General features: G+C 36.5%; 2 protein-coding genes across 3 annotated transcripts; one reads left to right on the top strand and one right to left on the bottom strand.

Moving 5' to 3' along the window:
• Window positions 1-316: 316 nt before the first annotated feature.
• On the top strand, window positions 317-30213 carry LOC134657460 (uncharacterized). The gene is made up of 32 exons (XM_063513025.1): window positions 317-393; window positions 716-1775; window positions 3514-3754; window positions 5530-5647; window positions 5733-5987; window positions 7137-7720; window positions 7818-7972; window positions 8054-8239; window positions 10053-10176; window positions 10338-10491; window positions 10571-10794; window positions 11276-11483; window positions 12089-12285; window positions 12544-12708; window positions 12978-13184; window positions 13486-13690; window positions 13905-14094; window positions 14417-14594; window positions 15062-15283; window positions 15498-15665; window positions 15915-16013; window positions 16641-16712; window positions 20087-20190; window positions 20298-20347; window positions 20621-20819; window positions 21120-21335; window positions 28160-28301; window positions 28390-28534; window positions 28889-29067; window positions 29283-29504; window positions 29827-29910; window positions 29986-30213. The coding sequence occupies exons 1-32, from the start codon at window positions 381-383 to the stop codon at window positions 30145-30147; spliced, it is 6528 nt and encodes a 2175-aa protein (XP_063369095.1). The 5' UTR covers window positions 317-380; the 3' UTR covers window positions 30148-30213.
• Window positions 30214-30351: 138 nt separating this feature from the next.
• LOC134657444 (uncharacterized) lies at window positions 30352-37454 on the bottom strand. 2 transcript variants are annotated; one of them, XM_063513012.1, is made up of 5 exons: window positions 37313-37454; window positions 36650-36948; window positions 35340-35504; window positions 33948-34087; window positions 30352-30697 (listed from the first exon to the last, which is right to left on the bottom strand). In XM_063513012.1, exons 1-5 carry the CDS (start codon window positions 37410-37412, stop codon window positions 30472-30474), a joined length of 930 nt encoding a protein of 309 aa, XP_063369082.1. In that variant the 5' UTR covers window positions 37413-37454; the 3' UTR covers window positions 30352-30471. The 2 variants fall into 2 exon arrangements, with proteins under 2 accessions (XP_063369082.1, XP_063369074.1); XM_063513004.1 differs by having other exon boundaries at window positions 30359-30703.
• Between the last annotated feature and the right edge of the window lie 15216 nt (window positions 37455-52670).

Genomic DNA, 52670 nt, shown 5'->3' with positions numbered 1-52670 from the left:
GATTTTTAGTTTCATGTAGGTACCTATGTAGGTTGGTGTGCCGTGTGCACATCTTGCGTCTTGGATCTACAATCTACATGTCCGCCTTTCGGCCTACGGGTTATGCTGCGAGGAAAACATTGCGTCACCCTGCGCACCATCGCGATCGCTTTGAACCAAGCTACGCGTCAGTTCTGATTTCTAGATATCATGCGCAGATGACAAAAAAATCGGAGAACATTGAATTAACAAATAGACCTACTAGATTAAAGGCTCTACTAAACCCACTAGATTTAACAAAATTACATTTCATACACTATTGGTATGGCATACCTACGAGTATCGGTTAACATACGTGTCATCGACTAATTTCCTATTGCAAGGACCTATTTAATCGAAGCATGAATGAATTAGGTAAGTTAAAGTTTTATTTACTGGAATGTAAGTTTTAAACTCACTTTGTATAATAAAGTTAATTCCTTTAATGCCACCCCCGCTTCGTTAATGTTTTACGCATATATATGTTAGCCAAACAAAAATGGAAAACATAATTATGCATCTTATTCAATGTCCGTGGCAAAGAAATACAAAATAGGTACACAATTTTAGATGCACTGGTTGCCAGTTTTCGATATAAATTAGGTAGGCACCAAGTGTGATTCATCCAAAAGGGTATCTTAACTAGGTAGTAAAAACTAATGTAAATACCTAAGTTTATATTTAAAATATATTTTAGACGGGAGTGATAATGAAAGTGACTCAAATAGCAATAGTCTGGATATATACAAATACAGAAAACGAAAAGACCGAAACGAGCTCTTCAAAGAACCTGATGGAGATACCTACAATGTTCAAAACGAAACTATTGAGGACGATATGGCGGACAAGCCAAAGATCTATGCAATACTGCAAGAGAATCGAACGGAGTTTACCAACTGCAACTTAAGATATTTCATGCTGATATACACCAATAACATCTGGAATTTTGTGATACTTTCCGTAGTGATTACCGCTTACATCTTAGAATCGTGGCTCTATACCTTCTGTTTGTCCAAAGATAGAACCAAAGGCATTATAACTCTTATAATTTGTTTGAATTTAATATTTACATTTGATGTCGTCATTATATTTTGTTTAAAATTCATAAAGAGATGGAGACGAACACTGAACCTAGTCGAGCCTGAAACTTGTCTAGTGATTTTAGATGTCATGCTTGCTATGCCTTACGGAATATTATATTTTTTTGACTTACGCGTTTATGAATTTGATTTATGTTTTCTTGCGCCTTTGGTAGCTGGAATACGTGTCTACAGGGTTATTATGTACTTTTATAACAAGTCTTCACAAGCTGGTCGCAATCAATGGACAACATTTTTATTTCAATACCTAATCCTTTTTTTGCTGGGCGTTCATACTTTAACATGCATATGGTTCCAGTTTGCTTATAGAGGGTTCGAACTAAAGAATCTCCGTTCTTCGTGGTCTGCTGGAGCGATACATTTGCCAACTGCATCTGTGACTGATTGGTACTGTGTCTGTGCGTATTGGTCTATCATGATGTTGACAACAAATTCATTCGGCGATTTGTATCCCATTACGACGGCCGAGAGAATAATTGCAATTTTGGCAATTGTGATAGGCTTTTTACTTACTACGATCGTTTTTGTGGGTTCCCTTACTTCGCAATTTCTGACAATTACTACGAGACGTTCTAAATATGTTCGACAACTAAAGAAGATCCAAAATCACTTAAAATTGATACGTATGAATGATGATACCACAAAACGAATAATAAGGTAAGGTTAACTAGATATAATCCATATTATGGAAATTATTAACTATAGTACGGCTCTTCTCAGGTGAACTTTTCGCTTCGAACCTTAATCTTTCAAACAAAGGCCATTGTCTCTATTATCGCAAAGCCGCTAGCTCCCGACTTAGCACGTGCCAGTACAACATTCATATTGAAAAACAACCGGTATCGTCATAGTATTAAGGTTCAAATTTAATGTCACTGATATTCTAGATATTACGTTTTGGTGGTGTAGGACGATAAACCGCCCCGAAGCGATACGGCACTCATATTATTTTGATACTTAGTGTGGTGTTAAAAATGAAACGTGGTTATTTATTATATTGTTTTATTTAAATTATTAGCTTGCAGTGGTAAATGTAATAATTTACAAAGATGCAGCTGCAAGCATTGTTATTTTTTCTTATCTTTAAGATAACGATACTGTGAAATTAGCATCTCTGATGTGATGCCGACGCATAGTGACAATAAAAACACTGATAAGGATTTGCGACCTGACCACTATTGTTTTGCATACCTAAATACAATAGGTTTACGAGAAGAGCGGTGTGCAAGATCCGTGTGCATGAGAAGTGGGGCACATTATTTTATCATTTAGCGACCCTAAATCAGGCTTTAGTCGGTTTCTAATATCGTAACCGTGTGCTTCGTGTTATTTATATAAGTACTCTGCCCGATATCTAATTTAGCTGTCTTTTTCTTGCTATCCCAACTTTATTTGCAACAAAAATCATTTTCACTTGTAATATATTATTTTTGATTGTTGAAGGTTTATAATTATAAGAAAGAAATTGATTATATCTGATTTTTTATGACACGATTTTATGTAGTAGTACGTATAACTGTTTATATACCTACACGGAAAAATGTTGATTATACCTATGTTAAACTTATTAATCTTAAATTTACATTGTTACCTTAGATTTTGTTATATAACAAATATACAACGCTTTATCATAAATAACCGTGTTTCATTTTTAACACCACACTAAGTATCAAAATAATATGAGTGCCGTATCGCTTCGGGGCGGTCTATCGTCCTTAGGGAATGCAAATCGGTTATTTTTTGTATGGAAATAACCGCGGTTTCGGTTAATAACCGATTATTTCCATACAAAAAATAACCGAAAATAACCGATTTGCATTCCCTAATCGTCCTACACTACCAAAACGTAATATCTAGAATATCAGTGACATTAAATTTGAACCTTAATACTATGACGATACCGGTTGTTTTTCAATATGAATGTTGTGCTGGCACGTGCTAAGTCGGGAGCTAGCGGCTTTGCGATAATAGAGACAATAGCCTTTGTTTGAAAGATTAAGGTTCGAAGCCAAAAGTTCACCTGAGTCAAAAGGTAAAAGGTTGTCAAAAGTAATGAAATAAATGCATTTGTATTTTGTATTTGTATTTTGTAAGAGCCGTACTATACCTATGTATTAGTACAACCCGCGTCCCGCATCAATAGTAGCGGATGAAACAACGCTGCAAAAGATCTGCTATCCTGCAAATTATTTTTTAAATAGGTAGTGGTTACTTAAGTATATCTCGTCACAATATAATTGTTCTGCATACAGGAACCTCTATAATTTTAACTAGATATTTAAAAAGTAGTTTAGACTTTTGACGCATAGTATGACCTGTTACTTTTGATGCCGACTGTACATACTTTTAATTACTTAATCGAGCTCAGTCATATCATATCAATTATTTATTTTAGATATTACGAAGACTTGTGGTACCAAAAATCAGGTGTTTTTAAACCAAAACTCATGAACCTATTACCCTACCCTTTGCGAATGGAAATTTGCTATGATCTGAACGCAGTGCCACTGTACAGTTCATTAATATTTAGAAAGTTACCAGAGCCATTTCTTAGAAGATTATCTTTGGCTATGTCTCACCAATTTTATTTGCCCGGGGATATAGTATACAACCAAAACCAAACAAAGACGCTTATGGTAAGTATTTCACTTCGTTATAACATAAAAGTAACACGGTCTGGATAGCCACCGACTGTGACTATGATCAGGGCCGGATTAAGCATCTCGGGGCCCCTAGGCAGTGCAATGCTCGAGGCCCCCTTACAGTTAATTCTGCATACATAAGTTCAGTTGTTCGGTACAGGGAAGTAAGTTTGCGGTTGCGTAATGAGAACCTTCAGGTGTCGGTTGAGCCGATCCGAACATGCCGAACGATGTCTTTTTCGCTCTTGCGTGGACATAAAGGTTTTTTATATTAGTTTTTGCCGATTCCTCCTGGCGTCCAGTGTGGGAAGAGCTCTTTTTTTTTCAATAAGTAGTTAAATATTTTGCGAGGCTGAACAGCGATTGTCCGACCATACGAACCACATGATTAAAATTAACCTAATAATAAATATTTTACATGTGTTTAAATGATTATTCATTCCAACCAGTCAAACTAGCATATAAGTACAGGGTAAATCGGAAAAGCAATAAAAATCGCGAGCGCAGCGAGTGCGAAATTTTTTGTGAAAAAATTGTGAAAGCCTGTTAAAAAAGCCTAAAAATCCGAAGTTACCCAGTGAGGCGAGCTTTCATGCGAGGTCAAAGCCGTGCTTCAGGATAATTTCAGCTAGATCACAGACGCCAACCAATGTCCATTGTATTAAAAAGCGAGACCGCAGGCTGAGCTTGGCGCAGCGAGGCCAAAGGCTAAGCTGAAGAAGAGATTTGGTAGAGGAACCAAAAATTTAGGTAAAAAGTGAGGCTGAAGGTCAAGCTTAGCAATCTCCACATACTTAACAAGCCCGAAGCGTACTTATAACCAGCGAGGTGAGCTTTCATGCAAGGCAAAAGGCTAAGCTTCTGAAATCAATGTTTATATTTGTTAAAAAGCTACGCCGAAGGTCGAGCTGTAAGAAAGCAGCGCTCTGATACGAACCAATCGTCAAATGTTACTCAACAATAATATATATGTCATACAAGAGTTAGTCGGAGGGCCGAAGTTTCATTAATGAGGTTTTAGGCCCTCGGGAGCCTGAAATTCGAGCTCGATTTACAGACTTTAAAAGCTATAAAATAACATAATTTACATAAACATTTGATGATTGTGTGTCTGAGAAACTGATATTGGACATTAGGTATAAGTAGGTACCATAAAAAAATATTTATGAATTTTGGCCATATGAAACACATGTTTTTTGGCGCGCGCGGGGCCGCCGGGGCCCCCTAGCCGAGGCGGGGCCCATAGGCAGTTGCCTACTCTGCCTTAGGGTTAATCCGGCCCTGACTATGGTGTATGCTTTTCGCCGATGACGTTGTGCTTGTGAGTGAAAAAGGACTCGAGGTACGGAGCAGATTTGAGAAATGGCGGCAAAAATTAGAGAATGTTGGCCTAGATCAGTAGATCTAAAACAGAACACTTGTTCCATAATTTCGGCGATCTCTCCAGTTCTGCTGCCATAGAACTCGATGGCGTTACAATGCTATCAGTCTGCTCCGACTTTAAGTAGGTTCGGTTCGCTTGTACACTTACAGTGTGAGAGCGGTTTCGCACTACGTCCGATCCGAATCCGATCCGAATCCGTGAAAATATGGTCCGAAGTAGCCGTAGAACTATTTCTATGGTAATTTACGCACTAGATCCGATCATCCGATTTCGGAAAGAAATCAGACTGATCTAGTGACCCGATTGACCGTGACATGAAAAACCGGATTAGAACAGTTAACTTCTCATTAGTGTCTTATAATTATAATTATTTAAATTATTCTAGATTTGCATCACCAATGGAGTTTTAGAACTATTGTCTGACGAAGATGATGAAAGCCCAATGATATCTTTTACGAAAGGCACATGCTTGGGCGAAGTATCGTTGGTTTATAACATACCAGGTACCTATACAAAAATAAAACATAGTTCACCAATTATTATTATTATATTCATAATTAACTACTTAGAATTACAATCTATTCGCAGCTAAATGTACAGTCAAAGCCGCTACTTATGTGGAATGTCAAGTTCTTCACAAAAAAGACTTCATAAAACTGATGATTACTTACCCGGATTTGGAAGACAAAATTCGATTACAAATTGAAGAGAGAGTTAAGCGTTGCCAGCGCAGGAAGCAAACAAGAAACAATGAAAAACAATTGTCACTCAATATTTACATTTCTAAACATATCAAGAAAAGCAGCATTAAATGTTTGAAGGACAAATTGAGATCTATCCAAGGTAATACCTACCAAAAGTTGTTATTTTGTATTCAATTCTGCATAAAGCGGTTGGTTATCAAACTGATACGGATCCGCACGCCACTTCCGTGTAGATATGAGCTAAATAGCGCTATGCATCAAGTAAAGTTGCGCATAACCAATAGTATAGTCGACAGGTTTAAAATGGTGAAAAATAGGGAAATGCTCTTAAAAATACGTGATACCTCATTGGGTTAATTGGGTTCGGATCGATGTCTAGAAAAATGTATTCGAAGCGGTTATTAAACAGTTTAAGCACATAAAAAATTTAAAAGTAAAAACAATATATTTAAAAAAAATTGGTAGGTACTTACCTATTTTGTTTTTCCAATATCTCACAAACTATGTATTAACATTTAAGAAATTAAAAAAGCAGCCAAGTGCGAGTCGGACTCGCCCATGAAGGGTTCCGTATTTAGGCGATTTATGACGTATTAAAAAAAAACTACTTACTAGATCTCGTTCAAACCAATTTTCGGTGGAAGTTTACATGGTAATGTACATCATATATTTTTTTTAGTTTTATCATTCTGTTATTAAAGAAGTTACAGGGGGGGGGGGGACACACATTTTACCACTTTGGAAGTGTCTCTCGCGCAAACTATTCAGTTTAGAAAAAAATGATATTAGAAACCTGAATATCATTTTTGAAGACCTATCCATAGATACCCCACACGTATGGGTTTGAAGAAAAAAAAAATTTGAGTTTCAGTTCTAAGTATGGGGAACCCCAAAAATTTATTGTTTTTTTTTCTATTTTTGTGTGAAAATCTTAATGCGGTTCACAGAATACATCTACTTACCAAGTTTCAACAGTATAGTTCTTATAGTTTCGGAGAAAAGTGACTGTGACATACGGATGGACAGACAGACAGACATGACGAATCTATAAGGGTTCCGTTTTTTGCCATTTGGCTACGGAACCCTAAAAAGAGTCTTAACGAGAAGGAAATTTCCACAAAGAAACTACGTATCGTGACCGTATCTCCATTCTTTAAATTTCAATTTAACGCTGAAAATAGCCCTCCCCGTGTCATTCTCGGGATGCACTGCATGCGTGGTGTCAAAAGCGAGCACGTGACATTAAATAGTAATATTAATAATATAAACGTATCACGTCTAATTTCAGGTAAAATGGTTAAAAGCGACAACGTTGACGATAACTTAGACCTGAATTGTCTGGATCTTTACATTTTATCAGAGCACGTAAAGAAGAAGACCACCATGTTTACTTGTATGAGCGGTAAATTTCCGTGGATACTGGAAGCTGATTGTCATCTCGTTAGATTTTGGGAGCTCTATATACTTTCCTTAGTATCATACATCTGTATCGTATATCCATATTACATCGGTTTTATGAGAACTTTTCCTGGAGGGATCCTGTATTACTTTGAAATCGTGATAAGCATATCTCTGCTATTTAACATCGTCATAACATGTGCTACTGCAGTTAAGACTAAAAAGAAATATATAAGGAAGATTCGTGGTATAGTCTCATACCGATTAAATACGCTGGGCTTTTACCTAGATTTGTTAGCAAACATACCATTGGAATATATTCTTTGGATACACACATATACAATGCACCGAAGCGACCACAGAAACCATTTGTACTATATGAGTAAAGGAATAAAGTTATGCCTTGTTTGGAGAATTTCTAGTTTTTTTGAAAACTTGGAGAAAAAGTTGTTATTAAATACTATTGTTGTTAAAGTAAGTAATTACAATTACTGCGTGACCGTTTCTGGGTTGACAGAAAAGTTTAAATAACAATGGAATTATTGAACTGAATAACTTTGGCTAATTGCAGGTTGTGAAATATTGTGTGTATATTTGTTTGCTATGTTACTGGTGTGGTGTTATTTTATTTATGGAGTCGTGTTTTGTGCCAAGATGTTCAGAAGGTTCATGGTTCAGCACCGTATTAAATTGGGAGGATTTGGTACCAGAAGTTACCATAAGCAGGTGTGACCTGTAATCAAATTATTAGATATTTGAACTAAGTATTTGAAGTGGCTTAATTAACACTGTTTTCACTTGTTTTAGGAAAGAGTTTCCGTTAGTGGCATCTATTTATTTTGCGACCACCATGATACTTGCGGTTGGCTACGGAGACTTAGCTCCGGGAGACATGTACGACATGAGCTTCGTGGCATTTTTCAGTCTTTACGGTGTATTGTTAATCGGATACTGTGTGGCTGAATTTTCAGCCGTAGTTACACATTCGTCCAGGTAAAAAGCGCGTATTTAGAACATAATTACCTTGACTAGATACCTGCCTACTAACCCGGGTGTGGTGAAGAGCCGACTATATCGTCGGTAAAATTCGAAGATAGCACTAGACTACGAGGGACGTCTGAAAACTTCTAAGCCTAAGATACAAAAACACAATTTTCAAAGGTAAATCACTGTTTATTTTTCGATATAATCTCCTCCCAAATCAATGCACTTTTTACATTTTTTATATAGTGCTTTTAGCCCATTAAAAAAATATTCTTTATTTTGCCCTTCAAAATGCTCCTCTACGGCCGCCTTCATCTCTTCGTCACTAGTAAATCGCTTTCCCCTCAACTCTTTCTTCAAATTATTGAATAGAAAATAGTCGCTAGGGGCTAGGTCGGGGCTGTACGGTGGGTGGTCGATTTCGTCAAAGCCAACTTCCTTCAAAGCACGCCTCGCAACATGAGCGGTGTGGACGGGTGCGTTGTCTTGCAAAAACAAAATTCCTTTCCTTAGTTTACCTCTCCTTTTTTCAACTATTGCTTGTCGTACCTGTCTTACAAGATCTGCATAATAAAGTGCATTTATTGTGGAACCCTTTTCTAAATAATCGATTAAAAGAATACCATCACAGTCCCAAAACACCGTAGCCATTAACTTAGAGGCCGACTTTTGCACTTTAAATTTCTTCGGCGGCCGTTCCCCCTTCTCAATCCACTGCATTGATTCGGACTTACACTCCGGGTCATACTGTCTGATCCATGTTTCATCGACAGTTACTATTCGGGAACAAACTTCGTCTATATTATCTTCGCACAAGTCTAAAAACGCCTGGGAAGTTTCAACACGACGTTCTTTATCGAAGGCAGTAAGCATTTTCGGCACCCAACGAGCACTAACTTTACTCATGTGCAAATGTTCGTGTAAAATTTCTCCGACTCGTTCTTTACTTATACCTAGGACCTCAGCTATTTGCCAAACCTTAATTCTTCTATCTTCCAATACCAACTTTTTGACTTTGGCTACGTTTTCTTCGGTCACTACCGATATTGGCCGCCCTGAGCGGGGGTCGTCTTCGATGGATTCCCGCCCGAGTTTAAATAAGCGACTCCACTTTTTGACTGTGGCATAAGAAGGCCCAGAAGCACCGTAAATAATAGCCATTTCCTCAAAAATACACTGCGGTGATTTTTCACTTTTTGTAAGGAACTTAATTACAGCACGATGCTCAATTTTCGTAATATTCGCTGGTAATTCACACATTATGTAGTTTCTAGTTGAATATCTCGAAACAGAATAATAAAAATCTGACATATTGTTTTCTTAATAATTTATTTTTAAATGGCCTTTCTAGCGGCCAGTATCATAAACACATATACAACCTCGAAATACCTTAGGCTTAGAAGTTTTCAGACGTCCCTCGTAGATAGATTACGTTGCTGGGACAATAGGTACGAAGATAAATTCCGAAATTGGGGAGCGCGAGCGCCTATTCCACTGTGCATCTATCGTTCTAAATCGTTAGTAAAAGTGATTGAGAAGAGATGGAAATACATGTTCATCTATTCGAACGGTAGAGAGTCAGTGAAGATAGACGGACTTAATTTTTCTACAAAATTACATTAGGTTATTATACATTCACTTCAATTTCGGATTTTTGTCTGCCTTGTCCCAGCAACGTATTTAGGCTCTACTGTCCATCTACTTATAAGGATTAGGAATTCATTCGAGTAGTCTTATGCACAGAAATGTAACGTATTAGGATAATGTAATCTAGATTAGATGGTTCCTTGAACATTTTTAAACCGTGTACCCTTTTCAACAGGACTAAAACTGCATTTTTAGAAGTAATACTAACGATCGACAAATTTATGGAAGAAAACAAAATGCATCGATCTATCAAAGAAAGAATCATGGCATTCTATGAACTGCAATGGCACTACAATTTGGTAACCGTTTCTTCCATATATCTATAGATTTAGCTGCAATATGTTTAAGATCAAAATTAAATATATTCACTCAGCATTTGGGCCACAACTAAGAAAAAGTTAAGGTTTCCAAATGTGCGGTATAATGTATTGGTTCATAATCAGTCTTCATTTTAACTTAGGGGGTGGAGCTAACGAGCGACAATTGGTTAGAAAAGACTGTAGTTCCCGCGGAGCTACGCAAGAAAGTATTGCATCAAGCGCGATTCAAAACGCTTACGTCCATCAAATTCTTTCAAGTCAAGAATAAGGAATTTATTCATACTCTGACTGAATGTAAGTTCTTGTGCGAGACAACCAAGTCACTAGAACCGTTTGTAATCGACTGCCTACTTAATTTCTGTAAAATTTTCAGCGGCAAGAGATATAATTCTTCCTCCTGGCGAGATAGTTTACTACGGTGGTACTGTTTCAAGGGAGCTTTACGTTATAGAAAGTGGGTACTGCTTATTAACTTCCAAAGAACTTAGAGAAACAAAGAAAGAACGGGTTATCGGACCTGGTAATCATCTAGGCCTCTTAGTTTTGCTCTACGGGGTGCCTGCTGTGAGCTCGGTCGTAACTCTGACACATTGTAAGGTATGCATGTTTTTATTATGTTATCTACGTGGTGAACTATAATACAACCTAACCTGTTAAAATCGCGTCATGTCAAAAAATATCACCAAATTATCTTAATTTTTTTAAACAAAATGAACTTTATGAAACAAATGTTATGCTATAAAAGCTAAATTAACACAACATGGCTAAATTAAATGAAGAAGCTAACTTTACTATTAAATTGTAGAAAAAGGCCGAAGAGCAATGAGTTTTCACCTGATTCCTGATACTTTCTTTTAACTTCATATGTTTCATTTTACTTAATGGTTTATAGGTAGGTACCTAATACAAAACGTAAAGCAGGATTGAAAGTCGCTGTATGTAAACTAATTGTACAGGCAATATCGAATTGATAGTTGGTATGCAGCATAGCGTGCTACTAGGTCAAAACTTCAATTATCTACTAGTAAATAATATACAAAAAAAGTATATTACGATCATGCTATTAATTGTGTTTCAGTTAATAAGCATTGGACATTCAGCGTATACTTCAGCCCTAAGCCTTTTTCCAGCTATGAGAGAACATGATGACCTGCTGACACCGAATGAACTGCAGTATATAGAAGAACTAGCTGCATCTCAAACTACTGATGACTATTTAAAACATCACATACACAATACAGATAAAAAAATCAAGATAACCAGCATGTTTCAGAATTTTTTTGACGGTGTGTTTTTTTGTACTACCTATAGTAGAACATTATCCTCGTGCCGCCCACCATACAAAATGATAGCCAAGGAAGTTTGAACCTTGGTGTATTTTCAATTGGGTTGATTTCATTTGTTCGCAAAATTTACGAGACAAATTAAATGCTACCTTCTTTATTATTAATTAAAGTTGACATTCCATCGAAACTGAGTGTACATTCTAATGTACATTGGGTGGCACGAGGCTATAAGGTGTTTTAATATTTAAAAATAGAAAATGCTTTAGTCATTTGCAAGTTTCCTGCACGGCTACCACGAGATGGCATTTGATATTTACGCAGTCAATCTCGCTCACCCTGATGTATTGGTGCGATAGAGGGGATGCGATCGACTTCACGCAGTCGCTAACGTTAATGTCAAATGCCAACTGATGGTAGTCATGGTACGGCAACTTATCGCCAGATTTGGCAGCCACTGGCAATATTGAGATAATATTGTGTCAATTCTCATAGCCAAAGTTTATCCGCACTTTTCCAACCGCGTATGATTTTGTGAGTTCAATAGAACTACCGGAAAGTATTTACTCTCTTGTATTCACTCCGGTATACATTTTTATTTATTTCAGAGTCATTTATAAATGTTTACAACCATTATACGAATAAGAAGCAGAGTTACTTTAAGTCATACAAACAATTTAAGACTCTGGAATACGTTGCTCCTTATTTACTGATTCCTATAGTTATAAAACCGGACGGCATTTTCCTCAAAACTTGGGCTATGCTACGTGTGGCAGCAGCATTTCTGTTATGTTTAATGATACCAGTAAGTTACTTATTTATTCAGGGGAAATTCTGGGGAAAGCATTTATAGATATTTGTAATTGGTGGATTAGCTACCTATCTTAATGTTAGAATCGACCCGAGTAGAGATGTAAAAATGTCCTCCTAGTACCTAAAGGTAATTAGTACCTACGGTGACATTTAAAAGAAGAAAGAAGTAAAATACAAAAAAAAAATCGTTATACGTCTTTTAATATCTTAATTTCATATTGTATTATTTATTTAAATGGAATATTTTCAGATAACGGTTTCAATGGCTCCAATGTTCACAATGTTTAACATTCCAATATTAGTGTTGGAAGTTTTTTGCTACATCGACCTGTACTTGATGTTCCATGTCGCTTACTACGGCTCTAAAAACCAACTGATTATTCATCCGTATTTAACTGCTAAAAACTATTTAAAGGTTGCATTTATATTTCATATACATAAGTATATACCTACCTATTCCTAATTGACTGAAAAAATCCATTCAAACGCTTGCGCATTATTCTGGCGTTGGCTCATAAAATAACCGCTTACCTTTTTGAGCATATTAGCACGCACACACATACGTTCCACACATATTCATTTTTTTTATATTGTTTATTTAACATAGGATTTTACCACAGACTATTTAACTAAGAAATTGATTAAGAAGTGAAAATTGAATAACACGTTGTAATATCATTTCAGAGGGCATTTATTATAGATTTTTTGACCTGCTGGCCGTGGTATGCACTCTGGGAAGGATTTATGCCTAAACACAATGAAGGTCATACCGCCGGTGAACATTACAGAAGCCCTCACATGTATCACTGTTTACTAAAAATGATCAACGTATTGCAAATTTATAAATTGTACGCTGTTTTCTGGACTGAATCAATAGGAGCATTGAAACGGGTAATATTTACCTCGATATACCTACTTAAGTTGGTTGAGATTTTATTTTGTTTGAATTATCATTACATTAACTAACAAACCAATAAAATATTCGTCGTCTTTGCGATTGAACCTGGTTTAGGTTATACATAATTATAGTACATACGTATTTTAAGATAGATGACTGTTTAAGAATGAGTAGGTACCTACTAGAGTCTGTGCGGAACGAGAAGAATCGTAGAATGTATTGGATCCCATACATTTCACGACTCTTCTCTTTCCGCACAGACTATACTTAATAGCTGGTATTTTTATGTTTCAGGCTTACGTCATGAGTGTAGTACAATTCATTCTATTAATGTTGTTCTTTTTAAACTTATACACCTCATTAATAATAATGATGTCCTGTCGTTTTGTCATAGCTTCGAATGCTCATGACTTTTCAGTTATATTAAAAAATCTGACGCTGAAAGGGCCACTCTTAGATACCGTATTCTACCCGGGAGGAAACATGATATGTAAAAAAGGTTAGTCTAGTTTGTTTCTGAAAAGTTAAACTAACAGCCAATAAATCGTAATACTAAATACATTTTTCTTTAGCTTTTACTAAAAACTTTTCATTACTATCATAAAGCTATTTATTTTAAGAGCATTATTATGTTCTAAGATGCATTGTTTTCAATAAAAATAAAATAACAAGTCGGTAACAAAATAAAGAAATAATGTCAAAAATATTTACAGGGTCTTGGATAGATAATGCGAGAGATATTGTAATCTCAGATCACATATCGCCCAAAACAGCGATTTTACTGGGCTATTACTGGACTGCTTCGACTTTCAGTGGGGCCGGTTTTGGAGACATCACGCCCCAGGACACTACCAACATGATCATGTCCATATGCATATCAATACACGGTGTTTTGTTCTTTGGGTATGTAACTGTGTAATAGAATCATCAAAACAATTAAGTAGGTGTTTACCCCTGTATAGATGTTTGTAAATATCTTTATTGACTATACCACTAACAAAACCTCTTTCAACTGCTCAACTCTTAAGTAAGTGGAAGATGTCACTTAAAGACTCTTAAGGGCTAGGTTTGCCTACGGTCGAATATTGTGTGTTCAGTACCTATATGTCTCTAGTGTTGTACGATAAACTGCATGCATATAAAAAAATCTAATATTTTATGTGACCTGAGACTTCTGAGAACTAAGATGAAGGTGTATAAAGGTACGTTTTTTATTCTATTTTAGATACGTTTACGCACGGATTGCGTCTCTAAAAGCCATGGCGGACCAGATGGTAACAAAGTTTCAAGAAAACTTAAAACAATTAGAATTTTTCTTAACGAGAGAAAAAGTACCCACGGTATTAAAACAAAATGTGATGGAGCACTGGAAATATCAATGGAAACGAACTGGCGGTTGGTCCGTAAGTAATCGAGGAAACTCCTATAGTAGTGATATCTGTATTTTTTATGGTTACTGGTGCATTTACTCTCGGAAACAAACATTTGATAAAGCGGAACAGCTGACGAAGACCATGTAATGATAGTCGTACGATGACACTGTTGAATCCTTTGTTTTTTTTTGTTTAAAAGTAAGTTTGAAGTTATTTTCCGAACATAGAAAATAATTGATACATCACGGTATCGTGATTATTTTTGTCTCCCGGGATAAAATCAAATTAGTGCATCAAATAACAGCAAACACCGAATTACTTCATATTTTGTAATCTCACCTAAACTAATAATTTAATTAAAACTTGATACGACTAATGACATTCCAAATTAGTAGGCGCATTCCATTTTTAAAAGCAAGATGTTGCTATTTAGCATAAACAAACGGCGAGATGACTGTTAATTAGTTACAACACCGCATATATTTTATTGAAAACAGCACCAGACCATTCTGGGAAAACTGCATGCCAACCTGAACGAAGACGCAGTATTATACATGTATGAAAAGACACTGCAAGAGATACCTCTCTTTGAAGGTGTTGAATATTCATTTTTTAGAGCGTTTGCGAAGAAATTGAGTGAGCTGTATTTTCAGAAGAGATATATGGTTATACGGGCCAACGAAGTGATTAGCCACATGTACATAATTTATAGAGGAAAGGTAAAAAAATATTGCTATTTGATGACGCAATAACTTAATTTCAAAATACGTTAAAATTAGGAACACTTCGTCTACTTGGAATAACATCATTGAATAGAAGGATAACATATTTTTATAAAATTAACGTATAATTTATTTAAATGCTATATGTTTTGACCAAATAGGATCACTATTTGATTTATACGCAGCATCATTTTTTATTACGTTGATTTAGGTGGACATTATATCAGAACATAATGAAGTGGAGGCCTGTATGGGACCTGGTGGGATCTTCGGCAATATACGAGGGGCCTCTATGTATCTAACTATGTCCAATGTTGTCGCCTCAAGAAATATTGATTTGCTACGCATTGATGGCGTAGAGTTCTATGCCCTTTTAAAGGTGAGTTTTCAATTAAATTACACAGATGTCACACTGTATCTCATAAGTAATATTAATCAGAGGCGCTCTTTTTAAAAGCTTTTATTTAACTTGCAATGTTTGTTCGGATCAAATCTAGCAAGCTAAACTAGACCCACTTCCCATTCATTATTCGATTGAGCTGAAACTTCACAGTTTTGTCACTTAGGCTTCACAGTTTTGAATTTTAATAACCCTTATTACGTACTTGTTTAACAAAATTTGTTCCAGAGTTATCCATCAGTGTTGCAAAAAGTAAAGAATTCAGTTGACAACGCGCCGAAAGATTACGTTTTGCCTTCAATGGTGACAGTAAAATCCAGCTTACATGTGAGCTTTTAAACTACCTTACATGCTTATATATAAAAAATATGTAATTACACTTATGAAAAACTTGGGTGCAGTGCAAGATGGTAACAAAGTGGGAAATGGTGAAAAATGCGAATATTCCAATTTAGTAAAAAAGACAAGAATAGAATACATAAGAGATTGTTATAGTTTGCTGATTTCACGGTGAAAGGGTGCAAATGGACCAATTTACAGGTTTTTGCTATTGTACCTACTGTCCTGTGAGTCAGGGACTCAGGGGATAACGATACCACAAATAGTTAAAAAAAATGATGTATACTTGGTCAACCAGATCTTGACAGTAGAAAAAAGCGGCAAATTGGAAAAATGTAGGCGCGAAGGGATATCGTACCATAGACAATTTGAATTTCGCGCCTTTCTTTACTGACAAGATTTGGTTGACCAGCTATATATACTTAACACGCATCTGTCATGTCATAATTAGAACATAGACCAGGGGTCACCAAATGGCGGACCTATTTTTTTTTTGCTTATTTAATAAACTCTAGGAGAAACGGACCGCGATGCATACCTATTCTTACTAGGCAACGCACATAAATGTTGCTCCACCTTTTAAATGTTTTTTTTTTAATTGTGGTTTTAAACCAGGTTCACAGGCCGAGTACAATGCCAGATAGTTCTGACGAAGAGGACCATGACGATCTCGACGTGTTTATGGAAGTAAGATAGAACCAGTCATGATTTGAACCATCTGTAGAATCTAACGTTTCACCTGTAGTGTTTCTTAAGGACCTTAAATTAACCTTAATATATCCAAACATAACATAACCAAGTGAATGGCTCATTCGGCCATTATCTATCTATCTATATATATAAATGCACGTGTCCTGACTGATTGACTGACTGACTGACTGACTGACTGACTCATCAACGCAGAGCCGAAACTACAAACTCTAGAAAGTTGAAATTTGGACACTAGGTTGCATTTATAAAATGTATAAGAGCTAAGAAGCGATTTTGAGAAATTCAACCCCTAAGGGGGTTAAAAAGGGGATGAAAGGTTGTATGGGGTGCAAGTTTTATTTTAAGCTAGGAATTTGAAACTTTGTAAAAATGTACTATATTAAAAAACAAGAAAACTAATTTCTGCGTTTTCGAAAATTCATCCCCCAAGGTGGTGAAAAAGGGGTTGAAAGTTTGTATGGAGATCAAATATTTTTGTGAGTGTTGGACTTAAAACTTTGTATATGGGGATATTATTATAAGACGGGAAAAGTAATTTCAGCGTTTTTGAAAATTCATCCCCTAACAGGGTTAAAAAGGGGTTGAAAGTTTGAACCCATTACAAATGCTTTGAAACTTCTTAGAAAGACATAATAGCCGATGACAAAAAAAAAGGAATTGCGACGTTTTAGGTAATTCAACCCCTAAGGGGGTAAAAAAGGGGATGAAACTTTGTCCTGGGGTGCAAATTTTATTTTAAGCTAGGACCTTGAAACTTCGTAAAAAGGTATTAAATTAAAAAACAAGAAAACTTATTTCTGCGTTTTCGAAAATTCATCCCCCAAGGTGGTGAAAAAGGGGTTGAAAGTTTGTATGGAGATCAAATATTTTTGTGAGTGTTGGACTTGAAACTTTGTATATGGGGATATTATTATAAGACGGGAAAAGTAATTTCAGCGTTTTTAAAAATTCATCCCCCAAGGTGGTGAAAAAGGGGATGAAAGTTTGTATGGAGATCAAATATTTTTGTGAGTGTTGGACTTGAAACTTTGTATATGGGGATATTATTATAAGATGGGAAAAGTAATTTCAGCGTTTTTGAAAATTCATCCCCTAACAGGGTTAAAAAGGGGTTGAAAGTTTGAATCCATTAAAAATGCTTTGAAACTTCTTAGAAAGACATAATAGCCGATGACAAAAAACAGGAATTGCGACGTTTTAGGTAATTCAACCCCTAAGGAGGTAAAAAAGGAGATGAAACTTTGTCCTGGGGTGCAAATTTTATTTTAAGCTAGGACCTTAAAACTTCGTAAAAAGGTAATTAATTTAAAAACAAGAAAACTAATTTCAGCGTTTTTAAAACTTCTTCCCCCGAGGTGGTAAAAACGGGGTTGAAAGTTTGTACGGAGATCAAATATTTTTGAGAGTACGGGACTTGAATCTTTGTATTTGGGGATATTATTAGAAGACAGGAAAAGTTATTTCAGCGTTTTGTAAAATTCATCCCCTAACAGGGTTAAAAGGGGGATGAAAGTTTGTATGGAGTTCAAATTTTATTTTAAGTTAGGAACTTGAAACTTCGTAAAAATATATGTTATTAAAATACAAGAAAACTAATTTCAGCGTTTTTGAATTATCATCCCCTAAGGTGGTAAAAAGGGGGTTGAAAGTTTGTATGGATATCAAACATTTTTTCGAACGCGGGACTTGAATCTTTGTATTTCGGGATATTATTAAAATACAGGAAAAATAATTTCAGCGTTTTGTAAAATTCATCCCCCAACAGGATTAAAAAGGGGTTGAAAGTTTTAATCCATTACAAATGCTTTGAAACTTTTTAGAAAGGCATAATAGCCGATTACAAGAAAGTAATTGCTATTTTTTGGAAATTCAACCCCTAAGGGGGATAAAAAGAGGATGAAAGTTCGTCTTAGGGTGCAAATTTTATTTTAAGCTAGGAACTTGAAACTTTGCAAAAAGGTATTAAATTAAGATACAAGAAAACTAATTTCAGCGTTTTTGAAAATTCATCCCCTAAGGTGGTGAAAAAGGGGTTGGAAGTTTGTATGGATATAAAAACATTTTTTCGAACGCTCGACTTGAATCTTTCTATTTGGGGATATTATTAGAAGACAGGAAAAGTTATTTTAGCGTTTTGTAAAATTAATCCCCTAACAGGGTTAAAACAGGGGGTTGAAAGTTTGTATAGGGTTCAAATTTTATTTAAAGCTACAAACTTGAAACTTCGTAAAAATGTATTTTATCAAAAGAGAAGAAAACTAATTTCAGAGATTTTGATAATTCATCCCCCGAGGTGGTGAAAAAGGGGTTGAAAATTTGTTTGGAGGCCAAACATTTTTTTGAGTGCGGGACTTGAATCGTTGTATAAAGGCATATTATTAGAATACAAGAAAAATAATTTCAGCTTTTAAAAAATCATCCCCTAAAATGATTAAAAAGGGGTTGAAAGTTTGTATAGGGTTCAAATTTTATTTAAAGCTAGGAACTTCAAACTTCGTAAATAGGTAGTTAGGTAGTAGGTTTTATTAAATAGAGGACATGAAAATCTTCTAAGGGGGTTTAGAGGGATTATATCGAGGACAATTTTATTCAGTTAGGGGCTTGAAACTTCGTAGGTTGTGAAAGACAAAGTCTCATGCGTTGTATAATATTAATAATTAACAAATGATTAACCGTCCTACCGCAATCACTTGCTGCACAATGTTCTAAGCTAATGTAGAAATATATAACCACCAATATACAAATCCACGCGTACGAAGTCGCGGGCAACAGCTAGTGTATTCTAAAGCTGTCGTTTCGGTTTTCGAGTCATTTCATTCGGATTCTAGTGATTTGGTTTGTTTACATTATTTTAAGGGCCTATTGGAGTAGACTAAAGCCGCTTGAGTTGTCTATCATGATTTTATTTATTGAGCTATAGGTACTTAATCAAATTGATTGCTTAGCAATTTTTTAACATTAACTATTAACAATACCCTAATAACTAACTATAGCCAATTGTGTAAGTAGGTACGCTCAATGATATCTATTTTGGCAAACAAAAAAAACCCACAATTAGTTTGATTATTCCTCGAATTCTAGCCTTCACTACCTAAGCTATACCTACCTGCAGATGTAGTGAATAATCCTTTACCATCATATTTTCACGGAAACGCACAAACGTGTTATACTATATTTCAGTCAGTCTCAGTACAAAAAGTACTGAGGTTAAATTATAAGTGAAGTAGGGTGACAAATACGAACATTTCCGAGAAAATACGACGGCAAAGGATTGTTCACTACACATATTCTGTAGGTACGTTGTAGGTACTTAACTGAAGAATACACTCATAGTTATATTTGCTTTTTAGAGCCCGCAGAGAAGCATAGCCGAATCGCATGGATCACGATCTATCACTTCGGCGGGGAATGTGGAATATGTATCAGCTATCTTTTTACTGTTTAAACCCCACAGGTAATACCTATAAGCATATGAAGCAATAGCTTTGTATGGCAAATCCTAAATGTAACAAAGTATAGACATATTTACCTGATTGTAACATAGGTGGGTATTATTTACAGATGGTTTCGAAGTAGCGTCATACCGGACTGCAAATGGATACAATTCATGGGTATGTTCACTCATTTACTCAGTAGGCAATAGGCATCGTAAGTAAACGGTCCGGCAAATTTATTTAGGTACGTTTACTCGTAATAAGCTTATAAAAGTCGTATCAAGTTTCCTGTGTATACATAAATTGTCAGGGTAATTTTCGCCAATGGCTTAACACTTAATGTTATCAAAAAAATACGTGTTTTTATTTATTTTACAACTATGTCTTATGAATGCTAGCTAAGTTCTGTACTTATAATTTTATTCTAATGCTGTATCTTTACGGTTTCAGAGTATTTCATCAGTTTCTTGTCTTACATAGATTTCATGACTCTAGTTTATCAATTGGCATTCCAATCAGTGCCATATTTTTACCATATTTGTATTATAACAGACGTAATTTTTTTGTACAAACTGTTCTTGGACATACACACTGGTTACATGAACCGGTATGGAGAATATGTATTAAACCCAAAGAGAGTAAGACAACTGTAAGTTCCTTTTTATCTACAACAAGCAGCTCTTGATTGACCATGATTCTCATTAATAACTCGCAGCGTATATTAAAAGGTTTTTAGACTTGCTAGCTATTTTTTGCGAGGCTGAACTATATTCTAAACTAAACTAATAGAAAAATCACTGACTGCTGCGCTGTACATATTTCCTTTATTTCAAAATGTATGATTGGTATTGATATCCCTATCCTTTGGAGTTATTTGTATCTTTAGGCGGACTATGCAGAGAAAACCAAGTAGACTAGATATTATTTTTATTTTTACGGTTTATTTCAGGTTCTTCTCGAGAAGATTTCAAAGAAGACGCGATTTTTTGGCTAACTTGCCTATATCATACGTTGTTTTTGCGATAAATTATTTGAATTGCGGAATAAAAATGATTTTCTTCTCCTATCTGCGAACGCCTCAACTCTCGAGGATATCATATTTATTTACTAACAGAACCCACAGGAAAGTAAACATAGGCTCGGCAAATCTCTTTATTAAGCTAGCGTAAGTACTTTATTACTTCGAAACCGAGTCTTTCATATCATTACAAGTCATCAAGTTAATTATACCTAAGCAGGGTTCCCAACACCCAAAACGATAAAAAAAATCTCTTTCAAAGGTGAGAGTCAGGATGGCGGGTGTATGTAAACAAAAATAAACAAAAAGCATACCATATTTTAGTACCTAATTTGTACTATTTGGTACCTCATATACAAAAATTAGTACCTCACGGTATTTAAAGTTATCAGCAAAAAACGTTACACCCGCCAACCTGACAGTCAGAATGGCGGGTGTATTTTATTACGCTATGATCCCGCGATTATTGATAAATTCTATAAAAGCCAAATTTTAGTACCTTTTTAGTACTTTCATATTCAATTATAAATTGAGCCATTTTATTTGTGGTTTCCGAGTTATACTCATTTTACATTTTGCATTGCTATTAAAAAAATTCAGGCGCTTTAATTTTTCACCGTATTGATATCGTTTTTAAGAAAAAACGCTACGCTACAACTATTTTTATTACGCCAGGATTTAGTACCTTTCATGATTAATCTGTTACCCTTTCACGGGTAATCTGTTAGGTTCAATTAACTATGAAAATTACGTCTTACAAATGGCCAGGCGCCATGTCAAAGGATTCTTCCTAAGAAGAAATTCCGCTCTTCGTTGTGCATGTAATTGTGTACATAATACCTACTCTTAAGTAGGTACATGGTGATTAATCAAATAAGAAGAGTGGAGATCGAGGGGGGGAGGCCTTTGCCCAGCAGTGGGACACTGTAATTGTATAGGCTTATAATAATAAAAATAATAGGCCCATCTAGTGCGCGGCAAGTCCCCACCTGCCTCGATAACTTGTGAACACATTGTTATGGCAGGTGTCCGTACGTCTTTGTAATAACCCAGTCTCATAGTCCACCCAAACTTCAATCCATAGATCGGTATACTGTTCTCTTTTTCTACAATAGTCCCAATGCCTCTGTCTATTGTTGCACCTGTGAACGGGTTCCAGCAGGCGTTCTACATGACATAAAAGCTCTCCAAGGGGCCTCTACGTGTTGGATCTGCGTCCCCACGCAAGCCTATCAATAAACCGGGATTATAGGCCCGTGATATCCAAGGAGATACAAAAATAATAATATTTATAATAATACACTAACTATCCGTCCTGAGCAATTTCTATTTCGTTAATGTCTGCCCTATTATTGGGCACATTAATGTGCAATTGTTTTACAAGGGGCAAAGTTGTTGTTTAATATCCTCGTGCTAATATTGATACACGAGTAAGTGAAAGTTTCAAAAATAGAACCATGAGCGTAGCGCGTGGTTCTAAAGTACAGGAATCTTGAAAGTAGCGAGGGTTTCAACTACAACGCATGAGGCTTAAAAAAACTTTGCTACCAAATGAAACACAATTTCTTTCCACACCAACGCGAGGAAAATACTTAAACAATTTGAAATCAAATTAAATAAACGAATGCTGTAATTATTAGTGGCTTTTGTTCACTAAGTATTATACATTAATTAAATTTACAGAAATAGGCATGCACGTCATGCTCGGCGTTTTGGCACTTTTATATGCAATTATGATTATGGTAAGTCAGGATTATGATAATCATATTGATCATATGACCAGTCGATAGAGTGTGTGCAGAAGAGTCGTGGAATGTAAGGCATATTTATACGAGTATAAATATTTTTTTCATTTTTATTTTCAAGGCAGCCCATACATTTCACGACTCTTCTCTTTCCGCACAGACTCTATTAATCTTTACAAGAAATTATAATTTTCACACTCGACTTAAAATAATAATTATTGTTGAACTTTTTTAAGGATGCACATGTTTAGCGGTATTTTTTTAACACCATTTCATGATAAAAACAAAGGTGTGTTACTAGTAGATTGTTAACCAAGGGATGAAAGGCACTCATTTCTGCCGAGGTAGTTTGGTGCTCGAACGCAGTGAGTGCTGATATGATGCCTTTCACTCGAGTTAAACACTCTACTTTTCATTTCGAATACGAGGAAAGTAAAATACGTGTTTTATTAAAACATGACTAAGTATAAAATTATATATTAAATCTTGAGGGTACTTATTACAATTACCTCACAATTTAGGCAAAAGTATCGTTATTTATGGAATGGGGAGTTAAATATCAGAATGAAAATTGTATAACAAATCCATTTAAACTCAAATTTCAATTGCTTATCGTTAAAATTTTAACATAGTCTTATTTGCAACTTAACGTAACATGCTCTACGTAGTACGTAGTGCAGAAACGTATCATCAACACCTTTTAGAACAACATTCTATCAGAGCATAAGAAATATATTTCCATCCATTTTGATCCTGATTTCGGTTTTAAGTTTCGTTATTTAGATTTACTTATTTCCATCCGCTCTAAAGGAAAATTAAAGACACAAAAGGCGCTAATAGGGTTCAGTAATGAAATTTATAATGGTACATTACGAAAATCTTGCACAAACACGGCTTGCACGTTTTTATTTAGATAAAATAACGACATTTGAAAAAGTAGTCGATATAAAACAGTCAATCACCGATAGGTTATTAATCTAATATCTATACTTAATATACCTCCCTGGCAACGGAAATGCACTTATTTTTTGGCCAACCTGTATACCTAGCTAGTGTGAATCATTAAGTTGACGAAGAAGAAAGTTTGTCAAGGAAATGCTTGCGTAGCATAGGTACGCTTGAATGTGAATTTGGTCTGCGCTTACCTGATAGAGAGTGGGAGAACGTTCCAAAGTCTGATAGCCTATGCCTGTACATTAGGGTGGGCCGATATTGTATGAAAAGATATTTTTTTGCGTAAATCGTACCTGGGGGGGTCTAAAAAGTTGCTATTTTGTTTAAGCTCTTATATTCAGTTAAAAAAATGTTGATTCGTTATATGATTTAGCCCTCTACAGCTGCTCAAAGTTTAAAATTATTGAAATATTCGACGTCAGTTTCGTGTATGATTATTTATATTTTTTTGTAGTACTAAATAATAAAAACCACATGTATTGTATAAAACATAGTCTAATTATTTATAAATAAGCCATTTTTGTTACAAAATAAATGCATAATGTCGAAAGTTTTAGTGTTGAAAAACTTGAATTTTAACTAAATTAGCAGTTGTATTGTGCCTTATTGTCAAAAGATGGCATTACAGATCTGGATTTCAGTTTGGTCCGAATAAGTCCATCCCGTGCATTTTTTGAAGCCACCGTAATCGATGCTTCCGTTACAAGTTGTATGCACCGTTCTACTGCTTGCGTGTGACAGGGAAACTTAGAGAAAACGACATCTCGAGCTAGCGAGACGTCATCTATCATCTTCTGCAAATCCTCCTCAGACACATGGCTCATAATCGGCGGAGGTGTAACTTGACACTCAGCCCAGATTATCATGTCTATATAATCAGTTGCATTAAAATTGAGCTGAGGCAATTTAAACACTCTGACAGAACCAGTGATTGGCTGTCGTCTTGCTTGTAAAATTTTTCTTAGAGCAAGTTCTCTCACAGATTTTCTCTCATCCGATATCATAGCCACCAGTATGTTTTCAGGGTGAGCAAAAAAAGCATTCCTCTGGATTACTGGATCAATAATAGACCTCACATCGTCACCGAATGATCTAGTTAAACGTATTAAATTAAATACGTGGTGGGCTCCATAAATACACGACGATTTTTTCTTTATTTCAAACCAGACCGGTGCGTACACTTTGACAATGTATTCTGTTAGAATTTTCAATTTATTCGACGGTTTCTCACATCCAATATAATATCGTAATATACGATTTGCTGTGGTAAGCCAACGAGAATGAGCCATCTTTCCAGGTTGTCTATTTGCGAGTTCTGCACTACAAGTTCCCGTCGACACAGCACAACACATTTCGTACAAATACTTTTGGTCCGTACTTAAAGATTTTAGGACATTTTGGTCTATATCAGTAATACCACTAGTAATAGCTGCGTACTTTTTTACACGCAGTTTATCACAGGTTTCTAGAGCTTTTCCTATGGGCCCCGAGTACTCTCTAGGTCCACTTGTGCCTCCATCCAGCTGACAAAATAAGTGTCGTAAAGGCAACTCATTGGCATGGAGTTGGCATACAAGCCACTGTAATGGTTTTTGCAACTTCAACTCAGTTAATCTAATAACTCCTGCTTTCCACCCAGTATTCGTGGCAGTCCCATCACAACCTATACATTTTAATTCATTTAAGTCGATTTCGTGGCTTTGACAGTATTCAACGATTGAATTGCAAATTTCTTTGCCAGTTCCTGTTCGTGGTGTCGTGTGTCCTAAGTATAAAGAGCCTGGTTCACTTATAAGCGATATATGTTCTTCCACAGTAAGTCTACGATAGGAGCGACCATTCGAATTTTCGATAAGCAAGGTTTTGTCCTTCCTGCCGTCAAAATAAATCGCTTCCAATTGATCATGACTCATATTCTCCTGCAAGTTACATCTTTCGTTATTTCGAGCCCGCCATAGTTTGTTTTTATCCACTACTAAGTTTTTGTCGTCGTGAGATATAAGTCCTACGTCTTGCAGCACAGCAGTTGCGATTGCAGCTCCGGATCGATTTGAAATTCCGTACCGATCACACGTCTTCGCCAGTTCTGGCAATCTTAGGGTGTTATAAGGTGTATCAGTCTTCGGCAGTGATATTACAGATGGAGTATCTATGATGGCATTCGAATCAGTATGTGAAGCAAGCGAAGTACGTGCTATTTTTCGGTTGGAGCTTAGACCTGGTTGAGAGTTATAAAAATCCATCATACGGTTCTGCAACTTTTGCTGTCTTTCAATTTTTGAGCAATTTTTTTGAGTCTGAATTTTGTCTACACCAGCTATAATCATTTGTCTGTGAGATCGTTGATCTAGTAGAAATTTTTGTTCGATGACTGGTACTTTATTTTGTTTAGCACAGGAACAATAATCGGTCCTCAGTACAATCGTGCACTTGCAAGCTGCAATGTCGAAAAGTTGCGTTAAACAGCCGTTTTTAAAGCTCGTCAACTTATCCCTATAGTTGTCGTTTATTTTACTTTTAGGGTACCGTATTACCTTTAAGTATTCGTCGTAATACTTTTTTAACAACTCCTTTATTCTCTTGGGACTTACAGTAGGAATAGAAGCGGAAGCCCAGATCTTCTCGATGTCGCAGCTCACACAAGCAAAAACATGGGTTATTGACGGTTGTTTTCCGGAATTAAGATCTTGCATACGGTGTCTTACGATAAGTATATACTTAATAGTGTCTGATATCGTCGGTAAAAGTTTCACGTTAAGATCTGAAGGTGGTCCAAACAAAGGGCAAGTAACTTCACTTCGTGTTTTGACGGTAGATTGCTTAGCACTCATATTTATGAACAAAACTTGAATAAAGTTGAATTATTATAGGGTTTTCTAAATGTTTAATAAGATTTTCACTTGGTTTTATTTATTTTTACTTAAAAACTATTAATGAGTTATGAAAACAACTATTTGACAAATTTATGAACAAATTGGCGGGTAACGCGAAAATTGAGTTGACAGTTTTGACGCAAGAAAGCTTACTTTTGTCTATGATTTAAAAAAAAGACCATTGTAATGTACGTTCCGATACTCGCAATGAATGAATAAACTATAAAATTAAATAAAAAAGCTTTCGGACACATTTTAGATACAAAAATAAAAACGTCGAAAAATATATAATTTAGAAATATTGAAGCCATGGTAGAGGGCTAAAAGTTATATAGGTTTTTTTTTTGATTATTTTTCTGATGCTAAACAGACCAAAACGCAACTTTTTAAACGTACCCAGCATTAAAAATATTATTTTTACAAAATCGACCCACCCTACTGTACATGTACCTACATACTATGCCTTAAACAGTTTTTTGAAAAAAAAAATCACTATAGCCTAGTTCGGACTATATTAGTCGAGTGGCGAGTATTTTAGTTAACTAAAATCGGTCAGCTAAACTAAAATCGTTCGCACTACAGATGAGGCCACAATGAAGAGCGGAATTTCTTAGGAAGAATCCTTTGACATGGCGCCTGGCCATTTGTAAGACGTAATTTTCATAGTTAATTGAACCTAACAGATTAACCGTGAAAGGGTAACAGATTAATCATGAAAGGTACTAAATCCTGGCGTAATAAAAATAGTTGTAGCGTAGCGTTTTTTCTTAAAAACGATATCGATACGGTGAAAAATTAAAGCGCCTGAATTTTTTTAATAGCAATGCAAAGTGTAAAATGAGTATAACTCGGAAACCACAAATAAAATGGCTCAATTTATAATTGAATATGAAAGTACTAAAAAGGTACTAAAATTTGGCTTTTATAGAATTTATCAATAATCGCGGGATCATAGCATAATAAAATACACCCGCCATTCTGACTGTCAGGTTGGCGGGTGTAACGTTTTTTGCTGATAACTTTAAATACCGTGAGGTACTAATTTTTTTATATGAGGTACCAAATAGTACAAATTAGGTACTAAAATATGGTATGCTTTTTGTTTAATTTTATTTACATACACCCGCCATTCTGACTCTCACTTTCAAAGCTATTAATAATATAGCCTACGTGTGTCACTCACGTCGTACCTAAAAACGAACCGATTGACTCATCAGTTTCCAAATCGACTAAGAGTTTTGTCGCTACTATGTAACGCATGACTTTAACGTACCCACATACATACCTTATCCCCCTTTTTCATAAAACTTCACAAGCCTCAATTCGTACGTATTTATATTTTATTCCTTTTTACAAATATGTACATACGTCAAAACTTCATTAAATGTTACTTTCTCAGGGCGATTGGTACTTGGGCATCGATTTTGTCGCATATAAACGCATGTTTGTTCTTCAAGCTGTCATGCCTGACCCCTCTACAATGTACATCGTCTAACTGGATGGCTAAGCCAGAACTCAATTTACGACCTAAATACTACCAGGCGAGTTCATCCTTAAGTTTGGTTTCATGGATATATGATATATAATTTTTAAACAATGTACTAAATACAATGTTATCTACATTTTCAGAAGGACTATTTTTCGTTATACATAGCATCGCTATGGTATATGATAAATTTACTAACTATCGCCGGAACTGGTGACGTGTCTTCTCGTAATGCGTTTGAAATGGTTGAAACAATCGTTATCATTGTTATTATTAAGTTCTGTACAGGTATGAGCAAAATAATTTTTCAGATTTTCCCTCACTACTTACTCTATTTGCATTGAACTCCCTGTATAATTGTCAAGTCAAGTTTTACTTAATTTTATGAAATATCTGCATATTAACTTCATAGCTATTTTTAAACGTAACTACATATCCAGCAACATTCAACACCAATTCTTTAATACTTTAAATCTCCTAGCACGCGGACGGTCGCACTGACGGTCAGACGGACGTGACAAAACTATAACGGATTCGTTTTGAAAAGGGGACCCTCAAAATGATGACAATCATGTTTATTCCAAAATTTTGCAATACCTATGCAGATAACAAACATTGTAGGTGTTTTATTTAAAATTGCAGGCCTTCTAATATCAGAAATGTCAGCTATGATATCAGCTCATTCGTCATCTCGAATCGACTACGATTACGGCATAAACGAACTTCGAGACGGTTTGCGCGACATGGACCTGAGTGACCATCAGATGAACAAGATGTGGGACTATGTTAGAGAGCTTTGGAATAGGCAGCAGGGCAGGCAGGTATGTTGAGTCTTAAGGTGACAGTCCATATCCAACCGCAGCTGCACTACTGTTCATTTTACTATGGAAATTGACAGTAACTGCGACGCGTTCAGTACCAGTAGTGCAGCTGCGGTCAGAAATGGAATGTTACCCTTATAGAAATGAGATACCGAACAATTGTTAGTACGGAAAAGATTAAAGTGTGAGTTATGCAGTTGGTTTTATTATTTCAGATGCCCGAACTAGTTTACGAGCTGCCTTTTCGCCTTCGCTGCCAAGTCATGCAAGCGGTATACGGCTCACACATCAGAGAATCGGTTATATTTAGTAGAACCGATGCTGATTTTAGGAGGATGCTAGCTATGTGGATAAACCACTGCGTGTTCTTCCCCGGAAACTATATAGTGCAGTGTGGTGATTCCGACCAATGCATTTACTTCATACATCGAGGAGAGGTCAACTGTTACTTTACCCCCTTATTCATAAAATTTTGCAAACTTCTGTTAAATTTTGTCTATTTCTAAAAAACCAAATGTCAAAATGATGTACTAACATGAAATGATGGAGATGTAGGGAAAAACGCCATCAGATATAAGGGCATTTCTTCCTGTATTTAAGCATACTATTATTGTGCACTAAGTACCATCGTCAAAACAATTACCTCATGATTTTTTAACCATATTGCAACGAAATAAGGCCAACCTGTGTTATTGCATTCTATTGTAATGTTAAATATTCCTACATAGTTGAGATTTCATTTATAAATATTTATTTTAGGTGGAGGTTTTGACTGTGCATCCGAATTTGACCGAGTCTATTTATGACATTTTAGGACCTGAAGATTGTTTTGGTTTAGCCCAAGTAAGTATTTTTTCTGCGAAGCCCCATTAATGGATTTTTCTGAATACACCCTAATCTTTTTTTTTCCTTTATCAGGGTCTTTTCGTTGGCGTGTCACACCACTTCTCATTCCGCGCAAGAACCGTTGTCGATATTGTATACCTCAAGTTAGAACAATGGAAATATTTGTTGGATTTCTATCCAAAATCTGCTAAAATGGTTCAAAAGAAAGTTCAAAATGTATATTTAGCGATATGAGCTAAGAATATGTAGGAAATTATTCTATTAGTAATTTAGAAATATAGATATACGTAAATTGCTAAATTCTTTATTATTTATCATTATGAAATCATTAATGGAACATAATGTATTTTTGTACTTTACATTTCTGAATATGTCACAAAATACCTAAGTAAGTAAACCTTAGATGTTGCAAGCGAACATCAATAATAACACTTACAACAAATCAGAGTAACAAACAACAAATTGAAATGTCGAATCAACATAAGTAGCCCTTCTAAACGATAATTTTAAAGGAGAAGTTCCCAATATTTAGAAAGAAATAAGCAAATATACCAGACTTTAGTTCCTCTTCCTCTTCCGCGTGACTCTTCGTGGTTCTTCAGAAATAGGTTCTTGCGATAGTTCATCCAGCACATCTTGAGATATCTCAGGCAACAAGCCTTGAGAAAGCTCAGGGAACAAGCTTTGTGTCTGCTCTTGGGTCAAGTCATGCGTGGGTTCCGCGATGGTGTCGTAAGCGGCGGACTGCTGGCTGGATTGGTCCAATACTTGAGTCTGGGTAAGCCTGGAACTGTTTAAATAAACTTTTCACACTTCGCGCAAGTAAATTCGTAATGTTTCGTATTAAATTGTACATTGGGCAGGCTGGGAAATGGCTAGTCATGGCTGATAACTTCGCTTCATCCGCAGAGGCATTTATAGTGCTTTTCTTCAAACATACGAGAAAGAAAAGTACCTATACCTAATAATAAATAATTTAAATGTTTTTATATTTTAATGTATATAATCATTTATTTACAAACAAGATATATACAGTGTATTACTAAAAGAAATTAAAAACTAGCTTAAATCTAAATTTTATATTTTAATTTTATATGCATATTGTAAAAAAAGCGCTGGTGGCCTAGCGGTAAGAGCGTGCGTCTTTCAATCCGGAGGTCGCGGGTTCGAACCCCGGCTCGCACCAATGAGTTTTTCGGAACTTATGTACGAAATATCATTTGATATTTACCAGTCGGGAACCGGAAACCGGACTAATCCCAATACGGGCCTAGTTTACCCTCTGGGTTGGAAGGTCAGATGGCAGTCGCTTTCGTAAAAACTAAAACTAGTGCCCACGCCAATTACTGGGATTAGTTGCCAAGCGGACCCCAGGCTCCCATGAGCCGTGGCAAAATGGCCGGGACAACGCGAGGAAGATGATGATATGCATATTGTAAAAATCCTAACAGAAGAAAAATAAATAAAGGAAATAATAATTTAAGTATCAGACATCATTCGACACCTTCACCACAGGACTTGACGGGGCGGAAACACGTAAAAAATCATTTCAGTGTCATGACATGACTGTACACTCATTAAAGTGTAAGTTCCCTAGTACAGGAAAATATTTTGGCGTAACATGGCAACGTGGTACAAAAGTTGTTATTACTGGAATTGACAAGCACCTGTACATGACACGATACACCAGCATTTTGAACGTTCCGTCATCGAACTGAAATTCGGTCTATCTGCTGTCAATTTGACGCCGCGGGGTGAGGTAATTCAATTAAGGTTAGGGGCGGGGTGGTGCGTGGCGTCTATAAAATTTAAAGGGATAAGGGTAACAGAATAAGGGCCAGTTGCATCAACCACACTTGGCCGACTGATCAACATCACTCAACAGAGTTTCCGTACAATAAAATTTAGCGTGGTGCAACCGACCCTAGGGTGCGTCGATTACCTGTTGTTGATTAACTTGTGCAATCTGGTAATTAAGAAATAGTTATTTTCGATACAAGTGCGAAAAAGAGGAAATTCGAAACGAGTGGCGATAAATTAAAACACGACCGAAGGGAGTGTTTTAAATCGACACGAGTTGCGAATTACCTATTCGCACGTGTATCGAACAACGTTTTACAGTACATATAGCACTTTAAAGTTTCAACATACGCACGAAAAGTGCTATTTTACGCACTAGTGCGGAAAAGTAGCCCCATATGTACTGTAATAGTTATTTACGATACAAGTGCGGAAAAGAGGAAATTCGAAACGAGTGGCGATAAAATAAAAAACACGACCGAAGTGAGTGTTTTAAATCGTCACGAGTTGCGAATTACCTATTCGCACGTGTATATATATCGTACGTTTCACAGTACATATGGCCCTTTAAACTTTAGACATACGCACGGAAAGTGCTCATTTCCGCACTAGTTCGGGAAAGTAGCATCATATGTATTGTAATAGTTATTTTCGATACAAGTGCGAAAAAGAGGAAATTCGAAACGAGTGGCGATAAATTAAAACACGACCGAAGGGAGTGTTTTAAATCGACACGAGTTGCGAATTACCTATTCGCACGTGTATCGAACAACGTTTTACAGTACATATGCCCCTTTAAATATTTGACATAGCAACGAAAAGTGCTTATTTACGCACTAGTGCGGGAAAGTAGCACCATATGTACTGTAAAATAGATTTTATTGGTAATATGTGATCTACTAACAACGCCATCTATATTCATTAATCTAAAACCTGGATGACTTGCGCGGTGTAGAAAAATGTAGTCCATAGGTGTTGAGATATGCGATCAATTAGATAGTTTAAGTTCTCAGTGCACCCGATAGTGAGCGCTGTATTAAACTTGCAATGATTAAGACTAGTTTTTAGGTACAGTCAAGAGTAAAATATGGGTCCATATAACTTACTCAAAAATATGTCCCATAATTCTTAACAGTTCTGTACAGGTAACAAGAGCTAGGTATGTACATAATGGGATATATTTTTGAGTATGATTAGTGCACCCATATTTTTACACTTAACTGTACTATACATACTTCACTTTCTTAAAATAGACGAATGGAAGCATATGCTGATTTGTCTGTGTACTTTATGCTTTGTAGCAAATATCAATGAGCCAATATTTGGATAAAGTCACAGAATAAATAATAGTACTAAGTACAGAAGACTCACTCTTTAACAAAACGCGTCTGTTACGATCAATAGAGATATGGCCGCTAGGTGGCGACAGCGCCACGCGCGGCTTATGGCTTTCCCCAAAATTGGGGCCGAACGGATGTACTTTTAGCTACCTGTAGCAAGGCGACGAAATCGCGGAGTGAGACACGCCTGATAAAGTGTAAGTAAGTACAGTTAGCATCATCCTGAGGGATCCAGCCAGTGGCTAGTTTAACCCAGTGCCCCGGATCCGTACGAAACAAAGTACGAGTAAGAAGGACATACGAAAAAAAGCGGCCAAGTGCGAGTCGGACTCGCCCATGAAGGGTTCCGTATTTAGGCGATTTATGACGTATAAAAAAAAACTACTTACTAGATCTCGTTCAAACCAATTTTCGGTGGAAGTTTACATGGTAATGTACATCATATATTTTTTTTAGTTTTATCATTCTCTTATTTTAGAAGTTACAGGGGGGGGGACACACATTTTACCACTTTGGAAGTGTCTCTCGCGCAAACTATCCAGTTTAGAAAAAAATGATATTAGAAACCTCAATATCATTTTTGAAGACCTATCCATAGATACCCCACACGTATGGGTTTGATGAAAAAAAAATTTTTGATTTTCAGTTCGAAGTATGGGGAACCCCAAAAATGTATTGTTTGTTTTCTATTTTTGTGTGAAAATCTTAATGCGGTTCACAGAATACATCTACTTACCAAGTTTCAACAGTATAGTTCTTATAGTTTCGGAGAAAAGTGGCTGTGACATACGGACGGACAGACAGACGGACAGACGGACAGACAGACAGACAGACATGACGAATCTATAAGGGTTCCGTTTTTTGCCATTTGGCTACGGAACCCTAAAAACGTACCTATCTGCATTCAGCCTGTCCAACTGAGATTGATCGAAGTCTGCTTTGCAGCACGGCCACTTGTTCACTTGCTGTAAATACCGATTAAGGCATTTCGTGTGCACCGCTCTTCCACATGCGGGTACTGGGCAATTATAACCCTGAAATAATAAATTGGGTCAAATTTAAATAAAATTCCGGGCGCTAGCGCATTTCACTTAGGATGTAGGTAAGTATGATTACATATCAAGGACAATGTGTGGGTAGGTACCATTGACTTATATCTCAGGACTGGCCTTACGTGCACTAAAAATGGTACTAGTTCAGCGGTGTTACTCACGAATTCGAGCCAATTGTGTAGTCTAACGCAACTACTTGATGCGAACTCATCCACCAATCGCATTGCAGCGTTTTCACACCGCTGTACTGGCCCCATTCATGCTCCATTCTTATTGCCCGTAAGGCTAGTCCTGAGATATATATATGTCAATGGTAGGTACACAGGTTTCAGTTTTGGTGACTGCTGTAAATGGGTATTTTTTCTGAGATTATGGTATTAAGTATTACCAGTCAACATATCAAAAATAAATGCTTTGATAAATAATAGTATTTTATGCAACCGTTGTTTAAGAGGGGTCAAAAAAGGCGAGTGGCGTGAGTAACAATTTGAGGCGAAGCCGAAAATTGTTAATAAAGACGCCACGAGTATTTTTTGACTCAGTTAAACAACGTTGCATACAATACTTTTTCTACGACCAAGCACTTACTTCGAAAAAAATTTTTTAAATTTAACAAATATTTTTCATTCATTCTTTCTTCTTCTCTCATTCTTCATTCTTTAAACAAGTGGAATCCGGCCGGTTGGTCAGCGACACCTTCTTGTAACTCATGAGGCCCTGGTACTTGCTCTTAGTTAAATTACAATTTTGGATAGTGTTTTTTCTCGATTTTGGCCACAGTAGCCTATGGAGACTAACAAGCAACGCTAAGTGGTGTACGTAGTCTATGGATCTTGCTATATTACGGGTGTCACATGCACGTTTCTGACTTCTGAAGCAATTTTATTGTTTCTACTATAGAACCTAATGAATATTTTGTAAATTGGCAGCAATGCACTTAGTACTCATCTGTCAGAGATGACAATTAAAATTAGGTTGGCAACAATGTATTTCATACAATATTTTTTTAAGTGGTGATTACACGAAGTATCGTAAAAGTACCAAAAAGATACTGCGTGTATGCACAAATACTTTTTTGGGGAATAGACTAAAGACTTGTCTTGACAACTATAACATAGGGGTTTAAAGGTGTGTGTACGACCTTTTAAATGACAAATAAAGGTACGGGAGTAGAAAAAGTAACATAGCTACTTATCAAAATTCTTAGGTATACCATGCCCAAATATGTACCTACCCTGAAGACAATTTTCTTGCACAGAAAGCATTCTTCAATGGCATCTGACATATTTTCCCGAAGATAGCTCTCAAACTCGTGGATAGCCCTAACTCCCAGAACATAATTGTTATTATTCTGATCTTTGTCCAAATAGCGCATGCGGCACCAAGTATCGAGTAGTTTCTGGAACATAGTTAAATAATCAATTAGTTCATGTTTTACTTCATGTTGTTGACAAAAATGCCAAATTAAATATTATGGGGCATAAATAAATAAATAAATTCCGTGCTTCGAATGTGACAGGTAAACGAGATGGCGCTGTAACGGTTGCGGTAACTTGTGATTGTCAATAGTTGACGTTTGACAATTCAGTGACCGCAAAACACATGGCGCAGTACAGCATCAAACTAAGCGCCACGTTTTTTTCTTAGACTTTACCTCTATTACAATCAATTCTCTTTGGTAACCAAACAATGTGAAGTTCAACTGCGATACAAAAGAACTATTAAATAATCTGTGATACAACTTTTAAAAAGTAAACACAGAGTCAGATTTAGGAGCCTATTCTTTTTTTGGTAGTTGGTTAATAATATACAATCAACATTAGTGTTAAAACCACTTTTTATCACCTAGTTCAGCCTAGTTGGTACCTAATCATTGCCTACAAAACCGTTGGACTTGGGTTTGAATCCTCATAATCATTTATTTGTATGATAAGCATACCAAGTTACAGATACAGTGTAAACTCTATATAGCGACACTCAAGGGACCAGACACTTTTTGACGTTATGGAGAGTGAAACGTTATATTGAGTGACGTTATAAGAAGTTTACACTGTACTTATTTTCGGTATGACCACCAGCCTTACTGAACTAGGTGTAGGTTATCTGTCTGTTAGGCTATCCTAAAATTGTATATTATTTAATATTGTAACATTCCAATAAGGTCTAGTTTCCCCTCTGGGTTGGAAGGTTGCAAGGTCAACTTGCTCCCACGAGCGATGGCAAAAAGCCAAGATGATGCAAGGACGATGATGATTCAATATTGCTACATTAATACAATACTATAAATTAGGTCAATGTGTCTAATTCCGTCAGAGGCTATTTCGTCCACGAGCATATATTTCTTTGATTTTCAATTGTAGGAAAAAAAACCATTTGCTTTTGATTGTTGTAATTAAAAGCAATCGCTGCTTTGTCGATGAATTTATAAATTTTTCAGTTTTTTGTTTGAGAAAAATGCTATGGACAGGCCCAATAACAGAATTAGCCACATTGACCTTAATCAAGTTTTGAAATACAAGGAAGAAGAATAATAAATGTACACACCTGTCCATCTGTTTTAGTAAAGGAAGATTTTAATCTATTCACCAAATTCATGGCATGAATCCCAGTGATCTGTCTTGTTTCTGTGCTCATTATCTCCTCAATCAAAAGCCTGTAGTACTCTAGTTCTGTTGCAGAAAAAATATTCTGCGCTTTGGATGCTGAATCATGACCAAGTGACATGAATATGACTACTCGCTCGTTTGTAAGTTCATCGTCAGCTATTTTAATTTGCTGTTGTAGTGCTCTTATCTCATCATTTATGTCTTTTACCAGGTCTTCTATTGTTGCTTCATTATTTTCTGTAATAAAAAATGTTGAACAAGTTATGTCATTGACCATACAGGCATCAACTCGTCACATCAAAAGTTTGTTCTAACCGGTTATAGTGCCAAAAGCTAAATTATTTGTTTTAATCCGTCACAAGTAAATTTAGTTCTATTCGCCCAAAGACTCCATGTTTTTAAGAAGACGAATAAAAGCTGCTAAGACAATTTTGATTAGTCTGAAAGGAATAACATAACAAAATTGACCTCCTCTCCTATATATAGGTCTCTGAGCGGCTAGCTGTAGCCTGCTTTATTCGGTTACAAATGTAAAGCTAAGCAGCATTCTCGCATGTCGTAACTTTCAAATTGAATATGATACGCTATGAAAGATACATACCATTAAATTTGTTCACTACTTGCTGAGTTTCATGAAAAGTAAGCACTCCTCGGCTGGCTATGGTTCTTAGTAAGAACCTATGCACCCTGCCGTAGGCCATACTGAACTTCAGGACTCCTAAAGAAATGATGCGAAGATTATTAGGATTAATTATAGATTTTCCGGACCAATAAATACATTAAGCAAATTTAATCTTTACCAATTTGTTATGCTCAGTACTTCAATGCAAGAAATACAAATATGTTTTTGATTTAGCATCTAACTCAAAGATCTAACTCGGCGGGCAATTTGACACTAACACTAACACTGAAATGCAAAGAGTAAAGTAAGTATATAGGTAAAGAGAGCCCTCTTGAAGCATTTTATGGAAACTCATTTGAAAGAGCCATCTCTGATTCTCCGCCGATACTAAGTATGTTTGTGTGCGTGCACAACTACATATGCATCCATACGTGTACTTTCGTTCCACATAATATTAGGTATACTCGGGCGGTTTACAAGTCCATTTTTTGTTTGGTTTCTTGTAACAAAAACCTTTAATTATTTACAAGAAATCAAACAACAAATGTACTTGTAAACCGCCCAAGTAGACCTAACATTATGTGGAAAAGGTTAATGTTATCAATAATGGAATAAAGAAAAAAACAGAATATTAAATTCAATATGTTTATTGCATACATGTTTTACATCACATTATCGCTAGGAAAGTACAATTTTAGGTAAACAATAGAAAAGAAAGCGAGTGTGGTGAAAAAGCATTCACACACAAGAAAATACATGATTAAGAAAATATGATTAATTTACTACGCACAATACAAGCACATAGTCTAGGCATTGTAGCAGATTTATCGATAGTGGCGTGCCTTATCAAAAGTAGGTACTTATTAGATACCTACCACGAAATAAATTTACTCTAAAATAGCGTCCATATTGCACAAAATAACACAGAACTCAACGCACTTTCTGGAGGTTTTCACAACAGGGCATGGCAGGGCAGGGCAGGCATGTGTTTTCATTCGGGCTATAATCTAATTTCCTCCAGCACCATAACCAAACCATAACGAAGAAAATGGCTCAACCATCACTAAAATATTTTTAATTTACGCTCTTCCAGTGACAGCTAAAAAATTGCATGTCTTGGCCATATACCTAGTATTATATACTTAGATGAGCTATACGCGTGCGCCCGTGAGGGACAGAACATACGTGATGCGACCAAATTAAAAACACTTTTTGACGTTCCTGACAACCTACCAAACATAACCTACGTAATTTGGTCGGGTTATTTCAAAAGCGCTTTCTCTGCTACTCCATACTAAAAGTTCTATAAGTGCATCTCGTTCGGTCAACTGGCTCCTCGCCAATTTCATCTACATAATTATGATTGTACCTCTATGGTCTTGGCGGTTATGCAAGTGTTGCCAGCATAAACAAACAGCATAATTAAATCACATTTTAACAAAACTCTTATTTTTTCGCAAAATTAATTGAAAATTATAATAATTAAAAATATTAATTCGTACTTATTTTAATTTTAATATTAATGCCACCAAAATTATATGAATTTTATAGTGACATCTGGTGACGTAGTTTGTGTAATCGGAAGTCAACTTTACGCAATAGTATGTTGTCGGGAGCAAAATATAGAAATCGCCTGCATCTTTACTGACGTTAACTACATTCCTAGTGTCCCCCCCCTGCTGAAATGTCTGAAATGAACATGACATGACAATGACAGTGACACTCCTGACAGGGTTGCCAGATGAGCGGAATAGAATTATCGTATTATATTTGAGCGTTGAAATTATCGTACCGATGAAAAAAAAATCGTACGAATCTCAAAAAGGCAAAATCCCTAAGATTACCTACAAAGCTTAAATGTCATATAAATATTCAAAGAAAATACCATTTTCATCGAAATTGGGCGTAATTCAGATCAGGGATCGGAACCGGTTTTTTGCAAAAACTTAGAAATAACCATATTTTTCGAATTATTTTATACTTGAAATGTAGGACTCAGTTGTGTTTTTAGGTTACGACTTCGTATTATTAGATTGCTCAATTAGAAATGAAGTAATTAGCAAAGAACGAAAAAAATACCGTTTCCGTTCCCATACAAAAAATACCGGTATCCGATCCCTGATTCAGATGTTTATAATAATTTAGGAATTTTTGACGCCATTGCCTTAACTCCCCAAGGAGCCTAACACCTAAAAGTTACCAATTATAGCCTATTTCTAAGTGAAAGAGTCGTAATATATATTTTGCTTAAGAGATACTCAAGATATAGTCCGACAAGAAATTGTAGAAATTAAAAAGTGGCAACATTGTAGTGTCGTCCCGTTTTCTTTTGAAAGGGTTGCCACTTTTTAATTTCTACAATTTCTTTCGGACCTAGACTTTTTCGGTAGCAACGTCCAAAGGAATTATCGTAAAGCCTAACCAGTAATATATGATAATTATCAAGAGGGCGCTGTTATTTTCATGTAAGTACATAGGTGACAGTTCGGTATAGTATGAAAAATTTGTTCCAGACGTTCCAGTGAAATTCCTTATATTCCTGGTCAGGCTTTAATTGGGCCATTTTTTATTTTGTTGTAGTTTTTTAATTTTTCTCAGATTTTGATAAAGTTTGGTTGATTTCATTGCATGTCCTACATAAACTTCCACTTTACGAGTTACGGAAAACGTATGGAATTTTCCGTACATTTTGTTGTCCCCAATTTGGATTTCGTGTTTATTCCGACCAGAATGAGGAGCTTTTCAAACCTACCAATTTTTATCAAAATCTGACAAAAAAATAAAAACGGCAAGAAAATAAAAAATTGCCTACTTATGTACGATAATGCTCATCGGAACATTTGGAACGTACACATAGTACCTACCGGAGGGCATACTGTGAACCTCTGCGAACATCGAAGTTTGCAAATTTCGGGCATCTTTCTCTTTTACTTCATTAAAGGCGTAATAAGAGTGACAGAGATAATTGCTCGTAATTTACTAACTTCGATTTTCGTTATAGCAGCCCAAAATATCGTTATTGTACGATAATTATCGTACGCCTGGCAACCCTGCTCTTGTTCACTAGTGCTTTGACATTGACACTTAAATTAAATCAAAAGATAATATAACTAGCAAAAAGCAGAGCTTTGTAAGGGCTCGCTCGGTGTTTTTCTACCTAGTACCAGATCTTAGATCCCATTTTCTAAGGGGACCTTGCATTTTGGAGACAAAGCAAACCGCTTGGAACAGGTGTTCCTGGGGGTGATCTGAGCTGATTTCTCCCGGTTGCCGAGAGGTCCCCCCTAGCAGGTGGGCAGGGGAGGGGGGGGGAAAAGTGTCTCCGGCGCGCCTCACTCTAAATTTTATATCTCCATACATCTAGCAACTATATCAAGTTTGGTGTCTTTTTCGTGTAATTCGAGGATAAGGAATTCATTTCTGTGACTAAATTTTCACTCACCCATACAAAAAATACGAGAAATTCAAAATTCAAAAAAGATCTTTACACTTTTTTTTTCGAAAATCCTCTACAGAATTAAAAGTATGAGGATTTTCTCTAGAAAAAAAATACCTGTGAATAGCCCAGTTATCCTTCTATATAGAATAATAAACTTGGCAGACATTTTTCTTTTATAACTCTCGTTAAAATAAATGTTTTGTGTCGCGAGGCCTACCTGCATTGTAAGAGCGGTATGCAGCTTTAGGATTTTTAAGCATATTTAGATGATTTCTGATAAGTTGTTATTGTTCTGGTTGTAGATTAAATTAATAAATTACTTTTGGACGTGATAAATTAAATATATAAATAAAGATGTTGGGAAAACTTTCGCCCGTAGAGTTATTATAAATGTAATAAAGTTTTAACATATTTTTAGTTACCTAGGAGATTTTTTTAAACATTATTGCACAAATTTACACAAAAAAGTACAAATGGCTGACTTAACGTCTTGAGGCATTCTCTACCAGTCAACCATTGGGCTAAACAGAGACAATATTGGCAACTCCTGCTCAATATTTCCTTATTTGCCGTATTTAAATCCCTCCGTTACAGCAGGATATGCGCTCCAAGCTTAAAATACGTTTTTTTTTCCCTTTCCACACAAAAAAGAAACAGTGTCGCAACCTGAAAAGGCGTGGAAGAATGGCAAAACTTCTGTCCTTTCTGGTCCTGTAAAATTAATTATAATATCTAGGAGACCGAGCTTTGCTCGGAAAACATAAAAACTCAAAAATGCGCGTTTTTACAGAGATAAGACCTAGCTAGGTCTATCCAGCTAGATCGATTTATCGCCCCCGAAAACCCCCATATAGCCAATTTCATAGAAATCGTTAGAGCCGTTTCCGAGATCCCCGAAATATATATATAAATAAATATACATATACATAAATAAATAAACACAAATTGCTCGTTTAAGGGTATTATATTATTATAATATATTATAGATACCTGTCTATGCGTTACAAATAAAATCATATTATATTTAAAGAAAGTTTACAGCACGTGACCAATTGCCCAGATGACCTGTCTCGTACTTCGGTGACATATTTATTTTATTTACAATTAATGGAGGAACTACAAAAGTTACCTACCTAAAGAAGCTGCAATAGCATGGCACAAGAGGAACTGGCGATTCTTTCCTGTGCCAATATGTACCCATAACTCCTGGAGCTCCGGCAGTTGTGATAAACATATAATGAACAGTAGCAGAGATAAACATAAACGAGATCCATGTAGCCACGAGGAAGCAGACATGCGCATGATGGTCCATGTCGCTGATGCTGTAGTCCAAGGTCACACAAAAAATATGTTACGCACAGTGGATACTGATGTCGTTGTTCTCGCAGTTGCATTGCATGTATATCACAATTGCCGGAGCTCCAGGAGTTATGGGTACATATTGGTACAGGAAAGAATCACCAGTTCCTCCCGTGCCATGCTATTGCAGCTTCTTTGGGTAACTTATGTAGTTCCTCCATAGATATATAATTTATTTTAAAGAACCAAAAAGGACAGAAGTCATGCCATTCTTCCTCGCCTTTTCAGGTTGTGACACTGTTTTTTTTGCGTGGAAAGGGGAAAAAAAGCGTATTTCAAGCTTGGAGCGCATATCCTGCTGTAACTGAGGTATTTAAATACAGCAAACAAGGCAATATTGAGCAGGCGTTGCCAATAATGGAAACAATTGTTATTGTCTTGTATGACAAGTAAGAGTCTTACAATATTAGTCTGAACAGATTTGAATTACGAGGTGTGATTTGGTCCCTAAACATTATTTTAACACTATTCATTTTGTTACTGATTTCAGATCAGGTATAAATGTAAATGAGTGCCGTGAAGTACTTTTTACAAAAAGAAATCTCCAGTAAGAGAATCTGTCTCCAACGGAAGATGCGTAAACATATTCTCCGTGCAGTTTACCAAAGAGGCTATTTTTGGGGACAGATGATAGCCCCTCAGTAACAGCTACCATGCCCTGCTGACTGGGGCTCGTCCAAACAAAATGGTTAAATATTGAGAGTATTTGAGAGCCCATATGGACAAGCCTACCTGCGGCGGCTGCTGCTTGTTTAGAGTTTATTCGTTGCCGCTGCAAAAGAAAATGCACAGGGAGGTGCAACTGCATTAAAAAACCGGATAAGTGCGAGTCGGACTCGCGTTCCAAGGGTTCCGTCCATTAAGTCCGACTCCCGCTTGACTGCACATTTGCACGGACCTATGTTCATTTTTTGTCAGACATATCCTAACTAAATATGTTAATTTTATCACAATTATAATAACTCTACTGGCGAAAGTGTTCCCAACTTCTTTATTTATATGAATTTAAAACTGGAAAAATTACTGTCCTTGGTGAGACTTGAACTCACGGCGTACTTTTTAGTATTTTTTCCAATTTTTAATTTATTCTGCGCATAATAGCATCGGTCGCAGACATTTCTGCTTCTTAAAAAAAAAATTGTATGTGTATATATATCAAGTCCAGAAGTAATTTATGTTATCTACAACCAGAAGCATAACAAACTTATCAGAAATCATCTAAACATACTTAAAAATCCTAAAAGCTTCTTACCGCTCTTACAATGCAGGTACGCCGCGCGACACAAAACATTTTTTTTAACAGGGTTATAAAAGAAAAATGTTTGACAAGTTTACTATTATATGTAGTAGAATAACTGGGCTATTCACAGGTATTTTTTTTTCTAGAGCAAATCCACATATTTTTAATTCTGTAGAGGATTTTCGAAAAAAAAAGTGTAAAGATTTTTTTGAATTTTGAATTTCTCGTATTTTTTGTATGGGTGAGTGAAAATTTAGTCACAGAAATGAATTCCTTATCCTCGAATTACACGAAAAAGACACCAAACTTGATATAGTTGCTAGATGTATGCAGATATAAAATTTAGAGTGAGGCGCGCCGGAGACACTTTTCCCCCCCTCCCCTGCCCACCTGCTAGGGGGGGACCTCTCGGCAACCGGGCAAAATCAGCTCAGATCACCCCCAGGAACACCTGTTCCAAGCGGTTTGCTTTGTCTCCAAAATGCAAGGTGGTGGACCTTAGATCTCTTGCTAACCTAAACGTACCGGACCGCGACTTTGATCCAGTCCGAGGCTTGTTCCATGTTCGATCGAGTGGGTACGTAATAAGTCCGTTAAGGACGCAGCTATAAGTGAGAGCAAGAAAGAAATTTACCTACTAATTGGACCCCGGTCGCTGTCCGGTACGCCTGTCTGTTACAACTTTTACTTTGTCCATTAAAAACGTGTCCAGCCCTAGTAGCACGGTAGCATTTTTATCGTTTATCACCATGCCTGTCACGTTCTAACAAGTAAGTATGTAAGTGCGAAAGTGACGGGCATAGTGATAGTCGATAAAAATGGAACCGTGCTGAGCCCGCAGACGACAAAATCAAATTGCCAATATCATCCACACGTAATATAGAATTTCATAGGCGCTTATTACATCCTACACGGTCGCCCAGTACTTTTTAGGGTTCCGTACCCAAAGGGTAAAAACGGGACCCTATTACTAAGACTCCGCTGTCCGTCCGTCCGTCCGTCCGTCTGTCACCAGGCTGTATCTCACGAACCGTGATAGCTAGACACTTGACATTTTCCCAGATGATGTATTTCTGTTGCCGCTATAACAACAAATACTAAAAACAGAATAAAATAAAGATTTAAGTGGGGCTCCCATACAACAAACGTGATTTTTGACCAAAGTTAAGCAACGTCGGGCGGGGTCAGTACTTGGATGGGTGACCGTTTTTTTGTTTGTTTTGCTCTATTTTCTGTTGATGGTGCGGAACCCTCCGTGCGCGAGTCCGACTCGCACTTGGCCGGTTTTTGTAAGGAAGCCAACTGGCGTTCCTACATAATGTTGGGTCAGCGAGCCAATGTCCTTGAATTTATTTATGCGTCCACCACTGTCAATCCATGTCAATCCCTAGAATTGTGTCAAATTTTTGTTTTTTTAATGCCCTGGATAAGCCAAATCTCATAGAAACTCATAGAAAAGGGGGCAAGCTATGATGGCGCCATCTATGCAAACCTTTTACAGTTGCCAACCCCATCTGAATAGAGTATATTTTTTAATCTGGTAAACCAATAAGAGGTATTACTGCAATGTTTTGCCGCCAGACTGCAGCACTAGCACCTATCTTATACCATGGAATTATACATAGGTACTGTGCCTTAAACTGTTTTTTTGACAAATTTTCACAGAATAATAAAATATGACATTTAGTCATGCCTTTTTATCGCTAGTGGCGTCCCCTACGTAGAGTTTCGCGTAAGATTCTCTATTAGTCAGTAGAAAAAGGCGCGAAATTAAAACTTGCTGCCCTTTAGTAGTGACAAAAATTGACTGGCCATTTACTACAAAAAATACCTAGTTATACTTGGTCAACCAGATCTTGACAGTAGAAAAAGGCGGCAAATTCGAAAAAAAAAAAAATATTTATTTATTTTATTTTCAGAACAAGTTATACAGCATAACAGTATAAATACCAAACCACTGCTAACTTACACAGAATATTATAAGAAAAAGAAAACAGTATACAATTAATCACAAATTACAGAATATTAACATACGATTATGTACCATTTTAAACTGTAGAAGGACGTGCATCCATCTTCTCACAAAACCTTAAACATTCATCACGCACAACCACCTGTCTGCCTGCAAACAAATCACACTGAGAGGCTGATGCAAGGAGCGCATTCAAAAGGAGCAAAGAACGAACCAGAGGGGAATTCCTACGTGCTACAGTACGCGAAGCCGGGACTACCAGGAGACAACGGTCACGCGGTCTGAACTCGATTCTGGTCCGTGAGGGAACGTACAGACGTACTAGTTGCCCCGCCAGCTCAGTACAGTCCGACTCCGAAAAATGTAGGCGCGAAGGGATATCATCCCATAGAAAATTTGAATTTCGCGCCTTTTTTTACTGACAAGATTTGATTGACCAGCTATATTTGTTTTACAAGGGGGCGAAGTTGTTTAAAGTTTAAACCTTTCGTGCTAATATTGACACCCGAGCAAGCAAAGAATTGAACTACGAGCGTTGCGAGGGTTTCAAGGCATGAAGGTTAAACAAATTTTGCCACCGAGTGAAACGCAAATTTTTTCACCACACCAGTGCGAGGAAAATACTAACGGTAAAATATCAAACAAAATCAACCCAAATCAAGTCCAAATAAATGTAACTAAATGCCTATTTATCATTCAAAATCATCATTTAAAAGTCGATTCTACTAACCAACATAAGGAAACAACTCATAATTTGTATTAGATTACTTTGCCTGACATGTGGATAAATGCAACTTTCTTATTAATTTTTGAACAATCAAGAGAGCCTTTACCAGCTGCTTTGGTGAAAATATAATTTTATATTACCTACACGTAGGAACTAAACCTTAGGTCGCAATAAGGGACCGCGCGTTGGAAGATCTGCCATCTTGTGGCCTCAATTAAAAACGAAAAACGTGACATAATGAACTTCATCATCACGTAATTTCGTTTAAATGGAAACATTTTAATGCATTAAAACTGTACCTCTACCTACCAAGGATGTTGCGGATGCCGATTTTTTGACATTACACACTAAGTATTAAAATAATAGGAGTGCCGTAGGTATCGCTTCGGGGCGGTCTATCGTCCTACACTACCAAAACGTAATATCTAGATTCTAGAATATCAGTGACATTAAATTTGAACCTTAATACTATGACGATACCGGTTGTTTTTCAATATGAATGTTGTACTGGCACGTGATAAGTCGGGAGCTAGCGGCTTTGCGATAATAGAGACAATGGCCTTTGTTTCAAAGATTAAGGTTCGAAGCGAAAAGTTCACCTGAGAAGAGCCGTACTATACCTACACACAGCAACACGCAACACATTCAACCGTCCAACGGTGGACCTTATGCCTTTTGTAATAAGGTTTACAATCTGTCAGTTATAGATGGACAAGCAAATCTTGCCAGTAGAAAAAGGCGCGAAATTCAATTTTTCTATGGGACGATATCCCTACGGGCCTACATTTTTCAAATTTGCCGCCTTTTTTACTGACAAGATCTGCTTGACCAACTATAGTTGGGGATGATGATGATGTACATCATAGTCAAAATTAAATTAAGTAATTATTAATGTACCTATTGTACATTATTTCATTGTTTTCCGGCCAATGTCCGTCCATCTATCCTTGGTCAACCAGATCTTGACAGTAGAAAAAGGCGGCAAATTTGAAAATTTGTAGGTACTTTAATTACCTATGTATACTCCACGAGCACATTTGATTAAATTAAAAGTAAACATTATTTTGGTGACAGAACGTCATGGCTCTGTTGAGTGGTTATGTGTGAACTTTGATATTTGATATAGTACACGTAGACATATTTCATTAGCCGGAAACAGCCCAATAAAAAGAGCAAACGTTAACGGTGGATAACTACCTATTCCAGCCGCGAGCATCGCTGTTCTATTAAAGTCCTAATTGCTTTTCGCTCCCCTAATTACTTGCGTCCTGCTCCCAGCTCTCTTATCAATTATGTCTCTGTACCACTGACCACGGTGTGTTTCCCGCGGAAACTGGTACAGACTACAGAGTGCAAATTCGAGTAGGTAGTATGAACGGAATGAAATGACATCATCCGGCTTCACTCTTCGTAATATTAAAATTTCATGGATGATCAAAGCAATAAGATTACCGGCTAGTGACGACAATACAGGGTGGAACCTAAGTCGTAAACAGAAATGTTTGTTTCTATCACAGTATTTTAAGGCAAATTCAATGCTAATGCATTGAATTTGCCTTAAAAACTCTAGAAGCAAACAATTAAACTTTATTGATAATAATTTTTAATAGCAAAAACACCAACCTTATGGTCACCCTATACTCTCCTTAGTTCGAATTTGTCGGCCTTTACTTTTCTTCGTCAAAAGTTAAGTCAAGACTATGCGGTAGTGTATGGGTCCATTTCGGTCTATCCAGCGTTCAGGGTATTTATAATCCAAGTAATTACGGACGTCACGTTGAAAATGAGTTCCGTGCAGGGGCAGGAAACTTAAACCTTATGTATGGAAATCAGCGCTGTATCCGCAGTAGCATCATATCAGTGCAATATTTCCTCACCTGATGCTTCCAAATGAATCAAACAGATGGCGCCACCGCGGAAAAACATGTGTTTAAAAAACTCGCATCCAACCCATAATTATTAAAAAGAAAAAAAAATGTCTTTGCATTTTTGACACAAATTCCGTTTCAAGTATAAAACGTTTAAAATTTTCTGTAATTTTAGTACCTCACATTTTTTATATCGTTTATATTCGTTTTAATATCATTTTACTTATATGAACATAATATAATCGTTTTTATTAACAACAACTAACTAAATAGATTCGCCAAGTGCCCTACGTGAAAGAAAACGTTAAAACAAAAAAACATAGTAACCGTCAAACTATAAAAGTCAAACAGAAAACTTAAATATTCTGAAATTATATATTAATAATTTAATTTAATCACTATAAATTGATGAAAATGTGTGCGCCTGGGAGAAAAAAACGATATTGCCTTATCGGCTGTGCGAATCAAAACAAAATTACTCCAAAACGCGTCAATTCTTCGTGGCATGTGCTATAGCTAGTCAAATTTACGTCCAAGTGTGGTCTAAGTTTTAATAGTGGATTTGTTATATTTCGAACTAATTTACTATAAGTGGTACCCGTAGAAAATATAATTTTTATGGGTTGTTATGCATGTAAGTAATGAAAAATAAATGCCATTTTTACACATCCGTGTTTTTACTTTTGCGACTAAAATATTCTTTGGTGTAAACATTTATAAAATACTAAATAAATAGGTTGTCGTAAATCGTCACTGCATGAATAGGTAATTACGTAATTAGGTATTACATAATATATTAGCGCCTTTTTCCTTGACCGTGTACAGTGTACTACAATGAGGTGTATTCATTTTTCACGTGATTGCTTTGCAATAAGGTGAAAGAATGGAAACCTCAAATTTGTAGTTCACTGTAAACGGTCAAGGAAAAAGGCGCCATAGTTTTATTAGTATGCATGTGTGCACTGTGCACGCACACATACGTAAAGGTTAGTTTGGTCAAATTCCGCTTGGAGCGTTTGTGTAGACGTTTTTTGACATTTATCGCGAGTTGGCTCTCTTTTACTATATATAGTTATTATACTCTTTGGTTCCGTGATGGTGATTTGGGGGGTAACATTCTGTTAATCCTTCTCGTGTTTGCTCTGTACATACCAAGGACCATAAATGACTGGACTGACATTCTCACACAACAAAGTGTAGCTCCGAAAAAGTTCAAAATTCGGTATTAAAACTAGATGGCGTTGCTTCGTAGCCTGGAAGTGGCAAAAATGTTATTTTCAGCTATATTTTTACGTGTTTTTTTATTTATTTAAGAACAAACGTCATACTGCTTTATTTTAAGACCATAATATCAGTTCAATACACATTTTTTTAAGATTATATTTTTTTGTCGTCAATAACGTAGTAATACTCGAATTCAATAGATGGCACTACCTCTGGAACCTTTGATTGCTGAAGGTTGCTTTTTTACTATGAAATTTTATTACTATGGTGACATCCACATGCATAATTGTTATTAAGGAGGAGTATATTTTCGGAGGTAAGTGTTATGTTAAATAAATAAATGTTATGACGATTAAACGAACCACGACTCAACGAAAAAAAAAATCTACATCGATTTCTTTTTTACCCTGAATCTCGAGAAAAATCCCCTAAAATGGCATCATTGCTTCTCTGTTGGCTGGCCACAGACGTTCGAAATTTTCATTCGGTGTCCGTACGGAATGACAGAGGGCCGATTTTTGAATTTGGACCGCTCGATTTCGTGTATTTTGTTCAGTAATATCTCCACTACTGGGTATTTAAATTCTATGAATACAATTGAAAACGAGTGGTCAATACCACTCGATTCCCAATTGATATCGCTCGTATTTCGAAACTTAGCATTTCGCCGTTTTCCACCGATTTTCGAGTGACGAAATCGAGCGATCGAAATCGCCCCCCTGGTGGGAACGGGACGTCGCTCTACAAATGCATAGCGCTATCTCGCTTGCACATGTCATTTAAATTCAGAAACTGAACGAAAATTCCGTATGTGTGCGCTATGCTTACGGAATTACGAATCTGGGCTATAACCGCGAAAATCGAAGTTCGCAAATTGCAGGGATCTTTCTCTTTCACTCTAGTTACGCCTTCACTGGAGTAAAAGAGAAACATCCCCGTAACTTTCAAACTTCGATTTTCGCGGTTATAGCCCTAATCAGGAAACCGATCGTCTGTGGCCAGCCTTGTATACATTTTCATTTCAACTTGCGCAGAATCATTTTAAAATATCTTTTGACCAAACTTTTGAAACTAAAACTGTAATTGCGGTTATTATTTTGGTTTTGAAGATAATTTCTTAATAATAAGGTAAACAAACTTGGAAATATATTTTAATTTGTTAGTAATTATGTAAGTACAAATAAAACAGTTTGAAAAAAATTGCGAAGTCAGATGAAATGGAACGTAGTAATGAAACATCGCACCAAACGCCATCTATTGACTTTCTACTGTATCACTTATATTGTAGCTAAAGCTTTGGATTCCTCCGAAAACGGTGGCGTCATATGACGGCCGTCATATATCGGCCGCAAAAGACGGCCGTCTTTACGGTGGCGACATGTGGAAAGTACCACGGCGTCATAACACACCGTCATCCACCAAGGTCAAAGCGGCAAATTTGAAAAATGTAGGCGCGATGGGATAACGTCCCATAGAAATTTTGAATTTCGCGCCTTTTCCTACTGACAAGATTTGCTTGATCATCTATACTTTACTTGGAGGATGAAATATCATCAGAAGAGGAAAATAATCGTAGTACGGAATCATTTATTCAAATCTCGTGTCATTTATTCAAAATGGCGTCACCGCTATCTAATAAAACGTTCACGAAACTATCGACACCGTCATGACGGCCGTCATCTTACGTTACGTTGACAATCAACGTAACGTAAGGCCGTCTAGGAAACCGCGCCATCTTGTTTACATAGGCAACGTTCTAGTGACGTCAGTCAACGCTATATAGCGGCCGTAATATGACGGCACCGTTTTCGGAGGAATCCAAAGCTTAAACGCTCGGTGGGTATTACATCACGCTTGCGGGAACGTAGAAGTTGTAAAGTTACGACTTTTGAATTAAATGACACTCTCAGCGACATCTAGCGACGTAGAGTGATACTAACTAACGGGGTACGATGCGTAATATGAAAAATGCGGGTCCAGTCTTTTATGGTCCTTGGTACATACCAACGTTCGAGCGTGGTCTTACCATATCGAAACGTTCAATAAAAGTATAACCTAGATATACAGCCGCCATTTTAAACGCGAATTGATATTAATTATTTCAACGTTCTTACCAGCAAATACAAAAAGGTTAAATGATTAATCTTAGTAACATGCTATGGGTCTATGACAGTTTAACGTAGCAATTAGGGTGACCATGAGATTCAGTAAATTTAAAACATGTTTTTTAATTAACGAATTAACAAACAATGTTTACATAAATTTGCATGTTGTCACGTCCAGATGTTTAAGCTAAAGTTAAACAGTAAGAAACAGATATACTGAGTCAACAAAATCTTGTCAGTAACAAATTTCTGTGTCGAAATCTTGTTAAGGACCTGCCTACAAGTTAATCCTGGTTATAGGCACTATCCATGCTTAATGCACCCATTGGGGCATATCACAAAGTAGAAGTACCGTAAATAGGGGTGCAAATGTAGGGGCGACACTGTCAGCTGTAAGCGCTAATATTTTTGCTAGACAAGTGTAGTCTAATACTTAGGCACAGGGCGGACACGCCAACACGCCATACATCAAAAATCATTGGCGTTTATATGTGTGAACGGCACGTCTGTACACGCGTCATTGTGTGAGTAAGTCGCTTAGGGCTGACTCTCGAGCGGCGCGCGGGGAAGGCTAAGGAACAAAAAAAACTATACTCATCCTTTTCTTTTGGGTGCTAGTACTAGTGTTAGACAAAGATAGTATGATTCTCTCTGTCTATGTTTGAAATCAAACAGACCTTTGACATACTATATTTCTGTTCACGACTTAGGATTCACCCTGTATATGGTTCAAAAACAGAAAAATATCTTTATTACTTATTCCTATGTTTAGACTGTCATTTTAAAAAAGGGGTTTGAGATTTCAGAGCTCATCATATATTTTAACGATTCAATCGAATCATAGATATGTATTATACTTAAGTAGCGTGTTCTGAGGCTACTTGCTTAATGTTTGACTTTTAATTTATTAAATTTGGACACATACAAGCTTTAATCGCTGACTGTACTTTTCTTACGACACACAACTAATACTCATCGAGACAATTCTAAAAACCCCTAACACAATCAGGTTGCGTTGTTTCATCACAGAGTTCCTATGGCCACCTCCTTCAGATCTTTAGATAGATCTTTAGATAAATCCTAGGCTCCCATTACCCGCTTACCTCCATTTTGATAAATAATTACATAAATATTTTCATCAGCTTTCTATCAGAATCGATTGAATGGCACTTGATAGATGATTAATTTGTGTTGTTCAACAATATCATATTTCCATGCTTATCTCGTCGCTGACAATTTGAACTTTTTTATAAGCACGGAACGAAAAACAAACAACCGTCTCCTGCGACTCAATGCTGCACACCAACGAGTCGACCGCGTTACACGAACATTCCCGAAGGTCGAAGAACACGCCCGAGTGGTCACACGTGCGCCAATAGGGGTAGTTTTCGGTAAAATACCAT

Source organism: Cydia amplana, chromosome 2, assembly GCF_948474715.1.
Source record: "Cydia amplana chromosome 2, ilCydAmpl1.1, whole genome shotgun sequence".
NCBI lineage: Eukaryota > Metazoa > Arthropoda > Insecta > Lepidoptera > Tortricidae > Cydia > Cydia amplana.
The sequence above is the reverse complement of the archived record's forward strand: the minus strand, read 5'-3'. Positions and strand labels throughout refer to the sequence as shown.

Bases quoted from the DNA above. Each gene is read 5' to 3' on its own strand.
- LOC134657460 (XM_063513025.1), top strand. The intron at 13,691-13,904 runs GTTAGTCTAGTT...AAATATTTACAG, and splicing joins AAACATGATATGTAAAAAAG to GGTCTTGGATAGATAATGCG. The intron at 21,336-28,159 runs GTAAGTACTTTA...TTACTTTCTCAG, and splicing joins AATCTCTTTATTAAGCTAGC to GGCGATTGGTACTTGGGCAT.
- LOC134657444 (XM_063513004.1), bottom strand. From the start codon at position 37,412: ATGGCCTACGGCAGGGTGCATAGGTTCTTACTAAGAACCATAGCCAGC. The intron at 36,949-37,312 runs GTATGTATCTTT...TTTTTATTACAG, and splicing joins AGTAGTGAACAAATTTAATG to AAAATAATGAAGCAACAATA. The intron at 35,505-36,649 runs GTGTGTACATTT...ACTATGTTCCAG, and splicing joins TTACTAAAACAGATGGACAG to AAACTACTCGATACTTGGTG.